The sequence below is a fragment of the Ambystoma mexicanum genome, chromosome 12, assembly GCF_040938575.1.
Source record: "Ambystoma mexicanum isolate Mex_15411 chromosome 12, UKY_AmexF1_1, whole genome shotgun sequence".
Classification (NCBI taxonomy): Eukaryota; Metazoa; Chordata; class Amphibia; order Caudata; family Ambystomatidae; genus Ambystoma; species Ambystoma mexicanum.
This window is the reverse complement of record NC_090936.1, coordinates 931,764,754-931,836,842: the sequence shown is the minus strand read 5'-3', so window position 1 is coordinate 931,836,842 and position 72,089 is coordinate 931,764,754.

Sequence of the window (72,089 nt, the reverse complement as noted above, 5' to 3'; positions counted from 1 at the left end):
AGATAGTTATTTAGTTCATTGTCATCTCCATGCATACTTCTTTTGACTCTCAATGTTCTCTTGTAATTGGCTATGACAACATCCCTGAAAGCATTGGTATGGCTTTTTCTTGCTGGAGGATTTTCGGGTATTCCGGTCCATGGTGCAGGTCTCTTCATCTGTACCAATGGGGTAGGTGGAAGTTTTGCAATTCTCTCCTTCTCTTCTTGCATATTTTTCCCGCTGGTTATAAATGCCCATACCAACCACCAGCTTGATGCTGTTCCAGCGTCTGGCTGCATCGTAGAACTAGTACTTGTCCATTGCATCGGAACATGTGTGTTTGGTAATACAGTCTCTTTGGTTTTGTTCTTCAGTTCCTCTTGTAGTTTCCTCGCACTGGCTATGTATGGGAATAATGAGTGTACTATCAGATGTGTCCGTGCAGAGAGTTTCTCTGAGGTGGCTCTTGTTTTCTTAAGAGTTTCGGACATTACTGCTTCTGTTGGTCTCTCTCTTAGCTCTTCTGGTTTTCTCACAACATCTTCTGTTGAGTTTCTTATGGCAGGCAGTTTCTTCTTCTCTGCTGCCTTGGTTTGTGGTTCTGTGGTCATTGACACTAGGCCTGTTTCTTGTGCATTCAGTGTGTGCGCGTGTAGTTGTCAGTGGTTTTTCTTCATTCATTTCATGCTGACCCTGTCTCCGGCTTTCCTACTCATTTGTTACCATAAGTGTGTGTATATCCTTGCTAATCACATTAATTTCAAGTTCATTTACTCTACCATCAGATTTTCTAGGGACTGGAATAATTATATAAGGTCTATGTGCTTTTGTAGTTTTCATGTGTACAACATCAGGTGCACTGAAATTGGAACGCTTCGTGCACCAATAAAGAATGCAGTTCTGATTGTTAATGACAATAAAATAATAATGAATATAATGCATAGGTACATTATGCCCTTATAGGTCAGGCAACAGCATTTTCTTCCAGAGAAGCAAGGGTGACTCTCTGCTTGTGATAGGACCAGGTTGCTGCTCTGGACCCCCATCTCGATCATTTGCCAAATGTCAATGTTATTATTCCCTCACCCAATATCGTCTTTCGAGTTCTGTGTTTAGGAGAGTCAGGTACTCCTCAAGTGTCCCCCTTCTTGTGAGTGACAATTGTCTTTTATTTCAGGATACAGTTCCTTTGCTAGACTATGAAAAAAAAATCAATTAAAATAATACTTCAGTGAGTTACTTTTACTGTGCGTGTTCAAAGTACGTAAGCTCCCAGTCCACTCCTCTGATTTGCTTCAGTCCTAAAGACATATTGTATGCTGTTCAAATGTGAGAAAATAGGGAAGAATAACAACAAATATAACAAGGGTAGTTCTTGACTCTGCTCCCTCGGTCTTTCCCTCAGCAGATGGCTTTTTTAAAATCTCCTCAGATGGTTGGAAAGTTCCACTTGGAGTATAATTCCATGCAGGAGCATTCCCATCTGTGCGACATTAGCTGGATCTCTGATGAAGGTGAGGACGTCAACATCGATTGGTCTCCCCATCAGCTCTGGAAAATCAGTGACTATGCAAAAAAGGACATTGGGGGTCATTCCGAGATTGGAGGTAAGTACCGGGCTTTACCGGCATGGAGCAAAGAACGTGTCCGATCTGGTCACAGACCGCTAATCGCGGCCCATTTACGACTTCGCAGGCACGAACTTTGCGCCATGCCGGTAAAGCACCTAGCGGCATGCCGCAAAAGGGTCCAAAAAAGCCCTTACCGGCATTATGCGCGCCGTATCTAACAATACCGCCATAGAACAAAGTGGAAACAGCGATGTCCGCAAATAACGGTGGCCGTAAATTACGGCCACCGTTAAATAACAGAACCGGAAGTATCGTCATTGCACAGGAACCAGAAGGAGCGCGGCAGCCATCTTTAAAAACGCAATCCATTTCCATTCTCATCAGGCAGCACCCTTGGGAGCTGGGGAGCTTCTGGACAAGCCCATCACACCCTGCAGGAATGCCAAAAGCCCCAAAGAAGACAGCAGACCGGCTCCGCAAGCAGCGATTCAGCCCGGATGAATTGCAGGCCTTGGTAGACACCCTTGAGGAGCACGCTGACATTGTGTTCAGCGGGACATGCGCAGAGAGCCGGTGCTCCGGAAAAAGAACATCTGGGCACTAGTGGCCCAGAGGATGAGCGCAGTCGGCACCACCCCCCGCACCCCCAAGGACTGCCGCAAGCGGTGGGATGACCTGCGGTTGAGAATGTGGAGCATCCTCTCTGCCAACCGCAGCCAGGCACAGCAGACCGGTGGGGGCCCAAGTTCCCCCATGAAACTGATGCTGTGGGAGGAGACATGTGCTGGACTGATCGGAACGGAATCCATAGAGGGAGTCGGCAACATGGAGTGTCGGGCACCGTCGTCCGCTGATGGAGGTGAGGGTCCAAAGTCAACACTGCCAATGCCAATTATGTGATATACACTCCCAAGGGCCGGCCAAGGCACCTTGTCATGGTGCCCTCCCCCCCATCCAAATCATGCCGATCCAACTGCCACCCAAGCAAGGCCCAAGTGCAAGGTCATAACACACATCACACATAGTGCACAAACTGGCACATCCCATCATGCACATTCTGCAGCTGGGTGGCCAGTTTGCGAGTCAGACCGCACAGTACCAGGCCAGGATGAGTGACTCCGACACCTGCATACATATCACACCCATGAATAGAAAGTAGTGCTGTTGCATACCCAAAAGGCCATAAACACCAAATGACTGAATATGTGAATGTAGCCATGAATGCAATTTGCGTCTCAAATAATCACTAATGCCGTCCCTCTCTTCTACCCCCACAGGCAGTGAGCATGACAGCGAGGAGCCCGAGACCAGCTGTCCCACCACCTCCAGGGGCAAAGGCAGGGTCTGCCGCATACCAGCCAGGAAGGACACACCCACACCGGCTCCTGCAAGGCCCATGGAGGGTGCACCACCCCATCCCTCCCTGCATCGGTGCCAGGTACATTGTCTGCCCCAAGGTCGGAGGAGTCCAGCATCGCTGGGGAAGTGGCAGCCACGGCCCCCCTTGAAACCGTGGACAGCCCCTTGTCCATCTGTGGAGCGTCAGAGGAGGACTTATACCCCACCGTCCATACCCCAGAGCCTAGCAATTACCCACAGGTGTCATGCAGCGACTCAGGGGAGCCTGACACACCTGGCCGATGTGCACGCGGAGAAACACAGGAACACGCCAATCCCGTGTCCAGTCCCCCAGTTGAAGCCCTGTCAGGGCATGTAAGCCCAATCCCCTGCAGGGATGACACCCCGTCAACTGATGCACAGCATGCAGCACAGCTCAGTGCCCTCATTGCTGAGGTGATGCAAGACAATCGCCAGGGCAGGCAGGGTGGAGTGGCTTGAGGAACTAAGGGCAATGCGGCAGGTTGTGATGGACAGTACAAACCGCCTATGCGAAGTCCTCAGACGCATTGCTGATGCCCTTGAGGCTGCGCGTCCTACTCAGCCGGCTCAGCAAGAGGACACCCCCTCAACCAGTCGCTCAACCCCGGCAAGCCCACTGCAACGTTCACTACCTTCACAGCGCCGCTGGGACATGCCTCCCCCGGGCCCCAGGAGCACAGAGTAGTTTGCATAGCTGCCACATGTGGCCTTGATGGACACCATGGGACTACTGTTGGGGAGTTGGCGGGGAGCGGGGTGGGGGGTGAGGGTGTGTTGGGGAGTTGGGGGGGAGGGGGTGGGGGTTAAAGGTGTGTTGGGGAGTTGAGGGGGGTGGGGTGGTGGAGGGTGTGTTGGGGAGTTGGGGGGTAGGGGGATGGGCTGGTGGAGGGTATGTTTTACACTTATGCACTTAACATTTTAATACACCGTTTGTGTTGCAAAGTTAAACCTGTGTGGACATTCATCATTGAGCATGTGTATCATGATATCTGACAGTGCATGATGTACAAGTATCCCCACACCCAGTGCCCTATGTCCCCATGTCATGCCACCCTCTGCTGACTTGTGTTTCCGTTTTAATGTACAATCAATGTTTGCCACACGACATGTTCCTCCTGTGCACCGGCACCATGATGTTAATAAATAAATGCTGTCCTACCCCTTCCTCCTCCTCCTACACTTCATCTTCATCTGGTGTTAGCAGTCCCATGTCAGGGGACAGGGCCACATTCCAAGGGATGCACATTTTGTGCAGCATTACACATGACATGGGGGTCTTGGACACCTTCACATTGCAGTAGATGGGTGCCCCACCCGACCAGCTTAGGCAAGTCATTTGTGCCTTCTACAAGCCAAGTGCCTGCTTCATCACCACACGTGCACGGGTATGGGCAGTATTGTAGGCCTCCTCGGGCCTGTTCTGTGGGTTTCTGACAGGGGTCCTGAAACATGGTGTCAAGGGACAGCCACCATCATCTGCATGTGAAGGCAATGGAGGTAAGTGTTTGGACTGTCATGGTGGAGAACTGAACTAGTCTACATGGCAGCAGATCATTTATGCCCATACGCACATGTCCATGGATGCATTTACCCCATTCCTGGCCCTGCTATGTGTCCTGTGCAATGGAATGATGTAGGGGGTAGCGTCTTCGAGATGGTCTATGAACTATGGCACGCACATCTTGTAGTAAAAGCATTGTTTATGCATGCAGCAGTCTTGGGGTTAGATCCATGAAGTGCTGTGTACTGTGAGATTCCGAAGTTGGGTGTGTTGGCTGTAGTCAGTGGCATATTCATCATACTGCACTGATCCGTACTATGGTGACTTCCAGCACTCCTATGGGTGTGCCAAACCGGTGATGCAGTGTGGTGTCCCTGCTGGCCTCAGTTCAATCCACTCTCAGGGATGACTCTCCGGTGTAGTGATATGCTGGAGGCAGCCACATAGTGCATATGCAGTGTGTCTTCCTATATTCCCTTACGGTGTGTGAGGGCCGCCGATGAGTGGTGCATGTGTTGTGGTATTTGGCCTTGTCACATGTTGGTCATGTAGTATTAGGTGTGTGCCTTACTTCATCAATGTGGGATTCTGTACTCATGTGCCGTTACACTAGCTCTGTGGCACGGTGTTTGGTGGGGTGCACATCGTGCACTGGCGTCAACATTTCAACCCGGTTTGAGTATGCAGGCACCCACCTCATGACACCGATGCACTGGCATGGCACAGTCAAACAACTCACCAAGCAGCCAGGCACGTCGTCCTGCATGTCGCCCCATGTGGCAGGGTAGCATGGAGTTCAGCTGGGCCTTTGAGTCATGAGTTGGTCCTGGATGTCGGACCCACCCATGTGTGATGATCTTGCTTGCATTGCATACCATCTGCACAATGGTGGAGTGGTATTGCTTGCGGTTGCGATACGCCACCTACATGCCATGCGGGTCTGCCAACTCCACGTGGGTGCAGTCAAGGGCGCCTATGCAATTTGGCATGCCTGCCAATACATGGGAGGCAACTTTTGTGTCGTATATCTCCTGGGTAGTCCATCATAGGTATTTGTAGTCCCTTGTGTGTTTTAGGAGGTGATCCAGCACTTGGTTCTGTGTCTGTGAAATGGACGGTTGTGATATGCCATGCATGGGCCCCCACTGTGTGCTGGTAGGTGCCTGTGGCATGGAAGTGGGGCACAGACTCCACCCTCAGTTGAGGGGGGATAGTGATACGTATTTCTATGATGCTCATTTCTCAGGTCAACTATGGTGATGATGGTGTCACAGTCAAGCTGGTACAGGGTGTGGATCTGCTCAGGGGTTAGCTTGAGGGACCGGACCTGATGCGTGGGATTGGGGGCTGCCGGGGTGGTGACGGTGGCTGCACTGGTGCTGCATGCTGGGCCTGTCTCACCCTGCGTCTCCTCCTGTGTCTCATCTGTGGTGGGGCCTGGTGTTGTTGGTGTTGTTATTGTAGTTGTGGCCTTGCAAGCAGGGCCTCCTGCTTCATGTACTGCTACCACTATTGGTATCATCTTGGTGTGGGAGGGGGTGTGGTGTTTGGGTGTGATCCTTTTCTGCTGTGGCAGACTCCATTGCCTACACCTGTGATGATTGTGTGCACCTGTGGCTCTGGGAACCACTGCTCAGGGTTCTTTACACCTTCACTGAGATGCCTGTATGTACTCCATGCCGGTAAGATACTTTACGGGCTTAAGGAGGCCGTTATTTACGTGTGCGCGTTACTTGTGATCAGCTCCGGTTTACTCCATGCGGCTAATATCGGCATGGTGTTTCGCACGCGCGACCCAAGACCGCTATTTACTGCATCGTACTTTACGGTACTGTAAATAGCGGTCTGATTGGTCAGAATAGCCTGTAGCGGTAAACGATGCCGGTATTCAGTTACCGGCATCATTTTTCCCTTACCTCCAATCTCGGAATGACCCCCACTGTGTGCTAATCGCCTGTCTTCTGGTGACAGGGACATCTGTTCTGTCTTGCTGGGTTCAGGATTGCAAACAATGTCTGCACTGTCCGGTTGTGTGGAGTGCGACCAGAATGACAATCCCATCTAAAAGATGGCTTAAATGTTCAGTGTTTGCTGGGTCTCGAAGACATGTGAGTGTGTCTGTCGTTCTTCCAATAAGAATTAGACAGTCTTTGATTATGCGAAAGAACAGTACGTTGATAAGCTCATTTATTTCCGCCTGTGTTGGGAACATTTGATTCCTTTTCACAGTACTCAGGGAGAAGGATAAATTGTTCGGCCATGACACTGAGAAGTTGTCTTTTCATTTTTAGGATCTTGTAAAAAGTCTGTGACACTGATGAGCCTCCCTACAAATGACGGATATGATCGTAACACAAGATCAAAGTAGGTGACTAGGTCCTTTATGATATCTCTTTTGTGGCACACCAAAAGTGATTCCGAATAGGGTTTCGGTACTGAATGAGTCGGGATACTGCATTTGCTTACAATGTAAGTGTCCTCAGTCAAAATTCGGCATGTCCCTTTCTCATCAAGGCTTAAGTGTGCCTCAGTCCAAAGTTCAAAATCAACAGATCATATTGTGGTTTATGTGTGCAATTTTCTTCTTCACCCTGCAACTAGGATGCACAGAGTGTCCTTTTTATGTCCTTTTCCCCTTTTTTCTTTCCTTAGAGGAAGTGTCCAATTTAAGCCACAACTTTCTAAAAGTTATTTGTCTTTACTTGGCTAGTCATGCGTCCTTCTTCCTCGCCATGGATCTCGTCTGCACGTGCTGTGGTTCTTCCCTGTCGCTCGTCGATTCCTCTTGTTGGGGTGCAGACAGGGGGCCTTCTCCGATATAGGGTTTGATATCACTGAGAAAAATCCATGCTCTCCTGCCTTGTAGTTTCACTGCAGATGGAGTGCAGTCCTCCACTATAAATGGACCGTTGAATCTTGGCTCGTCCCACTTTTTCTTCGTATGGTTTCTCACCAGGACGGCGTCTCCAGGGAAGACAAGTGGAACATATAGACCTTGAACCGGGTCTGTTGCAGTGTCTCCTTCTGTGTTCTGTGCTGCGCTGCACCCTTTTCGTCGTTACTGCAGCTGCTCTGAAATTACAGTAAGGCAAGATGTCATGCAGTTCAGATAGTTTTGCATCTCAGACCCTAAAACCTCTCCTGTTGACTGGGCCTCACATCTAGTTCTGTCTTGGGGTGTCAGGGAAGTTCTCATTCTTCTTCCTGTGGCTATCTCGTGTGGTGTAGGATGTTGGTCGGAGCCAGGTTAGTTCCGAAGCGCATACAGTGCCAGTGGAAGGCAGTGCAGCCATCCCTTTCTTAGAATAAGCTTCAACTTGGCTATCCTTTCCTTTCCTTTAACAAGCCGTTGAGCTTCTCACAGATTCCATTACCTTGCGGATGATACGCCAACGAAAACTTGTGCCTTATTCCAAGCAGCAAGCTAATCTGTTCAAATATTGAATTAACAAAGTGAGGGCATGTATTGATAGGCAGTGATTGGCAATAGACTACACATTATATATTTTAGCAAAAGTTCTACTTATCTGAAAATGACATCAGCTAAAGCCATTCCTCCTCCCCAAGAAACAGCAGCACTGCTGTAATGAAGAAGCATGAGAAACAGTGCCGCTGCCTTACAAATAAAAAACGCACATTTTTCACTGTCCATCTACCCCCTATATTACCGTTTGTTGCCACTTTGCTCATTGCTGTTCGCAAATTGCCTTATTAGCTGTCATACCAAAAAATAAAGCCACCCGTAAACAAAGTAAATATCCCGTTTAGAGCGTCCTTTCACAGTGTACATAAATTTAAACAAAAAAAATTGCATACACTGCATGTACTTCATATTTCAAAGTAAACTACATAGACGCAATAATCTTTGCCAGTAATAGTCTAGATTTGCAAAGCAGTAGCGTGTGCTACTAAAAAATAGGATTACCGGTTATAATCCGGAGCGGTTTTGGCGGGTCGTATTACAAAACAAAATCCTTTTTCAAGATGGCCACCAAAGAAAGGGAACGCGGTTGTTTCATACATAGTCACTCTTCCCTTTCGATGGTAGCCTGCAAAAAGCACAAGTATGTAACGTGACGCAGAACCTGTAAATAAACATACAGCGACGTACAATGTAGTAACTTACATTTTGAAATAATAGACTGGATTGTAAAAAAAAACGTTAACATTTTAGAGTTCGTAAATTAGGTTTATTTAACAAGAAACTGTCAGAGACCATCGGAGTAATCCCATTTTCAATGGAATGATAACAATGGTTCTAGGGGCGTCATTGCAAAGGTTAAAGATGAGGCACACGTTGGTCTTTTCCCATACAAAAATTATGCGTTCTTGGTTAAAGCAGCCGCTTTTTTTCCACAGTGATTTCCAAGAAGGCGCCATCACCTTCGGCCTACAGCACCATAAATGATGTGATGTTGCACCAAATAGTGAGTTCCACGTACGGGCAAAGCGGGCCTGGGCTTTCATCCCACAGAATTGTGATGGACAGGCAACCGATCACGAGTAGTTGCATTTGGCGTCCAAAAAAGCCATCACTCGGCATCTGGAAACCATTGCACGAACAGTACAGCAAGATGTACCTGGGCGGAAAACGTAACAGAAAATATGTGTCAATAACCAACCTTTTGCCAAAAATTGCAAAAAAGGCACAAAGAATGTGCAAAGTAATACACAAATGTAAGTGGTCAAACATGACATTTTAGTGAAATGTTACTATTGACCATGTGTAAATATAGTAACAGGCTACAAACGCCGAGATTCTGCATGCGCCGTAAGGAAAAAAAATCGCAACTACACAGGAAGACGATAAATGAGTTGTGAAGGCAAAATGAATGGACACGTAAAAAAAATGTACATCTCGTGATTTTAAACAAGACCAAAAGAACGTGCAAAGTGATACACAAAGCTATGTGGGCAAACATAACGTTTCAAACAAGAAATATTAACGCTAAAAAAGGGTGAGTGTAGTCATACCCTGCAAACGCGGAAATTCTGCACTCTCCATTATTGGAGGAAAAATATAACAGCGCAGAAAGATAATACTTCAGTTATATTGGCAAAAGTAGAGTTTCGGTAATTTAAAATTAAAACGCGGGTCGGTGTCGAGTGGTAAAAAGTAAACTTACATAATATGTACTGCCTCCATTCTTTTTCACCAAGACAGACACCAACGTATTCAGACAGAAGAATCTTCGTGCACTGATATTGCATGTGCCTTACAAACGTTTTTAAAACATAACCTTATCAATTGCTATTTTTTTTTAACCTTTCATTCTTTGAATTGCTTCTAAAGTTTCTCTTTCGCTCAAAGTCAAAAAACAATTGCCCCTTATACATTCACCCAGATGCGTCGGCCTATTGAGCGTTCAACGAAAAAAAACAACTCATGTGACCTTCACTCAGAACGCAAATACATTCTTACTTTGCAACAACATATTGAAATCCAATTATAAGAACCGCTACTCCCATACACCTCCAGAATCGCTATTTCCAGCAAACAGTGCAGATGGCGGGCTTAGTTTTCAAAACTTAGGATGCCAGTCTGACGGCAATATTATTCCAAAAACATTGTAACCCAGACGCACTAATTGATAGTGGTACAGTGAACACCAACTTCCATTTCACCGTATGACTTTGGTGACAAGAAAACTCCACTTTTTCAGATTGTACTGCCACATCCCATCCCAGCCTTCTTAAAGGTCACCTTCTGAAATAGTATTTCATAAGTGTGACAAGTGCAATGCTGTCTTGTTTTGTTTGTGTTACTGGCGATCTCCGCGTACACCAAAACATGAATAAAAGATGGCGGGGGCACCGAAGAAAGCTGACGTACTTCACGCTGTTCCACAACCAATCGGTAAAGCGCCACATGTCTGCAGACACAAACTTTTTCCCCCATTCAGTCAAAGGGGAAAAGAGACATTTTGGGAACCCCCCTTATAACTTTTCCCCCCCTGGACCAAACATCATCAAACTTTCCAAAGAAATTAAGAGTGGCCGATATACTTTTTTTTTGCAAAGTTTGGTGAGGATTCGTCCAGGGGGAGCAGAGTTATGAGGCACCCAAAAAGTGCTCTTCCTATGGAAACAGCAACTTCACCATAACTACACAGCCACTAACGTGGCTGTCTAATATGCTGCAGTGGTTGTGGGCAGGGCTTAAAGGTTTGGATGTATGTCGAGAGATATTCGAATGTATGGGTGTACAGTGGTTTATAACTCCACTGCTCATAAGGTCGTTCTTGGGTGCATGGCCTTTGGCCATGCACCCAAGACTGTACACCCTCCCCAGAACCATCTGACCGCTAAGCAATTCTACGGGTGTTTGCATTGCTGTCATATGATGTGGTGGTTTCTTGCCAGGGCCTAGAGTTTTGGGAGTATGGCGTATAGCCTATGGCCTGCAGCCATGCACCCAAAACTCTACATCCTGCCCACAACGACTGCACTATATAAAATCCATGTTGCCTTATAACTTCAGTGCTTATAACTTTACAGAGTTTGGTGAGCATTCATCCATGGGGAAGCAGAGTTATAAGGCACCCAAAAAGTACTCTTCCTATAGAAACAGCAACTTCACCATTAGTACACAGCCACTACCGTGGCTATGTAATATGCTGCATTGGTTGTGGGCAGGGCCTAGAGTTTTGAGGGTATGGCCATAGATATTTAAATGTATGGGTGTACAGTGGCTTATAACTCCAGTGCTTATAACTTCGTTCTTGGGTGCATGGCCTTTGGCCATGCACCCAAGACTGTACACCCTCCCCAGAACCATCTAAACGATAAGCAATAGTACGGGTGTATGCATTGCTGTGCTATGTTGTGGTGGTTGTGGACAGGGCCTAGAGTTTTGGAAGTATGGCGCACGGCCTACAGCCTGCAGCCATGCAGCCAAAACTGTACATCCTGCCACAATCAATGTACTATATGAAAACCATGGTGCCTTATAACTTCACTGCTTATAAAAAGAAAGGCCATGCACCCAAAACTCTACATCCTGGCCATGACCACCACAGCATATTGCACCCATTGTGGCTTGTAAGTCCACTACGTATAAATTGATGTTCGATACTACGGTTGTAGCTATAGCTGTGATATGGTGCAGTGGTTGTGGCCGGAGGCTAGAGTCTTGGGTGTTAGGCCATATATATGTGAATGCATGGGTGTCCAGTATATGAAACCCATAGTGGCTTATAACTGCAGTGCTTATAACTGTGTTTTCGGGTACATGGCCTTCAGCCATGCAGCCAAGACTCTAAGTATTGTCCAAAACTACCACAGCATATCACACCCATAGTGCCTTATAAATTGTCTACGTACAAATTTGATCTTGTGTACATGGCCTTTGGCCATGCATCCAACACTCTGCTCCCTCCCCACAAACACCTGATCAATAAGCGAGACTACGGGTGTAGGTATAGCTGCGATATGCTGCGGTGGTTGTGGCCAGGGCCTAGCATCTCTATGTACATACATGTCTTTGAACAGAAGGAATCGAGCAGTTGAGCGCCCTATCCTTTTCACTTCTGAAAGTTTGTCAAAGCGAATATTGACAAACTGAATGTTGTTGTCACGTGGGTATGATTGAAAGCCAACAACTGTACCCAGTGCCCTATTAACTAGCCCTTGCTCCACGTCAAGGTTATGTTTAAGCATTACTGTACAATTTAAGGATAAACTTAATATTTTTTCCAACCCAGCTGTGTTGGAGATTGAATTTTCTAAGCTAGTTAGTCTTGTTGTGGCTTGCTCACACATGGGTAGTGTCATACCATGTACGTCCAGTTTGGCTGTGGCGCAAATTTCAATTATTGGTTGCATTTCTTTATTTAACATTGTTTCATTAAATTTAACACAGCTTACAAGAGTTGGCATTAAGGCCATACAATTGAAATTTTTGTGCGCTAATTGTTCCATAACATTAGTAGCACATGCATTATCGCCATAAAGTGCATGAATGTGCCGGTTTTTCAATATTGCTTGTGCTTCTTGAGACAGTACATCAACTCTAATACTTTTTAGGATGTTGGCATAAGTGAGATCTTCAGATTGCTGCATGTTTTCTGTTCATTCTCTGTATTGGAAATGTTGCCAAAGGTTGACATTTCCTATGCTGCCAACAGTTTTACAGCAGAGTTTGTGTCCTACGGTTTTAAAAATAGGTTCACCTTTCACTGGTGTCAATTGTAGAAGATCTCGGAAAACGATAATGTGTTTCCCTGCAAAGAGTTCTTCATAGTTTGTTTTAAGTACTTCTTGCAATCTTAGGTGAATCAAAGCCAACATTAGGTTGGAGACCATGCTCACTTCATCTATTAGTAGCATTTTAATTTGTTTTAATACTCTGCATAGTTCCATTGCAGCTTCTGCAGAAAGTTTGTAATAGTCTAATTTGTTTTGGTGTTCTACTGGAAGAAGTAGTAATGGGTGTAAAGTGACACCGCCTATGTTGTAGGCAGCTAAACCTGTGGGGGCACTTACAACAGCTGACAGTTTGTTGTTTGTCAATTACTGAAGGAACTTGCTGATGATTTTGATTAAGAATGTTTTTCCTGACCCAGCTTCACCACTGACGTACAGCAGTATTGGTTTGTAATTTTGGCAGGTGCATTCTTTATTTTCGTGTTGTACACCATGTGCTATTTCTTTTGTTACGTCTTCAAAAATGGTGCGCTGATATTTGTTAAGATTTGCTTGTTGTACAGTTAAGTCTTCTATATTTTCTTGATAGTGACACATGGGGCCTCATTACAGGTCAGGTGGTCCGGAATTAACAGTGGCGGTAAACCCGCCGCCACTGTTAATTCTGGACCGCCCGATCCCGAGTCCTGCAGGCGGTAGGTGATGTTCCGGTGGTCTGACCTGGCGGGTTTAACATCGCCCGCCTGCAGGCGGACGTGGAAACACCAGCACCATCACGAGATGGTGCCGGTGGTTCCACTTCCCCATTCCCGGGACTCAATGGGAATGGGGATTTACTGAATTCCGCCTCTGGAATTCCCGGGACACCAGGATCGTGATGCCCTGGTATTTCCGGGAGTCACAGAGGCGGAATGGTAATACGAGTCCGGCGGTAACCAGGGCGGTAAAACCGCCTGATTACCGCTGGACTCGTAATGAGGCCCACGGTGTTTTCCACTTCTGTCATAGCTAATTCTGCCTCATTTGCTATTAGTGGCTGTCCTAGTGGTTATTGACTTCCTGTTACAGAAGGTTGACTACTGTCGTAAGAGTCCTTATCTAGTTGGGCTTGAAGTTCTTCTTCGTGTTGCTGTTCATTGTGCAACATTGTTTTGTACTGCGTAAAGTTAACATCGGTGATAGCGCTTTCATTTGCTTTGAAAGCATCTTCATAGCAGTCATAGTTATCTAGTATCTCTTCCTCTTTTGTCCATGGTTTAAAAAGTTGTAGCAGAGACATGTAATATAGTTCTTTCTGTTGAGGAGTTTTTAATCACAAGTTAACATGATTAATTAAGCTTTGTTTGGTAAGTTTCACTTAGCTGCCTTCACAATCTGTGACTCTATATCTGGCTTTGCTTTCATCGGGTTTTATATTATTTTTGTATGTAAAGGTTTGAGCTGTGTGGTATAGACACATGCTTTCCAAAGTGCTACTCCTGTTCGGATAGTATGTGTCCAGTAAATTGTTTTTTAAAATGTCTTGGCTGTTGGGATCATTTCTGGCAATTGTCCTCATATGATTTCAGAACTCTTTTTCTGGATTTAGCTGGACCAAGACTTAGCCATACTATGTTGTCTGATTTTCTGTACAAAGCAGTACTGGTTAAAGGATCTGCCGCTTCATAGGCGCCACATTCTCTATGAGAGAGCATTTTTATGCCTAGGCTGTACAATTTCTGAGATAGTGTTTTGTCTGATGATAGGTCATCCCAGAGGTCTTGAAGCTCTGTTTTTTCTGCTTTTGTTAAGTAGGCTGTAAAATATTGTGCAACAGCAGTGGAATTGTCTGCAATGTACTGCACATCTAAGTTTGCATTCCATAAGAGGGCAATGATTGCATTGTAATCATTGATATATTTAGATTCTTTGGTTCTTTTAATGTAATACGTGTTCTTAGGTGATTTACCTTTCACACTATGTCGAACTGAAGACATGAAGTTGTTCACTTCAACTGTTTCTGTAACTGGTCTAGGGAAACCAAACCGGCATTTGGTGTAGTATTTCCCTTTGTTTTTTTATTTGCGTCGACAATATTTGTCACATTTGTGTCTTTGAAATTGTAAAATGTTCCCCTAAAGGTCACTATGTGTCCGTTGTGAAGGGATTTCACAAGTGACATATTTTTGGATGAACTCCAAAACAGTGGCATCAGTGTCGTGACCAAATTTAGGTGCACCTTTGATCCATAAAAGCATGTGAATATGTGGTGCTCCTCTCGCTTGGTATTCTTTTCTCCAAAAGAAGTGTTGCACTTCTCTGAGGGCAGGAACAGTTTTATTGCAAATAAAGTGTAGCATAGCAATGAAACGATGATGGAAATATCTTGACACATTAACTGGATCTAGAGAGCAAAGTTCTCCAGGTGTTAATAAATGTATGTTGGTTTTGTTGTTGTTTGATATGCGTAGGAAGTTATGTAAATCTTCCCATGCATATTCTGCACAACTTAGTGTAACAAACCAAGTCGGTGGTCCAAGGTTTCTGATCATACAATTTACGTTTCCATGCTGTCGGAACCAGTATTCTTTTGTACCACGCATGTTTGCAAACAAATTTGTTATACTTGATTGTAAAACCTCATCTTTTTCTTGTGCTTTTTGTATTAATTGCGTAGTTCACATATTTTGAAAGTGATTTCCAGATTTCAAAATATGTGCAGCTCCGTAACATAGGGTTGCTAGTTCACTTTCAAAGAGTAGGTGGAATATGTATTCCACATTTTGTCTAAACCTGGGATCTTGCGAATACATTCGTAATGAGCGGTATTCTGATGCCGTAATCTGAGTGGGTCTATCATCGTAACTTCCAGATTTGCCAGTAGGAAATAGCAGTGGAAAAGCACGTGCTTCTATATTTTTTTCCCATATGCTCATTGGTGAACCTTTGGTTTGTTGCATTTGGTAGGTTTCTAGTGCATCATCTATGCTTTCATTGGAATGTAATGGATGAATTGTGTACTGGTCCAAAAAAGTGGATACTGCAGCAGGATCCAGAAGTTCGAATTGTCCAGTTTCTGATGCGTCTTCAATTATTTCAGTTGTTTCCTTTAAGCTTTCTTCAATATTTATTTCCTTGTAGTATTCGTTATTGTCTTTTAGATATTGCAAGGCTTGTCTAACTTTATGTAAGTCCACCAGTTGTTGCCAAATTTTTTTGTCTTTTGTTGGTACACCATTTACCAAGACAATTAAAGAATGTTCTATTGAACGTTGCACTCCTAGAGTGTGTACATTTTCTTTTAGATCTAATGGAAAATAAACTACTTTTCCACGAATGCCTTTCACCAATTCAGAGGGAGGTAATTTTGCTGTTTTTGGGTGAAGGCGTATAATTGCTTGAAATGGGTGAACTGTTTGAATTAGTTGTTGCAGGGTTTTTGGGAGTGGAAACAATTCCAAATTATTTGTGATAGCATGTGAAGGAGTTTGGTTGTTGTCTAGTTTTGTAGTGCAGTAACTACAACATATTAGGGGTTCACTTATATGATATTTATTTTTCGGCTAAAAGGTAGAGAGCTAATTCAAACCATTTGGAATGATGTCTTCTATTTTGTATTGTATGTGTATATTTTGTGTGTTCCTTTTGTAAAATGTTCTGCGGCAACACACACACACATGCTTTAGTATTTCTGCCGATGCACTTTTAAATTTTAGTATTTCTTTTTCGTATGTGTGTAATAGAAGGTTGCTATGTGCAGAAATGTTGCTAGTCTGTTCTAAAACTATTGCATTTTGTAAGTGGCTTTCACTTCCAAAACATTTTCTCTGGATACGGTCAATTTCTTCTTGTAGATATTTGGATGTACCCTGCAGAAGAGTGTTATTTAAATTGGCTAATTCTGAAGCTGGACTTTTAGTATAGTATATTTTATACACTAGATTTCTTACATTTGAATGATGTATTGATATCCTTTTGATATCATGAAAGGTGCTTTTGCAAATAGGTCGAGAAATCCAGGCTAATGAATGTCCTTGTAGTCCTGAGTATTTGCGCACTGGACAGATATCCATATTTTGCAGCACTTTCATTTTAATTTTATCTTTACCTTTCACATACTGATTGAGGAACTGACGTAAAGATTTGAAAGGTTTGTTGGGAATGTCACACATTGACGTGCACGGCCATTTGTATACTGGACGGTCTGGTTCAGTCGAATTGAGAGGTAATTCTGAGTTCTCAGGGGATAATTTTCTAAGCAGTGTTTCTTGTTCCATGATGCTATTATTGATTTTTTCATACCCTTGTCCACTGCTATGGATGGCAATTGTGTTTGTTTGATTTTGTTTGTATGCATCTTCATTAAAATATGGTTCTGTGGTTGTTGTGTGACTCCATTCACCTCCACAAATATGTAAGAAGTTATTTTGTTCACATTCCGTTTATTGATAAGTTTCTTTTGTAGTTTGTTACTTACTTTTGTTAGTGGTTTCATTCTATTTAACACTAATATGAACAACTTCCTTTTGAGAATGATTGCACTGTCCGCGAGAGCTTGTAGGATTAATTTTGTACAGTAGGTTTTAAGGGTTAAGGATGATTTCGGTCCTCTTCTTATTAGATTCTGAAGGACTCTGTGGTGATACATTTTTGCTAAAATACTTTTTTTAACTATAGGTTGTTGTTACTATATCAGGATTAATAGGAGCATTGTTAGCAGTACTGGTAGACGATTTTTTGTGAAGAGTTTTGTGTTTCGTGCCACATTTTGTTGGAGGAGGAAAAGTTTTGGTAGTTGAAGCTTCCTTTGTTTTGCTAAACGACTGTATTAGCTGTTTTGTTCCAACGTTCTCTACAAACTCTGTTACAGATGGATGCTTAGGTTGGACACTTTTATTTCTATTTGCTCTACTTCTGCGTTCCTTTCTACTGACTTGCTTTTTGGTAGGCATTCTTTGAGGTCTGTTGAAAAAAAGAAGGCATGGTTTGGTCTGTTGTACAAAGTATGTGTGCTGTGTGCATGCGTGCATGAGTTTGATGGGGAAGCTCTTTGTGGTGGTGTGTGAATGTGCATTGGCCTCTTGCAATGATTTGGAAAGTCTATCTTTCTGTTTGCATACTACTACAAATTACTTCAGATGAGAGTACTAAGTGGGCTAGTGATGAGAAGAAGCATTAATAGTGAACGCATAAAATAGAAACAGGTATTTGTTTTCTAGTACTAAAATTCTAAGGGTTCTGTATGTTATTTGAGTTCCAAACACACAGGGATTTGTGCCCCATTCTGCCTGTTATTCTTTGTTTAATAAATGGGAATTTGTGGGTAGAATGGTTCAGAAATCACCGTTTGCTTTGGTGTGCAAATTAAATACATACCCCACACAGACTGTTTGAGGAATAGTTAGAATATAAAGGTCGTACTGTACTTACTTTTTTTTGCAGAATGACCAGGTTTCTTCGGATATGTCGTTTGCAGTGTAGATGCTGTTGATTTTCAGGAGAGTAGTCTTCACTGCGATTGTAAAAAGAAGAAGTTAGTAACATTGGGCCTCATTACACGGTAGGCGGAGAACCATGGCGCTATTAGCGCCATGGTTAATACTGGTAAAACTGGTAAAATACCGGCACCGCCTTGGTGGAAAGGGGAATTACCGCCCCATTCCAAGGTTGGCGGGGCGTTAATTCCCCCTTCCACCATTGCCCTTCCCCATTCCCATTTTTGCCCCATAGGGCATAATGGGAATGGGGAAGGCGCTAATTACGGCACCGCAAATTGCGGTACCGTAATTAGCTCCCTGGGTCCAAAAGCAGGCGTTAAATACCCCAACCCGCAAAGGGACCTCGTAGTAAGGCGGTAAGGATTTACCAGTACCGGTAAAATACTGGTACCGGTAAACCCTTACCGCCTACCGTGTAATGAGGCCCAGCGTGTGTTTAAAGCAGTAATGTTACTGTATACGTTAATTTTGCATCTTTCATCGGAGTATTCTCCTTTGATATTTCAACAAGTGCATGTGTGCATTCACTTCACTATGTGCTGCCTTTATATGTTATTTGCAGTATGTCAGTTGGACGTGCTTTAGAAATGAGTACAATTTTTAGGTTATGAAAATGCCTTGTTTCTTTTAAGCCATGTTATCTGTAGCAGAGAGGTTTGTAAGCGATAGGTCATTATAGTAAATGGGAAAAATGTCTGTACTTTCATATTGTAAGTACGATTTCGAAAAATCGGGAGACCCTCAGAGGGAGATGTCACCATAGCAATCGGGAGCGTTTACTTTTTCTCATACGATCGCATTGGAAGTAGCATTTATGTAGGTGGTACACAGTAAAAAATTGTGCCATTTTCTATTGGAAAATCTAGTTTCGCACTAAACATGGAGGGTTGTAACGTATGTATAGGTTATACGGGAGACAGTAAGAAGTAGTCTGGTTTGTCAATGAGAAATCGGACATCTTAAACTTAAAGGGGGAGCGTTGGTATGTATTGGCTATGCAGATTTAATGGCATTAATTTGTTTAAATGAAATCATAAGGGTTGCACATGTTCTCTGAATAAAATATGCATGCCTGTACTTTGTACGCATGCTTGTGGGTATGCATGGAGCTGTACGTAGAAATCTACGACACTTGCACAGTAGTTTTTGAAGTAGGTGCTTGGCAATGATATGCAATTTGTATTCCAAGTGATCAATAGTACATTTGAAGTGCGAAATTTTGATGATGGAGTTAGATGTAGGGATGTTTAATGTGATTGGTGGTGTGACTGCTTAGCTGTGTCCAATGAGGAAAGGGATTCTCGAATGATGTGGAAAGGGTAGAAGGACTGGCTAAGAGTTACGTGGCGCACGTATACAACGCTTGTCCGCGGGTAGGGCGTGTCACATACGGGTTTCTACAGCAAATCTAGCATGGAAAGGGGACTATGGGCATCAGCCAATCAGCTGTTGACATTGTTCTTTTGTGTCAAAAGACGGTGCGTATACTGAAGTTGGCAGAGGTTCAGAGGGTCAGGTTTTTGGTCCTTGGAGATATTTTTGTGCACGGTTTACAGCACTCTGCCAAAAGTAGGCATGTGGCACATCATTTTGATGTGCGAAGAGTGGAGGTCGTGTGGAGCGCTGAGACTGATCGCAATGTTGCGGCAATTCTGCAAGTTTGCACCAAGATGCGCACGATGACCACTCCTCATGTGATACTTTTGCACTACGGTGCTTGCCATTTGGGCTACGTGAGTTCACGTACTTTGTTGAAAGATTTGGAAGAGTTGGTTCAAGCATTGATGAACATCTTTCCAACTGCGAAAATAATTTTTTCTGGGTTACTCCCTAGAGGAAAATGGGACAACAGTTCTGTTTTCTGTCCAGATCAAAGTATTGGGAGGTGTAACATCAATCGAGGCATGCGTGCTTTTATGTTACCCGTTGGTATGTTTTTCTGCAGCCACGAGAACATTGTTCCCAGTAACGCGGCTTATTTTGAAGCAGATGGTGTTGCATTATCTTCTTTGGGAAATGCCATGTTCTTTTGGAATGTGAGGCTTGCTTTGGAGAAGGTTCTGTAATGGTTGTAGGAGTAAAGTAAGAACAAAAAATATATAAAAAAAAAAATAACAGGTGTCTGTAAGGCATCTGCCCAAAAAAAAACAACTCTTTTCAGAGCCCACCTTAAAGGGGAAAAGGGGAATACTGTTTAAATGTACAGTCGTCACGCACTGATCTTGTACGTGTCCGCGAACATGGCGGTAGTTTGCAGGCCGCGCATATTACCAACAGGGATTCTGGGGTGGAGACGCAGGCAAATGAGAATGTGCGAAGGTAGGGATTGGTCAGTAAAGGTCAGTGGGTGTGTTCTGTATGGAGACATTTAGTGATTATGTCTTTTCCCTGAAAGGAGACCAGACAGCCATGGCTCTGTGTGCTCGAAAACAGATCGTCTGGATTTTGAGAGACTCATAGATACATTGGTTGAAGGTGCATGCAGAAAGTTGTGGTATATCTGCAGATATTGGATTTCCTCATGTGGAAGTGCACTGGCATGGCGTGCGTGGAATGAGGTGGCTGGACTTGGTACCTCTCTGTGCTACTTTACAGACAGAGCGTCATCCTGATATACTTATCATTCATTGCGGAGGAAACAGTTTAGGCCATGTCTCTGGAATTTCTTTACAATTTGCAATGAAGGAAGGACTTGCGAAGGTCATGGACATGTTTCCAAATTGCAAAATAGTTTTTTCCCGTATTCCACAAAGACAAAAGTGGCAGCGTTCTTCTACATTTGGTCCACAAATAAGAAGGAGAGGCGCAATGTAAATAAGGCTGTTTGTGTCTTCCTAAGAGATGTTGGCATGTCCTCATTCCAGAATGAAAAAATTTTGTTTCGCAGCTCCTTCATTTTTTGCAGAGATGGAGTCCATCTCACATATGCTGGCAATCAGATTTTTCTTCGCAATGCTCAATATGCATTGCAACATTTTTTACAATTATAGTCACCTATTTGGCTATCCATTTTTTCAAACCTACAGTTTTTGAAGCACGCACAACACCACCGAAAGGCTCTTTTCAGAGGCACCACATACTCCCAGCGAAAAGTCCATTGGTTTTGATTTGCTTGCACCCTCCATTTTTGTGTGTCGTACGACTGGCCACTGACTTTTCCAAAAATGCGCAGGGGCCTATGACGGTCACTTGATAGTTTTATTGTTAAACTGAGAAAGGCGACTCTGATACTACTTTTAAGGACACGACACACTAGGAGAGGAGGGTAAAGGAGGGTAAGGAAGGGACACCAACCACGGGGATAAGAAGGGCCAGGTGGAGAGAGAAAGATATAGGGTGGGCTTTACTTAGGTAGGGAGCAGTTCTTCTGATGCTCAGTGACCATAGCCTCAAAAGCACTTTCGAAGACTCTTGCCCCCTGCAGAGTACTGCATCACAGTACACACACAATATTGTGACTCCGAAAGGTAAGGGTCAACAGCATCGCAAATGGCTTGTGAGGCAGCTGGAGGGATGCGCTCCCCCACAGGACTGTCTCTTGTGGTGAGAGGATCGGAGACGGAGGATCCTGTGGAGGAACTCAATCTACTACGTTCTTCGCATGGCACCACCTTGCGAATGTCTGCACTGTGGAATAAAGTTAGGTGTCGGTTTGTGGTTGTCGTACCAAAGCTGTACGCACCAGGACTCCCGCGACTCAGCACCAACTGGCACTGGTTACACCTGACGAGGTTCGCACGTGCTTTTGGTACGTTCTCAAAAACAGAAAACAACCGCCACACCCACGACTCCCGCCGAGTGTTTGTACTGTAGAGTTCCTCCACCTCATTCTCTTCTTCCTCGATCTCTACATCCTCACCCGTAAATCCCTCTGCAGGCCCTTAGGGAGGTGGTGGCGGTGGAGGGTTTGGGGGTGGTGCTGAGGCTAATGAAGCAACAGTGGCCACGGATGCCATAAGGATTAGTTGCCTAATGGTCGCTACAGCAGTAAAGGCAGCACAACTCTGCTATACTGCTATAGCCAGTAGCGCAATGAAGATGAGCTTGGGGGTGTGGCCATTTATAAGGGTCGAGGGTGCAGCTCGTGACCATATTGATCACTCAAAAGCACTGAAAAAATTATAAACGACACATGCACATAGCAGGTAGAGCTATTGTATGCGACATGTGAAATGGTGATTTTATACTGAAAATTAATTTCCCATGTATGTATAAGTTGTCTTGCAATGTTGCGGAAGCAGACAAAGTGTGCAAATTAGTCCACATGCTCAGCGTGGGTGCGGTCACATGATGACGTCCTGACCACATCCGCAAGGGAAATGAGTGCCCGCTGGACAGCAAATGACTAACAAACGTGCGCATGCGCGCAAATGTTCTACAGGCAGCGTTCGGGTCCTGCAACTAATTAAAAGTGCGACACAAGTGAGACAGCCAGTTAGGGAGAGGCGCGATGTTCGCAGTACTTATGGGTGTACTGCGCATGTGCGTACTTGATCTGATGACTGTACGGACAGGTCCAGTGTCCTTAGGACACCTCCATTTTGTTTCACTACGAACATGCCCACCACCGCGCCTGTTCTACAGACAGTTCCATCTTGGCTGCGGACGATACGGAAAGGTATAGTGGCCTTAGGACACTCCCATTTTGCTCATTTATAGATATCCCAGACACCTGGTGTGTTATACGAACATGTTTTATCTCGTTTGTGAGCGGTACGGAGAGGTATAATGTCCTTAGCAGGCCCATTTTGTTAATTTACGCACAACTTGCACAGATGGTGCAAACTAACATCAGTTCCATCTTGGTTGGCATTGGTACGGTCAGGTGTATTGCCGTGATAACATCCATATTGTAATACTTATGGCTAGCTCGAACAGGCGCGCTGTTCGCAAACATTTTAAGTCTTTAAAAAAAAATGTCCTCAAACCCTTCCTCTACAACAAATACACAAAAACTTTCTAAAAACACACACACACTTCAATCAAGAGAAATACAGGGGTATGCAGATACTGACACAAATATAGGGGAATTAGGGTTCAACACAGGCTGATTGTGAGGAGATGATTTGTTTGGGGAAGAAGGGATAGATGTTTCATCAAAACGTCTATTTTCTTCTTGAAGGTTTGGGGACGGTTCACTAGGAAATGGAGAAGGGGGGCAGGTACAAGTGGGACAGTGATAACGTATTTTTCCTCTCACAAATTCTTCCACAAATTGTCTTAAACTGTTAAAATTGTCATTGAGTGTGTCCATTTTCAGTTGTATCCTTTTCAGCCTGTCTTCCTCTGTGTCGTTTATTGCCCTTTCTTCTTTTTTTTCCTGGTCTGTTAAAAATAAATATATATATGTTACATGCCCACAAAATACTGATCATTATTTCACCTATGCACAGCACTGTGTACCATTACTATCGCTATCTTCTGACATTTCCCCATGCGGAAAATTCTCCTCCACCCACACCAAAGTACTGCACATTTCTGTGTAAAGAACAGAAAGAAATTATTTTTTCTGCCTCTCATACCAACAAAAGTACACACACACATAAGAAAAATGAAGTTCACTTACTATTTTGTTGTAATTTGTCTTCGTTGCAGTGGGTGCGTCTACTGTTGGTCCTGGCTGCAGAGTTTCTGTGCCGTACTTACATTGGAGTCATACTTTATTTTTATTATGGTATAATCCATTTCATTCTACATGGTCATTAAATGCATGGTTTTTGTTTCAGACGTTTAGGTTTCCCTATTTATTTACTAGTTCTTATAATGTCTTTTTGTGTCCTTTTTCAAAGTTGAGCATTTTTTGTGTAACACAATTGTACACTTTCAGATACCCCCTGATTTTTTTAGTACTCTTGACCTCGTCCGCACAGTCTGCGCTCAGTCCATGCCTTTCCATTATCAATAGTGAGGGGGTTCTGTATGCTATATGTTACATGTATATAAAGTAAGCAAATTATACTACATATCTGCCAAGATCACATGATGATAGTGTATATTCAGCCAAACAACTTTAGTCACGCGATGTTATGATTAGGTTCCCCTTCAAAAAACCTGTGAAATTCAGTAAAAAAAACTTTGTTAAAGGGACGTTATGGTTAAGTTGCACTACTAAACACCTGTGAAATTCACTAAAAAAAACTTTATAAACCTGAAATTATGGTTCGCAGTAAAACCAAAAAACACCTGAAATTCGCCATTTATGGTATCCTAAGCAACCATAACTGCCCGCGCCACTCTGCACTGCTAACACTAAAACCCAGAACATCAAAGATGACATCACAAATGTCATTGATGACATCACTGATTACATCACATGTGTATTTACTTTTCAGACAAGGGGTTGTGAATGTAACTTTGGCAAAAAGCACCAGGGGTTATTGGGACATGTGTAATAAACTACATACTTCATCATGCAATGTAGTGTTTTAAAGAAAAGTCCCATTGGTTCTACTAGCTATAGGATCCTAGATTATTTGGTCCATTGTGATTGGGTTGGCATCAACCTCATCCATAAATTTCTACTTTGCTTAGCAGCACGCAGAATGGTCAGCCAGGTGCAGGGTGCCCCAAGATTCACCCGGCCTTCCCTCAATCAATCATTACTTTAGTGGCTATGTGTCAATTAGTTGGCTGTGGTCGGCCTCGAAACGGTGTCTTCTTGTCAGGAAAAGTTATGATATCTCAGTCTGGACGGCTGCCAAGCGTAAGTGTGAACCAGGGATGGTCACGTGCTGCTCACACCGTGAATTTGCCTAGTTCCTCTCAATTTGTGCATTTAGTTCATATTCGGCTTGCCACCTGCCTACGCCTCCTTATCTCAACCTTCCAAAGACAGGCTATTCTGTTCTTAAGTTTCAATTACGTGGAGCTGCTGTTCACTTCTTCTAGTGGTATGACCTTGGCTCCTCTGGCATGAGTTGCTCTTGCTCAGTTTTGATTCAGCCTTGCCTTCTCGTTCAGCTGGAGTACGAATCTTGTCTGGTTTGCCTCTAGTAACCTGGGTTGATTCTGCTTTAGTGCAGAGTGGAAATCCCGTTTTTAATGCTGTGCGTCGTTTTGAGGTAGATTATGTATAATGGCGCATGCCGCTCTATTCTTCTACTTAGCATAGCAAGCCGTACTGTTTTCTTAGCTTTCTTGCGGTTTCAAGCATATGTACAGGTGTTAACTGGTCAACTGTATCCGTTTTGCCTACAGTTTAACTTTTATTTTTATAGCTTTCTATCATTTTGAGGTTGACAATATCTTTGTTCATAGCATTTCGTCTATTGTTTCATTCTTGGGTCGCCATATCTTCTATCTGCGAGTCCATCTTGGCCTTCGTGATATCACCATTCGTCTTCCATTAAGGCCTTTTTAAATTTCTTCCGGGATGGTACTTAAGCAATCTTAATTTCGTTTCATTTGATGGTAGGGCTGTCTCAGTGGATACCTTATTGTCCATGATTGCCTGGGTACCGTTACTTCAACAGGTGTTGTTCTTCTGATAGGCACTGGGCAGTGCCCTACTGCGGCTCTTTGCTGGTTTATTTGCTCATCATACGTCACATATTTTGGTGTGAATGTTCCTGGTACCTCAAAATGGGCGATGGCAGTGCAGGCTTTATTCGGGACCTCCTCTACACCCGATTGGCTAATCCTCAAAATACACTCCCCTGTCTCCGGAGCGCTTAAGTAACACTGCGGCAGCCCTTCTACTCTTCCCACTTCACTCTCTGCACCATTCCCTGATTGGCTACTGTTAAGCAGTCACACAACTATCCAATAATCAGGGGAGCGTGGCTAACTAGCCATGGTGTAGGACGTGCCTTGCTGAGCAGCTCCTGTGGATCTGACACTGATCCGAAATATCACGCTGTAAAAATGACCCATGTTCCTCAGAAATGACAGCAGAGGCGTCGGAAAAGGTGCCCCGCAACAACTGAAAGAAGCAAGTGAATCGAGTGAAGTATTACGAAGAAAAATTACTTTTACGAATACGGCCCCATAGAAACAAAGAAACACAAGATGGCGGACAACAAAGGGACTGAAGCTGCGACCGCAGAGGTAATTGAATAGATCTGTGCGCTGGAGATTAAGGAAGAGGACCGGCATTCAACGTTCGCGCGGCGCTTTGTCTCTGCATCTTCTCGCTCTTAACATTATGAGCAGCATTTGCTCATAAGAAAACAACGCCTTGTGATATCGAGGCCAATTACGGGACTCGGAGCGGCAGAGCGAACTGCATGGCAGATACAGTAGCCACGTTCAGTGATCTTTGGTGACAACAGCGGCGGAGTTCCAGATACAAATGGAACGTCCCGAGCAGCTGCATATGTAGCAACATGTGCAGAGCCGACGAAGAGGACACATTGTTACTTTAAATAAATGACAGTGCATGAGCCGCGCTGTGCAAGAGGGAGCCAGCGCGGCTTGCATGATACATTCCTCCTTGCAATTGTATGCGAAAGCCGAGATAAAACACTGAACACAACGTTTCCCTGCCATTACGTTAGAAAGAATAAGTACCCCGCACAAACGAAGTGCCATACTGGTGCCCAAGGTATACGGACGCCGGGCGCCAGCTACTTACTACAGTGAGGGAGGAAGGGCTTTCCTACTCTGCTGGGGGACATATGCCCAGGTAACTAATCTAGTATTGCCACCCCAAAGTGAAAATGGGCACAGGGCACCACGTACCATATGAGCCCGAGGCATAGCGGCAGTGGTGAAGGAGGTACATCTAATGGCCCCTGGAAACAAATGAGCAGGCCATTGATTGCCACGGCTGTGAGAACATTGCATGCAGGGTCGAGCCAGATCATTGATGGTATCTGCAGAACCTGTATGAACACTGACACGGGCGCACAGGGTGCAGAACGTGCAGACGACGGATGGCTCTGCCAAGAGTCAGAGAAGGACTATAGGAAGAAATAACAATGGTTGAGAACGTGGGAGGACACAACCCACTCGAAACACAACACAGCACACACTAACATATACCGCAGTCCTCTGAGGATAACACTTCCAGGCCCCAACTGCCCCTGTGGTGTCACAGAAGAACGGGGAAGCAGAATTTGCACACTACGAAAGAGCTGGACCGGGACACACAAGCAGGTTTGCATCATGTCGATAAAAGGAGCTAACGCCAAGAGCAAACAACCCACAATGGATGTCTTTGTCAAGACGCAACAGACTCCTAACGCACCGGCACAAAGCGCAGCAGCTGCATCCGTTGAAGGTACCCCGGCAAAAGAAAACCACCTGAACCTAACAGCTATAACAGAGTTGAAAACCTCATGGGGGACAGCAATGGTGGACCTGCGAACTGCCTTGGAGAACAAAATAGATGCAGTAGGAATAGAGGTCACCCTGCTGCGACAAGATGTCAGAGCGCTGGCAGAAAGAACGAGTGGTATGGAGAGTGCGGTGAAAACCAACACAGAAACCAGCACAAGCAACGCAAGGGAGGTCCATATACTAAAGCAGCAGGTGGCTAACCTCGAGAACCAAGCAGAAGCTGACGGAAGGGCAAGACGAAACAACATCTGCATGGTCGGCCTGCCGGAGGGGGAACATGATCCGGCAAGAGATAGGGGCTGACAAGCTCTCACAAGGATTTACGGTTGAGCCAGCACACAGGGCCTTGATGAGGAAACCGCGACCCAGGGCCCCCCCTCAGGCAATAATTGCAAAGATCCTGAACTATAAAGATAGAAGATAGAGAGAAGATCTTGGAGTACTTCCGTAAAGGTGGAATGATAGAAAGAGCATCTGCAACCGTCACGGCGTATCCTGATTACATCATGCTAGTGCAGAGACAGCTTTACAGCTATGTGGCGGTCAAGAGAAGACTGCGCACGGCTGGAATCAAGTACATGCTTTTGTATCCTGCGAAGCTCAAAGTCCTGCATAAAAGTAGACCATTTTCTTTTGATACCCCAGAGGAAGCGGCGGCATGGCTGGACTTGCACGTCTGTCCGGAGTGAGATGAGGAGCAGGATCACGAGGAGAACGATAAGTGATGGGGATATTTCATGCATAATGAAACGATAAATGGGGGGGGGAGTCCCAGAAGAGACTGCGACACAGATATCAGGGGAGGGGCACAGACAGATAACGTTGAAATTGCATTAGGATACTCTTGGACTCGTTGAACTTGTTGGACTGGAATATAGAGTATAAAACACACAAGTAAACTGGGTAGCATTAAGCGTGGTGCATTTGAAGTAAACAGGAGCAGCAGGATGAAGGCACCCTACCCCCAGGAAGTAGCAGTAAGACAGCCACTAGGGCGACTTTACCCTGCTGAGCTGCGAGTACAGGCTATTGCCAGAAAGGGCTAGATGTGGGGGTGCCTAAGATCCAGGGATGGAGCTGGGCAACAGTTGGGGAGGGTGTTGTTGGGGCAGGGAAGGGAGGTGGGAGGGAGGGAGGTTTGGGTGTTTGACATGTTTTTAGTTAAGGGAAGTTCAAGTTGGGAAACAAGCCCATATAGAAAGGAAAAACACTTGGATTTGTACTGCACTGGTGGGGGGAGGAAGGGGACTCTAACAGGCCATGGGGGATCTTAAAATAATTAGTTGGAATGTCAGAGGGCTCAATAGCTATTTAAAGAGGAATAAGGTTATGCTGTACCTATGCAGACAGAAGATAGACATAGCCCTGCTGCAGGAGACTCACCTGACGCGGGATAAGATGGAGATGATCGGGAGGAAATGGAAGGGGACTGTGGTGGGCTCATCATATTCGGCTTATGCTAGGGGGGTAATCATCTGGGTGGCACTGCATGTCCCGTTTCAGTTTTTTACAGACGATAGTGGAAACGGACGGGAGGATGGTCATAATGAGAGGATTGGTGGAAAACAGGGAGATAAGCATTATAAATACGTATGCCCCGAATCAAAACACGGCGGCATATTTTAGGACCCTGTGTAGCAACCTCAGCACGTGTGCGGGGAAAGCGGTGATTTGGGGGGAGACTTTAAATGTGTACTTAACCCTAAGGTAGAGAGATCAGAGAGGAAAATGGATAGACACGCCCCAGCCGCTAAAGCATTGCAGACACTGCTGGATGATTTTGGGCTCAGGGATGTATGGAGGTCACATCACCCCCAAGAGAGGCAATATTCACACTATTCCGCTCCGCAGCAACTACATACTAGGTTGGACTATATTTTTGCCACACAAGAGATAATGACAGAGATCACATAGACAGAATATAAAGCGAGGGTCCTCTCAGACCACTCGCCATTAATCCTAGGATGGCAATATCAACCCCCAAAGGCGAGAATCCCGAAATGGCGCCTCAGAGCTAGGCGCTGAAAAACCCCTTTTTTAGGGAGGATGTGAGGGAGGAGATTATTAACTACTTTGAAATCAATACTGGCAGTGTGGACTCGGCGGGTACGCTTTGGGAGGCCTTCAAAGTTGTGATGAGAGGGGTAGCCTGTCATGATGCCTACCCCCGGGGACCCAGACCAAGTCCAGCAACCCCGGAAGCAGGCATCAAGTTACCCCAAGCAAGCCCAACAACCCCTGCTAGGGGCTATTTGGGTGCAGTCCTGGCGCCTATGGCACCAGGCTCATATGGAAAGTCAGTCCTGTCGCCATAGGTGCCAGGCTCATAGATTAAAACTTACCTGATGCAGACCATGCTGCAAACTTACCTGATGCAGACCATGCTGCAAGAGCTACAAGCCAAAAGAGGCTTGGAAGGGACTATTTTACCTAGGGACTATTTTTTTACTCGGGTGGGGCTGGGGAGGAATACTTACCTGGGACTACTTTGGAACTATTTAAACCACACCTGAAGAGCAGCACACGCTTCGCGTTATTCTGCATTCAGCAGCGTAACGCTCACCGTGCCTGCAAGTCTGCATCCAGTCTTCTGCCACGCCCGCCTAGAGTTTGGAGCTCCTAGAAAAAGGGAGAAAGAAGGAGAAAAGGTTAGAACAAGAGCAATACCTTTGATCCTTACCTGAATTCCCGATTCATCGCGCCTTCGAGCTGGAAGAAAGAAGTTATTTTATGCGCGTCGCCTCGCCTGCTGCAGCGCCGCGCTGAACTCACCAGCCTTCGCAGCATCTTCACATTTCACTGCATCCTCCTGCATGTTCCCGTCGCACTCCGGCACCTAAGGAGAAGACAAGAACAGCAAGGTGAGCCAAGGGAATACACAAAGGAATACCCCCCATAGACTTACCTGATTTTACCACCGGGGTTACTATTCTTCTTCACGGGTCGGCGCAGCTTCCACTGCATCCTAGCCGAACCCCGGCCCCTAAGGGGAAACAAAAGGACAGCAAGGTGAAACAAGGTACTAACAAGGGGAACCCTCCTCACCACAAAAGACTTACCTGATTTTACCGCCGGAGGCATAATTCCCCGAGACTTCATACTTTCTCTCAGCGCCTGAATAAGGGAGAAAGCAACAGGTTACATATGGACATTATTTTATCGAACTCTGTTGGATAACACAAATCCTTACCAGAACATTACCGGTTGCCACGAGGAACTCTTCAGTAAGGTCAAGCTGCAACCTGCAAGGAATCGGACAAGAGTGAAAGTCAGGCATTTGAACTCTTACGAACTACATACTTACGGCGTCTTGCCGGGAATATCGGAGTCAATATTGTCCTGGAACTCACCAATTCCTTCGAGCCAGTGAAGCAACTGGTTATCTACGCGTCCCTGCGCTCAATGCAGGATGGAGAGCTCATCTTTTCAAATCATCAGGTGAGACTATAAGAGGGAACATCCAAGGTGATCAGTGGGGAGAACAACGGGGTGGGGGGATTTACGCTCAACTCCACGGGGGGTTAATTCCCTTTCTCCACTTGCAGAAGAATATTCCTACGGGCCAAGCAAACAAAGCTAGGTGGGCCAGTCCAGTCCGTCATCTCGGCCCTACGCGTCATATTGGTGGAGATCGCAGTAGTCCAGATCGACGCCTCTGTGGGAGACAGGTGAGCGTAACATAGCCATAGCAAAGTCCAAAGGGCTGCAAGGAGGGATCCTGGCTGAGCTACAGGAAATGGAGAAGGAATTAGAGAGGGCGTTGAGGGGTGAAGATAATACCAAGGAAGACACTGAATTATTACTCAGGTTGCAACAGAAATGTGCTGGGCATTGGGAGAGACTGTGTAACCTCAACTACAAAAAATACATAGAGACACAGCATGCAGGGGGGGATAAACCAGGAAGGATCTTGTAATGGCTGTACAACAGTGAGACCCCTAGGCCCACGATTAGAACACTAACAAGGGAAGATGGGAACATAGTTGATACCCAAGAAGGAGTTAACCAGGAGTTTGCAGAGTATTAGAGGCTACTATAGGGAGATGATGACGAGAGTAATTACAAGAAGATAGTAGAAACATTGGAGGACATAGGACTGCCGCAGATCAGTGCAGAGGAACGAGAGGAGTTGGACGCACCGATTACTTTAGAAGAGTTAGAAGAGGTGGTGAGGCAGTTGCCCACCAGCAAGACTCTGGGGGCTGATGGGCTCCCGAGCGAATTCTATAAGATATTTAAGGGAGAGGTGCTCCCCCCCGCTTTTAGAGATGTTGAATGAGGCATATGAGATAGGTAACTGCCAGAGTCCCTCAGAGAAGCGATTATAATACCGCTTCCCAAACCCAATAAGCCTGGACATAGCTGTGCTTCATATAGACCCCTATCAATATTAAATCAGGACAGTAAAATACTGACGGCTGTTTTGGCGAACAGACTGTGGAGGGTTATTGGTAAATGAATACATCCCGACCAGACAGGTTATGTTTCGAATAGGAACATATCCAATAATCTCAGGCGACTCCATCGAGTTATTGAGCATGGAAACGAGAACAAAGGCGAATTGCCAATTGTATCACTGGACGCAATAAAGGCCTTTGACTCGGTCAAATGGCCGTGGCTGATGGCGGCCTTGGCTGGCTATGGAATGGGGCCTGGATACCTACAGTGGGCAAAAATGTTATATAGTGAACCGCTGGCTAGAGTTAAAACGGGAGCAGTGATATCAGAAAGATGGCAACTCTGTAGGGGTACTAGACAGGGATGTCCACGGTCTCCTATGCTTTATATACTGGTCCTGGAACCCCTAGCGATATACCTTAGGCAGCAGTATGATACGATAGGCATTGCCGTGGGAGGGGAACAGCATTTAATTTCCCTGTATGCGGATGACATGTTGTTGTATTTGCGACACCCAGAGGAAAACCTCCAATACATTCTGGAGGTGATGGAGAGATATGCAGGGTTGTCTGGCATAGCTGTGAACCCCCAGAAATCTAGCATGTTCCCATTGGGTGGATATAAAGGGATCCCATTAAAACAGCTACTGGTGTTACAGATACCACAGGAGGTTAGCACATTTCAATATCTTGGGATAGATATATACCATACAATCAGTACAATACAGAGTTAGCGATTAAGAAAATTGAAAATTGCATGAAGTTCTGGGTGAAGCTGCCTTTAGCAATGATGGGGCGTGGGGCAATGTTGAAGATGGTGGTCCTACCCAGGCTCTTGCATTACTTTGGGAACATACCACACTTGATAGCGAATAAGTTCTTCATTAGATTATATGGTATGTGCAGGGGTTCCTTTGGCATGGAACACGAAATAGAGTGGCCCTCTGGAAGCTACGGAATTCATATGAGAAAGGGGGTATAAAACTACCTAACTATGAAGTTTAAAATATAGCAAGCCAGCTGCAATATACAGCCAAATGGCTCTCAGAGGAGGCCACCTCTGAGTCCAGGCTGTTCCGACAGGATTGTGCCCCATTCTACTTAAAGGAAATTATGTGGCTGCCCAAGGCAGAAATGCAAGGGCGTCCAAAGATGATGATACTTGGGTGGAAGATGTGGCGCAGGGCATGCCAGATGATGGAGAACTCATTCCCGTGTTACCCGCAGGTACCACTAGTGGCGCTAGTGGGTGAAGAAAGGCAACTAAGGATGATGATCAGGAACCACTGGGAACCGGAGGGGATAGCAACAATGGGCGATATATGGCAATAGGGGACCATAACAGACTTCAAAGTGCAGGGGGCTGAAACCGGGTTACACACGGGCCAGTATATCACGTATCATAGAGTGGTGCAGAGAATCAGGAGGACATGGTCCGAAGTGGTGCTGGGGGAGGAGCCGGATGCTACTATAGATACGATATATGACATAGCGGAAGGGGGACATGAGATATCCAGAATATATGAGTTGATGATGTCCAAAGTGTGAAACGAGGTAGTACAACTGAGACAAGACTGGGAGGCGGAAGTGGGAACCCCGATGGGTAATGAGATGTGGGAAAGAGCCCAAGGGCATCACAAAAAGGTGTCAAGGAACGCCAGACTACAACAGATGCAACTATATATTACACATAGGGCGTATATGACACCCCAGAGGATAGCTAGATTTAAAAATGCAAGACGGCAAGCATGCCCCAAATGTGATGAGGAGAATGCTGGAATGGTGCATATGTTTTGGTCATGCCCAATCATTGAGCATTTCTGGGGTGAAGTAGCACACAGACTAGCAGAAAGGGGTATTAAGATTGTGGTGGATACAGTGCGGGCCTGTTTGCTAGGTGGGTTTCCTAGACCACGTAAGTTTAAGTACGTGAGCAAACTTAAAGACCTGGCGTATGCACTTGCAAAGAGGAGAATTAATATGGGGTGGAAGACATGCCACAGACCACAACTAGAAGTATGGTGGAAAGATTTACAGAAATGGGCTGAGGCAGAAACCATGTTATGGCAAGAAACGAGCGGTGCTGGGGGGGAGGAGGAAACGGAGATCCTGATGGCCTGGAAATTACTAATAGCAGATTTATTTGGGCCAATACGAGACCCAACGGAACTCACGGAAGAGGAATCCCTATCACAGGATGCAGAAACAGAACATGCAAGAAAGTAGGCTCGAAAGGGGGGTGGGATAGGGGAAGCGGTGGACATAATGAAGTGATGAATAATTGAAATGTTATCATATGTACTGCTAGTTTGGTTTGTATTGTTTGTTTGAATAAACTAATAAAAATGTTTTTTTTAAAACTATCCAATAACCACATACATCTAACTCCATCATCACAATTCAGCACTTTAGATGTACTGTTGATCACTCAGAGTACAATTGCCCTGTGACTGCAAAACACCTACAGCAACAACTAGTAAACTCTCCAACATTTCTACTTGCAGATTCATGCACATCCACATGCATGAACACAAAGTACAGGTATGAATATTCTTTGCACATTTGAACAGTACATCATACATGCCAACATTCCGACCCACCTGGGAGGGACATTTCCTCCGGAAAATCGGCAGACAACATTTGGGTCATCAGAAGGCATTGGACAAAGATGTATTTTCAGGGGGAGAACGTGAAAAAAACAATAATTTTTACGGAAAAATCAGGAGTCTCCTGCCAAAATCGGGAGGATTGGCATGTATGGTACATGTACATCTCTTGTATAAGTGCATGTAAACAGAGTAACTGCCACTTACCCTGTGCAACCTGTAAAACAAGCTTACTGTCATTTCTCCCATCTGTTATGATCAAGTGTCACTTGTAAAGTTTTCAGCTCTCCAAATTTTTATTTACCCATATTATTAACTGCAATGTACAAACTGTTATTTTCTTCATTCATTCTATTATTTATGTAACCATTGCCATGTATTTAACCACATTTCAACCATGATAGCATTTAGAGCATTATACTGCATAAGATGTACATACAATTTATTGTCCATACATTATGCATATTTCCCATACATTCTATCATTTCAACTTCCTTTACAAATGACCATATTAGTAATCAGACACAACACACACAGCTATCTAACAAAATGTCATTTCATGTTAAATGATGGGAGAAATAATAGTATAATTATGAAAAAAGGCTTTCTAGTGCGTTATAAAATTACACACAGCCAGGATGAGTACATGCATCTACATTTATGCACACATACATCAATATCAACTGTTCTTCCAATCTAGACAGCTCTCTCATTGCAGCTGGTTGCCCATTCCGTTCTAGATTTTACAACAGCATTAAACTATGCTCAGGTGCAGTCATATCTATCACATCACCTACAACTATGTACAGTGTTGTAAAGCAAGACATACAACATCTCTCCCCTTCCCTTCAGTCTGCAACACAAGCACCAGGTCCTTAGTTGCGACCCTTAATTTATTTCAGACTCTCTCATCTCCAAGCACCACAGAATCACCCAGTACTTTAGTAATCACCTACTGAGTAATAAGCTGCTGACCCCATCAAATCCTTCTGATTTATTTCCCACACCTTCGCAAATACATACATTGCATACTTTTCCATACAGTTCCTGCCATTTACCCTGTAAAGATAGCAAACAAAGCATACCATTATTTCTTCTATCTCCTAACATCCAATAACACCACCTTACAAAGCCAAGTGTGCTCTGTGCGCTTACTATTGTACTCATTTCTAAAGCACATTCAACTAACAGATTCTAAATAAAATATACAGAATGCACATAGGCAAGGAAAAGTTCATGTACATGCTATTCACAGTTATCAGAAAGCACTACTACTGCAAAAACAAATCCATGTCTACATTAAAACCAGTTCTATTAACACACATATTTAATAGCTTCTTTCTTTCACAATTGCAGTGAAGACCACTCTCCTGAAAAGCAGCAGCGTCTGAAGTACGAACGAGAACTCAGAAGAAAACCTACTCTTTCCATCCAAAAGATTAAGTGCAATACTACCACAATGTTCTAACTGTTACTCAAACACTGTAGAATTCTAGAATCAACAATTGTATTTACCCTGCAACATTAGATTCAGTAGTAGTGCTTATATTCACCAGCTCCATAGTTTGTATTGCAATCTGAACACCGGTATAGCAACACACAAATACAAGAATAGCCTTCCCAACCTGATGTAGCAGCCCATTTCACAATCACACACCTCTACATACATCCTTACCATTATACTACTTATATAATAATAATTGTATTCGCTCTCCACTCTTGCTTCTCCACTCTTTGACTGCTTACTCTCTGTTCTCTCCTCCTTTCCCTTCTCCCTTTACCAGTCCCCTCCCTTTACTTTCTTCTATGCACTTTATCAGAATTGTCCCTGGACAATTAGAGCCAGATGTATTAACCTGCAGTATTAGCACTGAAATTTCCCCATTGGATCCAATGGACCCAATCAGGAATGGGGATTTACCGTTAAGGCTCAACCCGTGATCCGGTGGTAATACCACCAGGCCAGTCGGTGCTAGGGCTATTACAGTCAGCGGTATTACAGCCGGGAATACAGCCCAACTCGTGATGAGGCCCTAAGTCTTGGTCCTGCTAAATCTAGAAAAAGAGTTTTCAAATCAAATGAGGACATAGAAACAATAGCCAAAAATGATCCCAACAGCCATGACATTTTGGAAAACAATTTACTAGACACATACTACCAAAAGAGGAGTACCACTTTGGAAAACAGTGTCTATACCACGTAGCCCAAAACTTCACATACAAAAATAATATTAAACCAGATGAAAAGAAAGGTAGATACAGAGTAGCAAAATGTGAAGGCAGCTTGGTGAAACTTAACAAACGCAGCTTAATTAATCATATCAAATTGTCATTAAAATTCCTCAAGATAAAGAACTGTATTACATGTCCCTGCTACAACTTTCTAAACCATGGAGAAAAGAAAAAGTTACTGGATACGTATGACAAGACGCATTCAAAGCAAATCAAAGCACTATAACAGACGTAACTTTACACAGTACCAAACAATATTGCACAATAAACAGCAACACGAAGAAGAACTCCAGGCCCAACTAGATGTGGACATTCCTGACAACAGTCAAACTTCTGAAACAGGAAGCCAAGAACCACTTGGACAGCCACTAATAGAAAATGAGGCAGAATTAGCCATGACAGAAGTAGAAAACACCATGGGCCTCATTACGAGGTATGCCGGTAAAAGCGGGTGCATTACCGGCATGACGGAATGGGTGGGTCTGTGCTCGTATGAACCCGCTAGCAGCGGGTGATTACGAGTGCGCGGGCATGCGCGTTCCCCCATGCCGGTAGTGCCAATTCCGCCATGCCGGTAAAGTGCCACCAACCCCCTCATACCGGCATCGTGCGGCCCGCTCATAGCGCCACCGCCTCATACCAACACCTAAATACCGGCATGGTAAAACCGGCACGTACGTAAAATCCAGATCCGGAAATCACGTCATCGCGCAGGAACGGGAAACGGGCCACCGGCCATCTTTAAAAACCCAATCCATTGCCATCCTCCATTACCACCACTACACCCGTGTTGTTGACTGCCAAAACACAACCAGGATGTCAAAGGCCACCGGAAAAAGCAAACAAAGGAAGAGGAAGCAGCGCTTTTCAGATGCTGAATTGACAATGCTAGCGGACACCCTACAACAGCATGCTGACATCATCCGAAGCACGGACCTGAAGCATGCGGCCCAAACCCGTAAAAGACAGGTGTGGCAGGAGGTCGCTCAGAGGGTAACAGCAGTGGGGAGCACCCCAAGGAGCGTACCCGATTGCAGAAAGCGCTGGGACGACCTCCGCCTCCGGGTCCGGAAGATTCTGGCGGAGAATCGGAGGGCCGCAATGGTGACAGGCGGTGGCACACACTCCCCTGTTAAGCTCACCGCATGGGAGGAGATCGCAAGTGGATTCATCGATCCAGAATCCATAGAGGGGACAGGAGACCAGGAGTTCGGGGCAGCTACTACAACAGAGGAAGGTGAGTGAACCATCACATCCACCTATAACAAAACATGATGTGACACAAGTGAGGTGGAAGTCAGATTAGGCAAGGCAATTCCTTTATCCAAGGCAACATCAACTCACCAACAGAATACTGATTGCCACCCCCTGCACCACACGCATGCTGAGTGAAATATGTAATCCCAACAGAGGTGCAACATGACCCATCCATGCCCATGTCCCCCCCCACACCTAGACAATCCAATGCCACCAGCCATGCAATCATTGCCAACATGTCCCCTCAGTACACCAAATGCCACACAACAGAAATGAAATCATGCCTGAATGTATGAACATATGACACCGCAACAAATCACAGCTGCCATTTGGCAATCTCACTGATGACCTGCATCTCTTCTATCTCCCAGGCACCGATGAGGAAGGTGGAACCCAGGACAGGGGGGCAAGCACATCCAGTGCACGCAAGGGGACCAGGGCCACCGCAACCCCCTCCTCCAAGAAATTGCCTGCGACCACTCCCAGTGTGCCACGCACGGCATCAACCCTGCAGGGGGCACCTGCTGCGATAGTGTCAGCTGTGCCGCCGGCCACCACGGACGTCGTGTCCACAGAGGTGGTTGAAGAGGCCAAAGAATTTTCGGGGACGCCCAGCCCAACCCCCATTGGCCCCCCCTGCCCCTCTGCGGAGACAGAGAGCCTGGATGACCCATGTCTCCATGACTCCGACCTTGGAGATTCGGACATCGGCATCTTTGAGGAGGACAGTGCCCAGGACGAGGGCCCCACGCAGGTGCCTGCCACCACCCTGCCTTCCACCACCCTGCCTTCCACCACCCTGCCTTCCACCACCCCACCAGCCACCGGTACACCTGCGACTGAAACCCCCTTTGAGGTCCGTCTGGCAAGGGTGGAGGCCCGCCAAGACGAGATGCTGCAGATAATGCGACAACAGGTCGTTGCGGTAATGAGGCCATGAAGGCCATAGCCATGGCCATTTCTGCGAATACAGCTGCCATGGAGGCGTCCACGTCTGCATTCAGGCAGTGCATGGGGTCACTGACCGAGGCCCTACTAGCGGACATGGCTCAGCAAGGGGATTGACAATTGACACCTCCACCACGTCAACCCCTTCCACCTCCGTTCAGTCAAGCCATGTGCGCTTAACGCACAGGAGCGCACAGCGCACGGCCATGGCACCCCCAGACCCAAAAGTCCCAAAGAAATTACATTTTTGGAAATGAAAAAATGTGAGGAGGAACATTGGTGAAGGCAACACTGTTTGTTGCACACATGGGGACATTTGGGATCTGTGGGGTGGGTGAGGGAGTTTGTTGGGCTATTCACTGGGGTCTGTGGGGTGGGTGAGGGAGTTTGTTGGGGGGTTCTGGGAGGGGGGAGTGGGCACAGTTTTGCACTTACAGATAATACACAAGTTTTCAGGAGAACAATCCATGGCTGGACAGTGTTATTTTTGGTGTGCATCCATTTAATGTGTTACAGTGTTCAGTGTCCAAATAACAACATTCCCTTCATGCATGTTCACATTGGCCCAGTGTCTGACTGACAAAAGTCATTCATGGTCCCTGTGTCTTAAAAGTATTCGTCAATTAGTGCTTGGCATACAGCATGGCCGTCCTGTGCATCACGTACTGGCAGGGGGGCTCCTTCGCCTCTGTCTCCATCCCCTTCATCCTCACCCGGCCCATGAATGCCAATGTCAGGTGGCAGTGGTATATTCCTTCGGATGCACATGTTGTGCAGCATGACACAGGCCATGGTGATCTTTGCCACCTTCTCAGGACTATATAGGAGTGCCCCACCAGACCTGCTTAGGCAGCGTAACCGTGCCTTCAACAGGCCAAAGGTCTGCTCAATCACAACACGGGTGCGAGTGTGCACATGATTGTACTCCTCTTCATGGCTGTTCTGGGGGTTCCGCACAGGGGTAAGTAGCCACGGCCTCAAGGGATATCCACCATCACCTGCAAGCAGATACAAATAGGTGTGTGTCACTCTGAACTGCCACCTTCAGGTTGCATGGTCATGGCAGCAGCTATTTGGTGTGGGCATGCACATGTCCCTGTACGTGTACAAAGTAGTCACCTATATGCAATGTATGCTGTAAAGAGGTGTGGTACACTGGAAGGGGTTGAATAGACGATGCAGGGTGTAATCATGCATGCTGAGGCAGATGTGCTGTGGTATTGGGCAAATGTTTACCCTCCAATTCATGCTGTATACTCTTTACTATGCATGGTCACACTAGCCACATTGCCAAAGTTGCCACCCTATTCAGTCATGCATTGCTTGCCATCACCATGGTGCCCCGGTTGTGCCTCTTACTTGTTGACATCCATATGCATTATTTGTGAGATGTGGACCAGTGATGTGTCATGTTCCATTTGGCTGGTTCAGGCAAGGAGTGTTTAGTTCTGCATTCATCATCCACTCACTGGCTATTGCCACCCAGCTGCACTATTCCCCCCCCTTCCCTTCCCTGCTGATCTATCCCCCCCCTTTCCCACACGGGTGCAGTAGCCCACCCCTTCTGCATCTGCACACACGAGTACCCCATGGCATGCCCATGGCCCTGTTGTGCATCTCACCGAGCAGCCAGGAACGTGGTCCAGCATGTCGCTCCATGTGACGGGGTAGCGTGGAGTTGCGCAGTACCATGGCATCATGTGTGGATCCAGGAAATCGGGCGCAGCAATGGGTGATGATCTTGCTGGAGTCACATACCATTTGCACATTGATGAAGTGGTATTGCTTGCGATTTCGGTACACCGCCTCTATGGCATGGGGGACTACCAATTCCACATGGGTGCAGTCGATGGCACCGACACATTTGGGCATGCCTGCCAGTGCATGAAAGCCTACTTTGGTTTTGGCTATCTCCTGGCCAGTCCGTGGTAGGGATATATGAGTGCTTGCGTGCTTCAGGAGGCCATCCAGCACTTGGTTCAGCATGCGTGAGAATAGTGGTTGTGAAATGCCATGCAGCTGTCCCACTGTGTGTTGGTAGGTGCCTGTGGCCAGGAAGTGTAGCACAGACACCACCTTTAGTAGTGGGGGGATGGCAGTGCGTATTTGTATGTGGCTAGCAATGTCGTTCTGTATCATGTCCACTATGGTGGTGATGGTGTCACGGTCCAACCGGTACAGGGTGTGGATCTGCTCAGGGGTAAGGTTGAATGGGCTGAGTCTGGTGCGAGGGATTGGTGGCTGCCTACGAGGAACTTGTGGCTGCGCTGGTGGTAATTGCTGGGCCTGACTCACCCTCCTTCTCCTCCTGCGTCTCCTCTGTGCTGCCTGTTCTTGCTGCAGTTGTTGTTGTTGCTGTTGTTGCTGTAGTTGTAGCAGTATAGGCATGTCCTCCTGCGCCATGATTGCAAATGCTAGTGGTAGCATTTTGGTGTAGGAAGGGGTGTGGTGTGTGGGTGTGCTCCTTTTGTACTGGGCCACTCTACATTGCCTACACCTGTGGGGGGGTTGTGGTGTGTGGGTGTGCTCAGTGTATACTGGCACAGCCTCCATTGGCTCCACCTGTGGGGATTGTGTGCACCTGTGGCAGCTGCCTTGTATCTTGCTTGCTGTTTGCGGGTGGTCCGCGATGCCTGTTTTGCCGGCATCATGCAGCCCGTTATTACTGGGTTCGCGATGCCGGTACTTGCATGTTTGCGTGGGTTGTGATTGCCCCCTATTACCGGCATGCCGGTATTTACTGCCTGGAGAGGCGCGTGTGCGCGCCTATGCCGCTATTAGCGGCACAGTAAATAACGTTGCCGTAAATACCGGGTTTGTGGGTCAGAATGCTACGGTACGTTAAATGATGCTGGTATTTACATAGCGGCATCATTTTTCACTTACCGGCATACCTCGTAATGAGGCCCCATGCGTCAGTATGAGCAATCTACAGAAGACTTCGCTGTACTGAAATCACAACTAAACACTGAGCAGCGTAGCATTTTCCAAGAAGTAACAAAACAAATTGAACCTGGTGGGCAACGTGAAAATAAAAACTGTACCTGCCAAGATTACAAACCTATACTGCTATACGTGAGTGGTCAAGCTGGTTCCGGCAAAACATTCTTTATCAAAATCATCAGCAAGTTACTCCAACAATTGACAAACAACAAACTGTCAGCTGTTGTAACTGCCCCCACAGGTTTAGCTGCCTACAACATAGGCGCTGTCACTTTACACTGATTACTACTCCTTCCAGTAGAACACCAAACAAAATAGACTATTACAAACTTTCTACAGAAGCTGCAATGGAACTACGCAGAGTTTTTCAAACAAATGAAAATGCTGCTAATAGATGAAGTGAGCATGGTCTCCAAACTAATGTTGGCTTTAATTCACCTCAGATTACAACAGGTCCTCAAAACAGACTACAAAGAGCTCTTTGGAGGAAAACACATTGTTTTCGGAGATCTTCTTCAATTAACACCAGTGAGAGCTGAACCTATTTTTAAAACCTTAAGGCACAAACTGTGCCGTAAAACTCTTGGCAGCATAGGAAATGTCAACCTTTGGCAACATTTCCAATACAGAGAATTAACTGAAAATATGCGGCAGTCTGCAGACTTGACATACGCCAACATTTTTAAAAGTATTAGAGTTGGTGTACTATCTCAAGAAGCACATACTATATTAAAAACCAGGCACATCCATGCACTCTATGGCCAGACCTTATGTGCTACTGATGTCATGGAACAATTAGCACACAAAAATGGCAATTATATGTCCTTGATTCCAACTCTTGCAAGCTGTTCAAAATGTGATGAAACAATGTTAAAAAAAGAAATACAACCAATAGTTCAAATTGCCTCCACAGACAAACTGGACGTACATGGTATACCACTACCCATGTGCCACTCCCCCTAAAAGGAGCCTTACTTAATGTCAGATCCCTGGCCGCACACCCCACAGAAATTGACAACACCATTCTAACCAATGATCTCGACTTCCTTGCCCTAACGGAAACATGGCTACATGAGGCATCAGGAGCACATTTATTGTTAGCTATTCCTGTCAATTACTCCATCCTCAGAGCTGACAGACCTAGTGGCAAGGGAGGAGGCATTGCGATCATCTCTAAATCACTATTAGGCTGTAGACTAGTCTCCACCCTATCACTTAAATCCTGTGAGCTACTCACAGTCAAGTTACAAACCTCTCCCTCAAGCACGATCACTCTTCACCTTATATATAGACCCCCAGGCCCTCCTGGAGTTTTCGAAGAAGACATCACTGCGCTCGTCACTGAAAATTCCAAGCCACTAGCACAAACCATTATCCCCGGAGACTTCAATCTTGGTTACAATGACCCCAAGGACACCCCAGCCACATCCCTAGCAAACGCCCTAACTGAGCATGGATTCACTCAACTCAGTACTTCATTGACTCACCAGAAAGGTAGAATTATCGACTGGGTAGCAACTGTTAACTCTAACACCTTTTGTAAGGACCCCAAACCTCTCACATGGACGGATCATTACCTTATCCCCTTCGAAATTCACATCAACCTTGTACTTCATAAAAAGTGCCCCATGGCACCAGCCTGCCCAACCAGAAACAAACGCAACAGTCTGCTGAAGCCCTATTACCCCTGGTCCTGACTCACCAGAAAGGTAGAATTATCGACTGGGTAGCAACTGTTAACTCTAACACCTTTTGTAAGGACCCCAAACCTCTCACATGGACGGATCATTACCTTATCCCCTTCGAAATTCACATCAACCTTGTACTTCATAAAAAGTGCCCCATGGCACCAGCCTGCCCAACCAGAAACAAACGCAACAGTCTGCTGAAGCCCTATTACCCCTGGTCCTACCCACCCTTAACGCTCAACCAGACAATGCTGATCTAAATCTACTTGTTAACACCCAGACAATGCTGATCTAAATCTACTTGTTGACACCATCAACAACTCCATGGCCACTGCCATTGATACCATTGCCCCTTTGAAACTATGCAAAAGCAAGCCAATAAGCCACTTGAATTCGTGGTACACCCCGAACTTAAACTACTTAGGAAAAATAAGGCCAAATCAGAACTCTTATGGAAAACTAACCCATAATCTGAAAACAAATCCAATCTCAAGAACATCTCTGCGCTACATCTCGGCGTGAGATAATTCGCACCAAAAAAGATGCCTATAACGTTAGGATAGACCAGGCAGGCTCCTCCACCGTAGAACTATTTAAAATACTAAAGGAGCTAGGAAACCCCAATCCACTTCCAGACACCTGCTCAAAGGATAAACCTTGGTTCACCAGCATCCAGAACGCCCTCCACAACAAAATTACAGGACTCCAAACCAAAATTGAGGATAAACGTCAACAACTCTTCAGCAACAAGACCACTAATCCTATCCTTATCTCTCCAACTCCTATCAAAGATAATATAGGCTTCACCTTTAAGAAAGTAACTATCCTAGAAGTCCAAAAAATCATCACCTCCTTAAAACCACCTAACTGTAAAGGGGACAGCTGTCCTGCTCAGATAATAAAAGACGCAGCCAGAGACCTCTCCCCTTTTATCACCAAGCTAATTAACCTTTCATTCACTAACAACTCTGTCCCCAGCAACCTAAAACAATCCTGGGTTCTCCCTCTCTTAAAAAAACAATCACTAGACCCAGCCATACCAACAAATTATAGACCCATCACCACTATCCCTTTCCTGTTAAAAATCCTGGACAGAGTCGCCCACATCCAGATTCAGGAGTACCTAGAATCTAACCAACTGCTAGGTATACGTCAATCTGGCTTCAGACCTCAACACGGAACGGAAACCGCTCTGGTTGACCTCAAAAGCCAGATTGATGAAATCAAAGACAAAGGTAATGCCGCAATCCTACTTCTCTTAGACCTCTCAGCGGCTTTCGATTTAGTCGACCACGAAATCCTCTCTCTGCAGCCACTTATCTATCGCAGCCCACTTCTCCTCCTCTGCTTCCTCATGGATACAATCCTTCCTGGCGAATAGAACCATGCGAGTTTTCTCCACAACAGCAGCAGCGGACCCTATCCCTATCACATGCGGAGTCCCACAAGGTTCCTGTGTCTCCCCCACTTTGTATAATATATTTACAAAGCTGCTATTCGACAAACTGGACCGTCTGGGTGTCACCTACACTAACTATGCAGATGACACCAAGATCCTCCTCACCATCTCGGGCAACTACAATGCGGACATCACCCGGATTAACAAAATCTTCTCCATCATTCAGGCATGGATGGCCACCCCCGGCCTTTGCCTGAATGATGAGAAGACGGAGCTCCTTCTGGTCGGCTCTCCCAATAACCTGTCAAAACTCAGTCCTTGCTACAATAACATTATCATAGATGGTAATACCATCCCCATAGTGAAGAGTGTGAAAACCCTAGGTTTCCACCTTGATGCCAACACCAACGTCTCCAAACAAATCAACGCAACCGCCTGAGCCACTGCCTATACGGGAAAGCTAATTAGGGCTTGCAGACCCTTCCTATCCTCCAACAGCTGCCTCACTCTTGCCAGAGCCCTCATTCAGTCCAAACTGGACTACTGCAATAGCCTTTACCTAGGAGCCAACCAATCCATAATCAACAAACTCCAGGTTCTCCAAAATAATGCGCTACGTGCAGCACTCAACATCCCAAGGCGAGAGCACATTTCCACAACCAGGAAAGCGTGTAAATGGCTGTCCATACAGTAAAAAATTGACCTCAAAACCATTTGCCTCACTTACAAGTCCTTAAACCACCTAGCCCCAACGTACCTCACCAATACATTTACTTTAAACACTGCCACCAGAACCACCAGATCATCCAACTCCCTATGCCTGTCAGTGCCTAGATTTGCCCTAAAAAGAGCAGGAGGCGCTAGTTTCACAGTGCTTGCCTCCCAACTTTGGAACACCCTACCACTCAACATTAAAACTATTGAGTCCTTTCCGATCTTTAGGAAACATGTTATTGGCTGGTTACTGAACAAAGAATAGCATTTACCTTCACCTTCTAAGATCTTCAACTCCCTAAGGCCGCAACCATGCCTATATTATATCTAAACTGTTGCACCATGTAATTTATGTAAATTGCTGTACTATGTAAATGTATATATCATGCCTGTAACCACTTCCTTAAGCGCCCTTCTACCTATGGGTCCGGAGCGCTATACAAATAAATAAAACAAACAAACAAACAAACAAGCCACAACAAGGCTAAACACCTTGGAAAACTCTAACACAGCGGGTTTGGAGAAAATATTAAAATTATCTTTAAACTCTAGAGTAATGCTTAAACGTAACCTTGATGTGGACCAAGGACTAGTTAATGTATCACTTGGTACAGTTGTTGGCTTTCAAACATAACCACGTGACAACAATATTCAATTTGTCAATATTCTCTTTGACAAACTATCCTGAGTTGAAAGGATAGGACACTCAACTGCTTCTTCCTTCTTTTCAAAAACATGTATGTACGCAGAGAAAAATGTTCTCTAACTCTAGCATACGCAGTCACCATTCACAAATCACAAGTTCTTAACCTAGATAAAGCATTGATAAATATTGGTAGCACAGTCTTAAAAGAAGGCATGAGCTATTTAGTACTATCACGCTTACGTACACTTGACGGACTATTTCTAATCAACTTTGATGCAAGTAAAGTAAATGCTGATATTTCTTGCATTCTAGAATACAATAGACTGCGTTCACTCTACACCCCCGCCCCTTCTAAAAACGTATCCTGTTCCGCAAAAAGCACAATGTTGTAAAAGAAAACTACTTTAGACTCAATCTATGCAGGATCTCACAGCAATTCCTCCAAAGAAAGTAAAAGAAGGTATTACTTCATCAAGGACCACAACCAAAGAAGAATCTACTGTTCAAACTAACTCAACTACCTCTTCAAAGAAGCAATGCACACTCCCAACAAATGACTTGGACACAGAACTGTCAGGTCCATTCAAATTTTCAAATACAACTGGTGTAAATTGCTACGGAAATGTAGCAATAAATATTCTATTCCAATTGCCACCAATTATTGGCAACATATACTCACACCGTACAGACCAATTGTGTTTGCAAATGTTAGTCCTTCATAGAAATGCAACCAACAATCCTGACAACACTTACAGTGTTCATGGAATAAGAGAGGAATTGGACTACTGTGCTGGAATGGTCAAATTCACCATAAACTCACAAGAAGATCCACAAGCATTTCTAATGTACTTGCTGCAAGTACTAAAAAACAAAAACATACCTATAAATGATATCTTCCAGATTTCGTACAGGTGGAAACATACATGCAATCTTTGCAGGCATGTAGTACAAGAAGAAGTTCCTAAGGAACACTTTGTGTATGTATCCATACCCAACTGTGAATCCACTCCATTTCAGCAACTTGTAAAAAATGCAAACCATGGCATATTATGTATTACGTGCAATTCCGATAATTGTTCCACCTTACAAATACAGACACATAGTAAATATGTAATAGTAATGCTTTTATGTTATAATGCATATGGTACCAAAAACAACTGCAAGCTGACTGGATTCACATATAGTCAAGTATCACTTGGTAAGAAAACCTTCACAACAATTCGGTATAATCTACCATGCAGGAGCTACAGCCAATGCAGGTCGCTACGCTGCATATATAAAATAGAATTGTGGATGGTTCGATGTAATGATAGTACCATTACTCTAAAGCAGAGATTACCAGCAAATCTTGTAAACGCTTACTTAATATTCTTAAAACCAAAATGTAATAACTAATATGTGTATGAACATAAACACAACTTGAACTTCAAAACTATGACCAGTTAGAATACACCAACAGGTATCTAACTGCCCCAAGAATCTGCAACAAAGAAACAGATAAATAAATACCACTAAAATGGAAAATGAAATGAACAAATAGAATACACCTACGTCTATCTAATTGCAACAATACTACCACCACTTCCAAATGAAAAACCACACTTTGAGCAGGGAAAACCGCATGAGGAAGCAGCTATTCTAGGACAGCAGGTCGAACGGATGAGAAAGGCAGCAAGACCTGAAAGGTCGTCAAGCAGGGAAGTGCCCTTGCCCTTTTCGACCCAGACCTGCGAAGCCTCCGTGAAAGGAATCATAAGACAGGGAACTACAGCTGGCGTGTGGTGTAACAGATGTCAACCAAGGCGGGGCGACGCGCTCGCTACTGTGGTACCGTCCTTGGCTCCAGAGACAAGAAACGCCAAGGCGTTCAGCACAGCCTGTGAGTCGGAGGGAGAATCGATAGTAAACTGGACTTTGTTCAGCAAAGGTAGCAAACGGCAACACGATATGATTTGAAAGAATTTGCGAACAAAGAACTTGTCTATTGCTGAACTGTTAAGAAAGCCAGGGAAAGACCAGCTGCAGAGTGGTCTGGAGCCATGTGGGTGCTCATTTGAAAGACTCTGGCTGGTCCCCTTTTGTTGAAAATACAAATACCAGGAGGCCCTAGGAGAGCCCTGTGTAAAAGGTCAAAGTGGTCATGCAAGGTTCGAGTAAAACCCCTTGTACAATCGTAGGTCTTTGACACGTAGTCAAGAGGATAGCTATGGGAAGTGAATCCTGCATTGTGATAAAGATCGCACATCTGGCAAATGTGAACCTGGCTGAGGGATGCCTGCAAGTCGGGGTGAAGCATAATAACCCTGTGAACATTGTGTTGACAAGAGTGAACCCGGCTGAGGGATGTTCACAGTGAATCTTTATTTAAAAAGATATTGAGACTCATGAGCACTACAGGTGAAAATAATTTCAGTGAAAGGCAATAGTGAACCCGACAGGGGGAGGCTAACATTAGAAAAGGATCAGAGCCCAGTTGAGGGGGAATCCAGGGGTGAATAGTCATCACCCAACGTAAAAGACTAAAGAAAGGAACTTTGTTTTGTTATTAGCTCTCAGAGACAAGAGACTTTGTATGAAAGACATTTGGCTACAGAAGGTCCTGATATCACTGAAAAGAACAGTAACATCGTGCTGGAGAAGCCCAGGTGTATGTTGTGCTTAGGAGTCCCACATTGTCCCGTGCTAAAAACGTGAGGAAGGGAGGCCCCAGCTATACCATCCTGACTTATTTTGTGAACACTTCTTTCTTTTCTGGTGAACATTATCCCATACTATTTTTGTAACTTAGCTGTAAGGATTGACAATAGTTTGTTTTTTAGTATAGGCCCTTTTTATTTGACAAGACGCCACTAGGACTACCTTATTATTATTTGATGGTTGTAGCTTGCTCTCATCTTAGATTTAGGTATAGATTAGGCATTTTTCTCACCGATTTATATAGTTTAATGAACACCCTTGAACTGTGATCACTTGTGTCTGACTTTACTGTTTCCACCAGGATTTCCCTACAACTCCCGTAGCAATAATACACTGTAGGAGGCGGGAGGAGCAAAGTAATGATGTAATGTAGGACAGCTTTACCAAAGTGGGCATAATGACCTGAAAATGTATCCAGGCAATAGGGTTTGCAAACATATGAATGGAAGTCCACGTTGCAGCCCGACAAATATCCTTCACAGGGACGCCTCTCTGGAGTGCCGATGTAGCAGCCGCGCCACTGGTGGAATGTGCTCCGATGCCTTCCTCCTTTCCCGGTCCAGGGTAGCATTCAGAGACGCAGAACGGGATCCATCTGGAGCATTGTTTTGTCACTCCCTTGGCCATCTTTGGGCCAGTATAACCTACAAAGAGCTGCTCTTCCAGTCTGAAAGAACTAGTTATTGTGATGTAAAAGCTTGAGGCCCTTCTTAGGTCAAGTCTATGTAGCTTTTCTTCCTCTTTAGAGGGGTGAAGCGGAAGGTAAAAAGCCAGTAAAATTGTCTGCGACAAGTGAAACTGAACATCACCATAGGTAGAAAAGATGGTCAAACCCTGAATGTTACTGTCTTTAAAAAAGGTTGTGAAAGGTGATTTCAGGACAAGGTCTGCAACTTTATGACCCTACGTGCTGATGAAATTGCCAATCAGTCTTCAATGTGAGGCGCCTCAATGAGCATTAATGCATTGGTTCAAACAGTGATTAATTAGGAATGGCAATATCAAATGTAAGTCCCATGCTGGAACCACAATAGGGTTTGCTGGAATGGTGTTGGTCAGCCCTTTTCGAAATTGCATCACAGTGGGGACCATGAAGAATGACCCGTGTTCGGGTGTGCCCCGATAAATTGACAGCGCTGCCAGATAGCCCTAGACAGTGGTAACCTGAAGTCCTTGCCTCTCGAGGTGTAAAAAGAATCAAAAACTGATGTGTCACACAGAAAAGGATTGGTATCATTGTTTCTGCACAAGTGGCAACATTTCTTTCATCGGTGGCAGATGTGTCTGGTAGATCCCAGTTCTTATCCCTCAGTCTTTCAGAATCCAGGCACTCAGGTTAAGCATATCTATGCTCGGGTGACGAACCAGGCCTCTATCTTGGGACAGAAGGTCTGTTCTCTGGGGAAGACAGATGGCCATGTCAAGATGATCCGGGTACCACATCCTCCTGGCCCAATCTGGGACAGTTAGGGTCATAGTTGCTCCGTATCTCTTCAATCTTCTGATCATTGGGGGGCTGGGGGGGTGAAGGGAATCAGTGGGAACGCATGCAGAAGTATGAAGTTCTAATCCACCTCGAATGCATGTCCCAGTGCCCCTCTTGGGTGAAATTACCTGGAGCAAAGGAGTTTGCATTTCCCTTTATACTGGCTGCGAACAAATTCACTGGAGGGGCTCCCCACAGGATGAGTGAAGATCTCCAGAAGGACTTATTGGCACAGCTCCAATATGTGGGAGACTAAACCCTGCCTGCTCACAGGATCGGTCATCAGGTTCTCCATCCCGGCCAGATGAATTGCCCACAAGGAAGTCTTGTTCGGTAATGCACAGAACAACAGCTGCATCACTGCTTTGCACAGGGGGGAGTGTCCCTACACCACCTCTCTTGTTGATGTAATACGTGGCCACTGTGTTGTCTGTCATGATCAAGATGGATTTCCTCTATGCGGAGGGCAAGAAGGCCATCAGAGCAAGTCTGATCGCCCTCAGCTCTAACAGATTTAAGTGCAATTTTGCTTCCACCAGAGACCACAGTCCACTCATTCAGGTGAGCACTCCAGCCGATGCATCTGTAACTACAGTCACCTCTGGCCATGGTTGCCAAAAATGGTTCTCCTGTCATCATGTTCTCTCTGGGAGCTCACCAGCGGAGATCCTGCGTGACTGTTCAGGACTTGAATCAAGTCCCGTCATGTTGCTGGAGAGCTGACCTTTGAAATTGGAGGGCCCATTGAAGCAATCTCATTGTCAATCGAGCCTCTTCTCCCAGGAAAATGTAGGATACCATGAGACCTAGCGACCATAGGATTTTCATGGGGTGGCAGGTATCGGGCGTTTTGAAATCTGGCGACCATCTGTTGGATATGTAGAGCCCTGTCCTTGGGAGAAAAAGCCTTGCCTGAGGGAGAGTCCAGAACAGCTGTTATGAACTGTGTCAGGAAGGGGGCAGCCCCACCCCCCCAGCGCTTTAAAGTAAGGCGAGATGTATTTGAGGCGCTGTGATGAGCCGGGGGGGGAGGGTGAGGACAGTGAAAGGGATGCCTTCAAGTCCAGCAGGACTCCATGATAATATAACCAATTATAGTATAACCATATGGTGTGGCCCAAGGCACGGGCGGCTTTGCTATTTCACGTAGATATTAACTATCATAGGTAGAAGAGAAGGCTTGCATGGTAAAGGTGGCATTACATGCACTAGGCACAAATCCATGAGGCCACAGCTCCCGTGAGGACAGTTCGCACCCACAACCGCCACACTATTTGTCCATTGTTCTTGAAAGCTGTGCGTTTCACCCAAGAGGAATGTGCCCTATAAGGGCACGACCAGAGACCGGCACCTGGCGTGCCTGTTATCTCACTTTGGCCAAAGTATGACCCGGCCCATTCCCGAGTGATCACGAGTTATAGCCCATACAACTGACTAAACCCCAAGATTCCCGAATTCCATAACACCAGGTGCCCTTTGACCACCAACACCAAAGTAACAAGTCCTGAGATGTTCAAAGAGGATAGGGTGTATTGCTGAAGCAACAATCGTGTGATTTGTATTACAAGGTGCTGAGAGGGATACATTATAGTTCAAAACGAGGGCAGAGACCTTGGAGCCAGGTGGGGTAGAGGGAGTGAGTGAAACGTGTGTGTGAAGGTTAGAGTGCCCTGGAGCCTCCTGTGTGCCCGTTTTAAGGTCTGCCAAGTGCAAAGCATGAGTAATAAACAAGCTGTATAATAGGTGTATACATAATTTGATTTCCGACCTTCGAAGTGAAAAGAAGAGGAGCCCTGCAGCACCCACGTGATGGAAGATGGACGGACTGGGCTGGGACAAATAAACTGCCATCCCATATGGATAAAGGCAGCACCTGCATAGGGTCCATCCAATCAGCCGCACGCAATCTTCCACTTTATACATTTCTGCTAGTACCTCTCTTTGGCAGAACGTTCTTAGCACCAGAGTTCTTTGCTGTTGCTCTCATCTGCGCATGAGATTAAACTTGTTATCCTTACAAGATCGACTTAGACCTTTTTTCCCCTAACGGTTTGTATTATCTCTGGTGAGAGCGTTCAGGAGCTTGCTTTCAACTGGAACATTTGGTAGGGTGTCACCTGAGACTTCTTGATGGAGGGAGAAGCCCAGTCCGTGTAAGAGGTAGAATGCACGGTCTAGATAATCCAAAGCCTGTCTCTGGGACCAAGCTCTGATCAGCCAATCATCCAGGTAGGGAGAAACGAGAATTCCTCCATTCCCTGAAACTGGCTGCTGGCACTGCCAACATGAAGACCCTCTGGACAGAGGCGAGTCCGAAGGGCAAAACCCGGAACTGGTAGTGGAAGCTGACAATAATGAACCTCAGGCACTTTCTCTTCTTTGGATGCACATGAAAGTAAGAATCCTGGAGGTCGATTGACCAACCAATCCTGGATCCCTCTTCTACTTGATGGCCTAAAAAAAAAAAAAATCTTCTCTTGCGCTCTTGGTCAGTTGTTTATTTGCACCTTGGGCTGGGATGGCTACAGTAGCGAAAAGGTTTTCCCTTCCACTGGGATGTGGACTCGCTGGGTTGTTGCACAGCCACTCCCAAGGATTTCTCTGTGGCCTTAGATGCTTGTCATTTCTCTAGGCTGCCATCCGCCTTGGGACCAAACAAGTGGAACCCATTAAAGGGCATGTAAGCACCAGGCAAACCTCTGTGTAACGGAGCTCGCGGCCATTGCTCTTCCAATGCATTCCATTGCACCGAGACCTGATCGGAGGGATTGCTTCTGCTTCTTGCCATCTCCCACAATATTCAATAAACCATCTTTTATTTACCCTTCTGGGAAATGCTCTGCTGCTTCGGGTATCACTGCCTATAAGGTGAGTGTTTACTTGGCCAGTAAGCAGGTTGCATGTACAGCCTTTAAGGCAGGTCATACCTCCAGAGGCAAATTCTTGAGTCAGCAATTTAATTGTCCACATTATAGGCAGCGCAGTGATCACATAGATTCCATTTTATCTACTATCTGCATGCAATGTGATGCCCCATTTCTCATGTCTGTTCTAGGGTCTGCCGAATGGCCATTAAACTACAGCACGTAGAAGCCTTAAAAAAATAGCAGTAGGCACCATACAAATATCATGTAGCATACACACGGGAATGGTATCCCAGGTCTTTGGGCAGCCCACCTATCATGACCTTATCAAGCCTTGTCCACAACACACTTAAGATTGCCTGAGTACACGTCAAGTCCCTCACTCATCTAAACTTTACATATGCACTCACAGCTCCTCAAATTCATACTTCGAGCACTTGCTTACACACCTTTTGCCATATGACACCATTCCAGCCACAACACACTCTACTATCCCCCTCTTATAATATCACACTATTTTCCGGTTAGTTCCTTCCAGCAGACATGGGGCCTGCGTTCCCTCTGAGGGACCTAATGCTCTTAACTCAGACAAGGGTTACATGCTTAAAGACCACTATGGGGGTGAACTGGTCCAGTATAAGAAACCTAACAATGATAATAGTAGGTTGATAATGTATGCAATGCACACCATGCGTTAAATGATCCCTTGGCTCACATGCGGTTTCAATTGGGGGCCATTGCCTTTCCAACTCGAAGGGTGAGGTGAATGATATGTTGTAGTATTTGGTGGTTTGTGGGGTTGGACTTCCCATGTCATGACCCTTTACTGGAAGGTGAGTCCTACTGCACATTTTGCCAACCCCAGGGTGGCACTGTAGCTGTGAAGGCGTCAAATGCTGCTATGTTGTCTTGAGCAGGATGTTGTGTAGTAGCTGCGAAACAGGGACAGAGTTTGCAGTAAGGGAGTGGATCCCAAATGGATCTGGCATCCATTTTAGTGGGTTGTGCGTCACATTGTGAACTAAGTGTGCTGTGAATTTGTTATACTGGTTTCAGGCTAAAAAGTAGGAACGGCATGAGTATTATAGCCAAATATATATTCTGAAAGAAAGTGAATACCTGAGCCTCTGACTCTTTTCTTTTAAAGGTGCAAGACTGGATTGCATTAAATCAATCACCTTCCACTTCCATACAAACTGTTGGTTAAGGGGCCTAAACTCCTCCAACTGTGGCAATGGCTGCCACTATCCTATTCCAAAAAGAATTGGGAGATTTAGCAAGCTGCTACTACCCTCCTGCGAAAAAATGTATGGGATGTATAGGTATTGCAGAAGCAGATTTGGTTTCTATAGTATAGTAGGCTTAACTGGTGTGATTTTATAAATAATGTATGCACGAATATTTCATAATTGCCTTTATAAATGTCTTCCTTCTAGCTTATGTTAACGAATTGAATTATAATTCATGGATTACTGCATATCGTGCCTTTCTGCTGTTCTTTTTTGTTTTCAGGCAGATTTGCATTGCGTAAATTGGAACATGAAAGCTACTGAGTAAAGAGATATGAAGTGGCTAAGACTGTGTATGAACCGTTGAAAAATTACCAGCACATGCAAAGAGGAAGACGGTGATCGCGATTGCCATTTGGTGAGAGCTTTCCAGAAGGATTCAGGGGAGGTGGTCAACATGTAAGAGCCATCTACATTGATGACAGACTTGTCTGCCCACCTTTATGAACTGGACAGTGGAGGGAGGCCTCCTCCCTAGAGTTAACATTTACATTTTGTTTCAGGAAGAATCTTGGACGGTTTCGTTTCGTGTCAGGAGCGTTTGACCTATTAAACATGAAGGTCTGCTGGGTGAATCTGGTTGTTGTGGGATTGTTCCAGTAGAGTAAACATGTAGCACTAACTGTCCTGCAAGACAAGAAAGTTGTCCGTCTTTGCTTTTACCCGAGAATGATTATGCAAGCTCAGTTTCATGGGCAGTACATGATTTGTAAATTGAAAACCTAGCTGGGAAGCAACAGGTAGATGCAACCAGGGGTTAACAAGTAGGGTACAGTGTTAGCAAAGGGCTTGGGATGGGTAAGGTGAATAGGGGATGGGAAAGTACAGATACATTGCCATACAAACAAGTGATGACGTACTGATGTAATGCCAATCTACTTTATTTTATACCATACATACATTGACTAGCAGCAATGATCACAACATACCATAGAAGAGTACAAGAAACAAGCATCAGAGCTGCAAACAACATTTCTGAAGAGGAAGGTTAATACTGACCTGATCAGGGAGATATCAGAGAAAGTGGAGAACATACTGAGAGAGATGCTGCTGACACCTAAACAATCAGAGGCGAATCCACTGTTGGTATACGTCACGACCCATCCTACACAAAGTGCCAAGATCAAGAGAATCGTCGAGCAGAATTGGATTATTATGCAAATGGATCCTACTTTACGCAGACTTTTCCCAGAGCCTCCTACCTTTACCTACAGGAATAGTCAAGCTCTTAGAAACACATTAGTGAGAGCAGAGGTGTCTGAACTGAAATACCACAACAACATCATCAAGGGGCTCAACCTTGTTGTAAGTGCCAACATTGTAGCAATGCCATCAGAAGGAATAGAATAAAACACTCGGTGAAGGTGATTGAGCTACAACACTCATCTACCTGTGACTCGAAGAATGTAGTATATGCCCTAAAATACCCATGTGGCTTTTACTATGTGGGGATAACAGTATGTAATGCAAAAGTAAGATGGACAGAGCTAAGTCGAATATAAGAATGAAAAGCCTGAAATCACCAGTAGCTACACATTTCGTAGAAGCGAGACACAATATAGCACAATTGAATTGTGTGATACTAGAGCAGGTGTCAGTGGGGAACAGGGAAGGTGATCTACACAAGAAGTTGTTGCAAAGAGAAATTGCATGTATAGACATGCCGGACTCTCTAACCCTGCGCGGGATGAATAGTGAATGGGATCTAATGTGCTTTGTTTAAATTAGGCTTTGCTCGGTTTAGACTGTGCACAGGTCTTAGAAATCGTATCTACCCAACTAGCGAGTGTAACATGGTCCTTGCAATGCGAAGGTTGTCATAGATATGATAAAGAGTGTTATTACTTGTACCGATGTTAGAGTGTGAGCAGCCTTTATTATGCCTGAGAGGAGTGAGGCACACATGATTGGGGAGGGTGACAAGGCAGGACCATGCACTGTAATATGAACGGAGAGAAGAAAGATAGCCCTTACATCAGTTTGAGTACAGGAATGTGTTGTATCAAGTATTGAGCGATGTAGATAGGTCTTACTGTTGCAGAGGTAAGTCTCTGTATCTCACTAACTTCTTGTAATTAGTAATTAGTATTAGGGGATATTCCCAGAAGTACTTCAAACAAGGGCATGTCTTGCTCTTGCCGAAATGCAGCAGATCCTGAAAGTGTAGAACGTAAGTTCATTCTATAAGGCTGTGACATTTTTCCTGGAACACTTGGAATGGAGGCTTTAGTGCCTGTTGCTTTCAATACTGCAGATCAATATAGAATACAGATCAGAGTCGGGGATAATATCTTTGAACGAAGACGGACTTGACCCATCTGGTATTGGTCCATCTGGGAACAACTACGTTAGTTAAATGTGAATTGCTTCCTACACAGGGCTACGAGTCCCATAGTAAAATAGCCGCTGCTCCAGCTCTGCAAGCAGTGCGCATCCGGAGTGTTGCTGTGGCTACGAGTATTTACACAGGAATGGGGCACCTGGCCGGTTTTCCAGTCGGCTGCCTCAAATCCCGTGCAGAAGAATACGAAGTAAGTGCTTTTACATGATGTTCTTGAATTACCTAACAGGTCATAACAGTGTGGTTATGTCCGCTACCGCTGCTGAATTCTGCCCGCTTCAGCAGGGAGCAGCAAGCACACAGCTACTGAGAACAGTTTTAGCAAGTTTAAGTTAAACTAATGCGTGCCATTATACATGAAATGCTCCTGAATGGATTATTGCTTCTAAAAAAGCCCTACCTATTTTCAGTTTGTTACAGAGAGGCAGAGGACTCCACATAGAAAGCTCTGAACACGAAGGACCACCGAGTGGGTGCCTAAACAGCCATTGCTGGGTGAGTGATGAATGGCTATTGTCTGATTCCTGTACGCATAGCATTAGGTTATTAATTCATCTTTGGTGTGTGCATGGCTAACAGAACTTGTATATATGTTGTCTCATAGGTTGAATTCACTTCAAGTGTGCTCAGAACTATTTGAGGTTAGTGTGTGTTATACTTAATGGGGAGAGTCGGTGAACACACTGTAATAATGATGATTATCAGTGGAACAACGGGGGTAACACTATGATTTGTTATCCACTCTGGGTATACAGATGAACATGGAAATGTTGATTTTTGTGACTAAAGACAGCTCAAAGCCCCGAGGATGGATATTGCGTATCCGAAACGCATCTGCAAATTTGACAATTGAGTTGGAGTTGACTGTCTATAAGAATATAGTGGTTTATGTAGAGGAGAAGTGATGTATACTTTCATTTGGATTTGTAAAGTTTTCCAGTATCAAATGTTTGGTGTAATTTTACCTTAACACCAAGGAACTGGGTGTGATGATACTCAGATAATAAAAATGCAGATTGATTTCTTTTAAGCTTTCTATTATTGAAACATATTCTTGAACTTTGTATTATGCAAAATTTACATTTTATAAGTCTAACTGTACGAAAACTACAAAGGGACTTAGTCTGACAAGAGGGCAAATGGGTTACCTGTTGGCAACAACAGGCTGGTTTGAACAAAACTACAGATAGATTGTCATAAAAACAAGTGATGACTAGTGCTGTAACGCCAACCTACTTTTCTTTAATACCATACAGACATTAACTGCTAGCAGCAAGGATCACAACCTGCCATAGAAGCGTGGTTATTTGGCATACATCTCACATGTACATGCTGAGTGAACTACCCGCTTAAGCTAATAATACAGGATCAATGAAGCAGAGCTCTCTGGGTTTCGCACGCCATGATTGAGAAAGTCACCCAGTCCTGCTTTTTTTTCTCCTTGAAATTCCAGTTACACCTTTCCTATTTTAAATTTGCACTACAAATCCCATAATCCCAAGACAAATTCAGGACTTGTCTTTCTGAAGCATGCGGGAAACTTGAGTTTGCGGAGGAAGATTCTTCCAAAAAGAAAAGTGGTGTAGTTAGACGAAGAAAAGATACTTCAAGTGTTCTTTGGATGTGACCAAAGAAGATCATTTGAAAACCATCGGTTCCCCTGGGAATAGGGGATTATGGCCTTTCTTTTTGGAACACAGACATGTTATAAACAAGCATTGGCAAAGCCAACAGTTTTGGCTTGTTTGCAGGTATAGGCATTTGCCAGGCACTACTATTAGATGCCGAGGCATTCACACCATTTTGAACCTGCAAGCATCAATGGGCGGTTAATACCACTACTGCCTTTACCATGCTTACACAACAGCCCAAACTGTTGGCATTGCCAATGTGTGTTTTAGTGAGCTCCAGAAGTCATGCATCAAGCCTTGGGAGCAGTTATGTAATCTGTTTATGGCATGTGTTGTGTGGGTTTGACACTTGTGTATATTTTTCTGGCTTACAGTAAAGATCCTGTTGTGTCATAATATGTGAAGGGTACAGTGAGCGAAAAACGTGGTGTAGACCCTCCCGAGTATAACATATTCAATAGAACAGGTTATTTGAACCATGTTCGTTCTCAGTACAGGGGCCCACCACACTTTTGTAAATTAAGTGGCATAAAATGGACAGTTCAAAAATGCGAAACTCTAAACCCAGAACAATATAGTAAAGCTCCAGTATTGCACAAAGCAAACTTGTGTAGTATGTCGCCCTTATGGTATTGTGTTCTGCAGTGTTTTAAAGTGAGACGTATATAATACGCATTGGGCATCAACACTGCTTTAATGTGCACACTGCCTGGTTAAAATAAAGTTGCCACTTAAAAGGCCACATTATCCCTGTGCTTGCGGTATGGAGATCCTCTGATTCTGAAATGTTAACGCAGTTAAACTAAATCCTTAAGAGATTACAACTGTTTTTGTGATTCATGACAAGTAGTCACTGGCTATTATTTGAATTAAAAAAATGTTTTTAGGTAAAGTGTTAGGCAGAAACCTGTGCAGTTCCCTTAGGGAACACTGCAAAAGATTTAAGACTACAGGTGTTGGCAGTAAACCCACTTGGTAGCAGTCTGTACCACCCAGGTTTACCTGGTAGCTGTGGCTGAGCAGTCAAACTTCCCTCAAGAAGAGTTAGACAGTATGCAAAGTATACACAATAGGCACTCAGATACAATAATACAAGCAAACACTGACCAGAGCTTGGGTATCAAAGTATATAATTATTTATTTAAAAAAAACACACGGTTTGAAACACTCCAGCACTCTTGTTGTAAAATATTCTAAACACAGTTACTATTGTAATATGTACACCCCTTTTTCCTTATCAGATAAGTCACAGTAAAACACCACTTATTTTCATACAGAGGTGATCGCTTAACTAGATGGCACTCCAATAAGTTTGTGAGAAAGGGAGGGAAAAAGACAGATTATGGAAAGGTACACCACTCTAAGGTTCAGGAACACTGTTAGCAAGGCAGAAGAGCAAAAGTCACTGGTGAGCCAAAGTCCAAAGGATGGGCCCACTCTTAGAGAGAGCAGAGCACAAATGCGCCCAAGATCACACAGTTACACTAGGCTTAGAAAGTCTTGCAGAGGGTTCAAAAAGAGTTTAGAGAGGCTTAGGAAAGTTTAGCCAGGGTGTCCCAGGCTAACCCAGATTCGAAAGCCAGGGGCTAAATCTACCCCGTACAGTCGGTAGCAAGGGAAGCCAGGCGGGACACAGTACCTTAAGTGGGAAGGATCCTCCAGCGGTGGCAGTTGTTCCTGGTAGTGGGTGCAAGTTGCGTCGTCGTCCGGGGGAAGAGAAGATCTCGACTTGGAGGAAAGATGAAGGTCGTTGCACTACCAGGGAAGAAACCAGCCGCAGAGTTTTCCTGTTAAAGGTGGTACCTTTGTTTCGCGGTTGTGGTAAACGTGGTATCCCGGTTGACGGGGTCCTTGGCACAGGCAAGGCGGCCACGAGGTACGTCGGGAAGGCGAAAAGACGGTGAAACTGGTTATCCCCACCAGTCAAAGGAAGAAGACTCTCCGGCGGGAGATCTCCTCTGTCGTTGGGAAAAGTGGTGAGGCGGTCCAGCAGGGCTCCACCGGTGGTGGTGTCATGGCAGGTCGACTCAGCTTCTCCCTCGTCGGATTCTTAGGTCCTGTGCCGACTTCTGAAGTTCCAGTCCCCAAAGCCCTGCTTTTATGCAGAAAACCCCCATTCACTCAGCCTAGCTGTCACTCAAACATGCTAAGTGGTGAGCCGGCCGGCTCACCACTTGGGCCAATCAGGACGGAGTGCGACTTGAGTTGCCTAGGCAACTCAGTCCAGGGTGCCTAAATCCCCCTCCCCCCACCCCTCCTAAGTACCCCAGACAGAGTGGCACCACTTTGGAGGGCTTCTGTGGAGAAGCCCGCCAAAAAGTGGAACAAAGGGCTCGACTTGGGTTGGAGTCACAGAAGAGAACACAAACACCATTTTAGAATCAGGTTTTGGCAAAAAATACCAACCGGAGAATTAATATTAATTAAATAAACCGGCGGTATGTTCGAGGCTACCGTAAATAATTAAATAAAGATAGTAGCCTAAAACAATGGGAAATCCCGTAGGAAAATATTCGTGGTTGAATATAAAAAGTAGTATCCACTCCACTGCCACCAGCCAAAACTCGATCAGGGGGAACGGAGATGTGCCCCCTCGACTAACAGACCCCGGGGCAATTGAATTGCCCCAGCCAGTACGTCCAAAATATGATGGTTTGTACTGGTTCTGTTCAGAATTTAAGACTAGTAAAGTCAATGGTGACTTTACATGCCCTGGGAGACAGTAGTCAGTCCCAGGGTATGGAGTCTATACTGGGGGGTCACTATGACACCCCTGTGCCACTGCACTGAGGGTGCTGTGTAACACACATCACAAAAACACATGAAGCCCTATGGAGTAAAAGACCCCATAGCCCATTAAACACATTTAGATTCAAAGAAACACACTCAAATAATGCCCAAGAGTGAGGGTAAAAGAGTCTCACTCTTGGCAGGAGAAAACAAATAAACCCCAAAAATCCAGCAAAGCTGCTGGGGGACTCACTAGGTTAGGAAATTCAGCCTAAACAGAGAATTCTCCCTAACACTCGCCCCCCCCCCCAGACTAAGGGACAGGAGGATTTAATCCACTCCTGGATGAACCTCATACCTCTAGTCGAGGATATACATCCTAGAGAGACCATCAGCATTTTGATGGTGACACCCTGACCTGTGCTCAATGGTGAAATCAAACCCTTGCAGGCAGATTGACCATCTCAATGGTTTTGGATTTTCTCCCTTCATTTGCATTAACCATCTCAAGGGTTGGTGGTCAGTCTGAATGTGAAAAATAGAACCATACAAGTATGGCCTAAACTTCTTCAGTGCCCACACAATAGCAAAGCATTCTCTTTCGATTGTTGCCCACCTTGTCTCAGGATCCTTCAGTTTACGGCTGATGAAGCAAATGGGGTGCTCCCTACCCTTCTCATCCAGTTGGCTTAGAACTGCACCTCTACCTACATTGGAAGCATCAGTTTGTACAATGAAAGTTTGGTGGTAGTCAGGAGCTCTCAATACTGGAGCTTGGCAAAGAGCTTTCTTCAGTTTTTCAAAGGCCTGATTGCACTCCTCATTCCATTTGACCTTTTTAGGGAATTTTGGAGAGGAGATTACATTCAGTGGAGAAGCTATGGTCCCATAGTTCTCAATGAAATTCCTGTAATACCCAGTGAGGCCTGGGAAGGCTCTCACTTGGGTTTGAGTAGTAGGTGTTGTCCAATTTTGCACAGCTTCAATCTTGCTGAGCAAAGGCCTTATTTCTCCACCTCCTACCTCATGCCCAAGGTAGACCACCTTACTTTGACCTATCTGGCATTTACTTGCCTTGATAGTCAAATTGGCCTGTCCAAGAGCCTGCCAAACATGTCCTAGGTGGTTCACATGATCCTCCCAGGAGTGGCTGAACACTGCAATGTCATCCAAGTATGCCATGCTGAAGTCCTCCATCCCAGCTAGAACTTGGTTCACCATCCTTTGGAAAGTAGCAGGTGCATTTTTTAATCCAAAAGGCATGACCTTAAACTGGTATTTATTTATTTATTTATTTATTCGCATTTGTTTAGCGCACATGCAGCCCAGGGGGCATCGTGGCGCTTGTTACAGATATGATTTGTTGTACATACATTGAAGTCATTAATTAGTTGCAGGAGAAGATTGCAGCTATGAGAAATGGCTAGTTGTGCATACATTGAAATCATTACTTAGTTGCAAGAGAACGAGAAATAGCTACAGGAGAGGAAGAGAGGAGAGGAGATAGATGAGGAGAGCGTAGCGAACTAGAAGAAGAGGAATTAGTTAAACAAGGTGGTTTTCAGCTGTTTTCGGAAGGCAATGAGAGAAGTTTCTACTCTGAGCGTGCTAGGTAGAGCGTTCCATAGCTTAGGGGCAATTTAAGGGAAGCTTATTCCCCCTGCTCTAGCTCGTTTGATGCGTGGGACCCTGAGCTGGTTGGAGTGGCATTGCCTAGTTGGTCTGGAGGAGCGAGATCTGACTAGGGTGTCAGACAGGTATGAGGGTGCAGATAGGTTGATACATTTGTGCGCAGTGGTAAGTATTTTGAATGTAATGCGATCTTTGACAGGTAGCCAGTGTGCTGCCTTTCTGGCTTGTGCAATGTGGTCCCTTTTTGGTATATTGAGAGCTGCTCTTAGAGCATTATTTTGTGTTGTTTGGAGTTTAATGAGATTGGAATTGGAGGTGCCAGCCAGTAACGCATTACAATAATCTAGTTTGGCTCCAATGGTGGCTCTGGCGATAGAGAGGCAATTATCTTTGGTTAGGAAAGGTTTGATGGCATTGATGAGCTTAGTGCTAAAAGCGGAGGCAGAAACAATGGAGTTGACTTGTTTGTCCATGGAGAGTGAGGCGTCAATGTGTACTCCTAGTGTTTTTACAGAAGGTAGAACTGGGATGATGCAATTGTCTATGGAGAAGTTGGTGTAGAGTGGGTCGAGGTTAGTGAGGGTGGATTTTTGACCAAGGATGAGAATTTCGGTCTTGTCTCCGTTAAGACATAAGCCGTTTGTGGCCATCCAAGCTTGGATGGTGGCGTATATGTTCTGGAGGGTGGCTGCGTCCTGATGGTAGAGTCCTGTGAGCGGGAGGAGTACTTGGGTATCGTCGGCGTAATTGGTGTATGTGATCCCAAGTGCATCCAGTTTATCAAAGAGAGGTTTGGTAAACAAGTTATAGAGGGTAGGCGCCGTGCATGAGCCCTGCGGGACTCCATGCTTGATGGTAGTAGGCTCTGCATTAGCTATATTGGAGAACACTTTCATTACTCTTCCTTCGAGGAAGGAGGTGATCCAGTTTGTGGCTTGTATGGAGAAATGTGCGGCCTGGGTGAGATGGTTCGTGAAGATGGCATGATCAACTAGATCAAATGACGCCGAGAGGTCTAGGAGGAGCAGAAGGGCCAATTTCCCTTTGTCTAGTATTAGGGTAATTTGGTTCTTCAGATCTAGTAGGGCGGTTTCAGTGCCATGACCTTTGCGAAATCCGGACTGCCTTTTACCTAGGACAGAGTTGTTTTCCAGGTAGGACTGTATCTGCATGTGTGCCGCTTTATCTAAGATTTTCAGAAGAAATGGGACCGTAGTGATGGGTCGGTAATTGTTAGGCTGGGCAGGATCCAGGGTTGGTTTCTTTAAGAGCGGACGCACCCAAGCCTCTTTAAGGCTGTCAGGGACTATGCCCGTCTTGAATGAGGCGTTGATGAATCCTGTGATGATCGGTGTGAGGGGTGCTCCGCATTCTTTAATGATGTTAGGGGGGCATATATAGCCTTTGCATTGAGATGGTTTAAGCTGTTTAAGGATTTGGAGAACATCTGCTTCGCTGATTGGAGAAAAATTAAATTTGGAGGCATGCTGGTCGTTAGCGGTATTGGCGACCGGGGTCTGTTGGGGGTGCAGAGCCTTGAAGTGTTCTGCTATTTTATTTTGAAGAAGGTCTATTTTATTTAACATCGCTGTTTGGATGCTATTGCACAAGGCTTCATCCTTAACAATCTCATCTGTACAGATTGGGGGGATAGTGAGCTCTTTAAAGATGGTGAAAAGCTCTTTTGAGTGGGAGTTAGCTTCCAGAATACGTTTATTGTATGTTTCAGACTTAGCCTGAAATATAGCACTTTTGTACTTTTTAGAAATATGCAGAAAGTCTATTTTGGTGGCATCACAGGGATTGGACTGCCATGTTTTGAAGGCTTGGCGCTTGCACTGGCGTAGGTTTAATAGGTCCCCTGTGAACCATGAGTTGGAATGAAACGATTTTTTTTCTTTTTTGCTTTCAAGAGGAGCTGCGGTGTTGATGGCATGAGTGAGTGTATCTTTGAAGATCTCTGCTAGAATGTTGGGGTCAGAGGAGAAGGGAGGTGCTAGGCACGGGTTGTTGAGAAAGGGACGTATATTGTCTGCTGTAAGTTTTTTGGCACTTCTGGCCATCTTAGCTGGTGCAGGTATAAGTGGTTTGGAGTATGAGGATATGGGGATGTAGAATTGGAGGCAGTTGTGGTCGGACCATGGGAGAGCTGTGTTGGAGTTGATGGTGGAGCCACAGTTGTGATCTGCCACCCAGTCTAGGATACGGCCTTTATTGTGGGTCGGGGCAGTAACTATCTGTGTGAATCCTAGGTCTGTGAGATTTCTAGCGAGTGAGGTGGCTGCTTTGTCAAGTTTATCATTGGATCCAAGGTTTAGGTCTCCTAGGAGCAGAGTTTTAGAGGTTTGTTTGATGTTTTTTCCAAGGAGGTGGTTGACTATGTTTGTGAAGTTATTGACAGGGCCTGGAGGTCTATATATGACATGAATGTTTACTGTTTCTTTAGGAGAGAGGGTGCGTTTGGCCGACAGGATGTCAGTAGTGTCTTCCCCGGTGGTGGGAGTCTGCCTTAGGGCTAGGGAATCTTTAAAAATTAGTGCAACCCCTCCTCCTGTTTTCGCTGATCAGTCCTGTCTTAAGATTGAGTATCCTGGCGGTACAGCTAGGCTGATAGTAGGGCCAGATGCAGAATGCAACCAAGTTTCTGTTAAGGCTAACATATCTAAGTCTTGGCTGGTAATAATATCATTGACTTCTAGTGCGTGGGCGTTGAGTGAACGAACATTTAATAGAGCACATTTCAGGTGTTGGAGCTTTATTGATTGAGGTGGCTTGAGGTCAGTGGTTGGAATGAGCTTTTTGGTAGTGTGGTCTAGGAGGAGCAAGCGTTGGAGCCTTGTTAAGGTGCTTATGGGTAATGGTGTTTGGCGGGCGGAGGGTCTTAGCATGGGTGCGCGAGCCTAGACGTGAGTTCCTAGGTGTTACCTGCATAGGTGTGGTGGGGAATGCTAGGGGGAATGTACGTGTTCTGAGTCTGTGCTGCCTAGGTATGGTACAAGCCAACTGGGGTGGAAAATGCAGTTTTCTCCTTGGCATGGTCTGTCAAGGCTATTTGCCAATAGCCTGACGTAAGGTCAAATGTGCTGAGGTACTTGGCTGCACCAAGTTTATTCACCAACTCATCTGTCCTTGGTAAAGGGTGGGCATCACTCTTGGTGACTGCATTAAGAGCTCTATAGTCCACACAGAACCGCAAGTCTTTGGATCCTGCCTTTGGTACTAACACAACTGGGCTAGACCATGGACTAGTAGAGGGCTCTATTACCCCGAGATCAAGCATCTTCTTGACCTCCCCCTTGATATGGGTTCTCACATTTTCTGACATTCGGTATTCTCTGCTTTTGACTGGCAGACAGTCACCAGTGAGTATCTTGTGCTGTCACCAAGGGGTCAAGCCTGGTGAGAGTGGGAAGAGGGAGGCAAACTGATTTAACATAGATTTGCACTCCTCTTGTTGCTCAGGTGTCAGATCTGAAGAGAGATTGACTCCTTCAATTTTTTCATCTAAAGGTACACCTCTGAGGAGATCAGGGAGAGACTCACTCTCTTCTTCCTCTGCTGCTGAAGCTAGAAGCAAGGCTCCTACTTCAGGTCTGGAGACGTACGCTTTCAGTCGGTTGGTGTGGAAGACTCTAGGAGCTTCCCTGGGTCTGCCCAGATCCACCAGATAGTTGACCTCTCCAAGTTTTCCCACAACTTTGAAGGGTCCCATCCATTTGTCTTGCAAGGCCCGCTGCCTTGTTGGGAGCATAACGAGAACTAGCTGGTCTTGAGTGAACTCAACCATGTTAGCCTTTTGATCATGCCAATGCTTGACCAAAGCTTGTCCAGCTTTCAGGTTATCACTAGCTTCTGCCATCATGTGTGACATTCTCCTTCGGAGACCTATCACATAGTCAGTCACTCTGACTGGCTTGAGGGGAGGAGCACCTTCCAACCCCTCCTTAATCAGGGCCAATGGACCTCTGACCGGATGGCCATAGAGAAGTTCAAAAGGAGAATAACCTACTCCCTCCTGAGGGACTTCTCTATAAGCAAAGAGAAGGCATGGCAGTAGAGGGTCCCACTTTCTTTTCAGAGGTCCCTCTAAAGCACCTATCATGCTCTTCATGGTTCTGTTAAACCTTTCTACCAACCCATTGGTTTGGGGTGGTAGGCGGTTGAGAACTTGTAAGTAACTCCACAGGTTTTCCACATGGCTTTCATGTAGTGGGACATAAAGTTTGACCCCCTGTCGGATATTACTTCCTTAGGAAACCAAACCCTGGTAAAAATACCAAGGAGGGCCTTAACCACAGCCGGAGCTGTAACAGTCCTCATAGGAATTGCCTCAGGGTATCTAGTAGCATGGTCTACTACAACAAGGATAAACCTGTTGCCTGAGGAGGTAGGGGGATCAAGGGAGCCAACAATGTCAATCCCTACCCTCTCAAATGGGACTCCCACAACTGGGAGAGGCACTAAGGGTGCCACATTCTTGGCGCCAACCTTACCAGAAGTTTGGCAGGTATGGCAGCTCTTGCAAACTTATCTACTTCTGCCCCATTTTTGGCCAATAGAAGTAGAGTGAGAGCCTTTCCTTGGTCTTCTTGAAACTCAAGTGACCAGCCAAAGGAATCTCGTGGGCTAAGTACAAGAACTGTTGTCTGTTTTCTCGAGGTACTACAAGGCGTTTGTAGTCTCCAGGTTCAGACTCAGTTGGTTCACTGTAGAAGAGGCCATCTTCCCAGTGCAACCTATACTTCCCAGGCTCTTGCCCATCAGCCTGAGCAGCTGCCTGTTGGCGGAGACCCTCCAGAGTTGGACGTTCCCTTTGTCCCTTACGGAAAGCTGCCCTGCTGGGCCCACCTTCTGCCAGTAAAGACTGCAGCTCAGGATGGTTCTCAGGGTCTAGATCTCCAATAAATTCTTGGCCTCCCACTAGCTCTTCTTCAGAGTCTAGTTCAACCATGCAGGGTTGTACCTCCCTCTCAGCCTCAGCTGGAGGTGGAGTTACAGGTGTAACTGTTGGAAGCACTGGAGTGCTTGCTGCTGACTTTTTCCTAGGAGTCTTGGGTTGCCCCTTTGCTCCTGATCTGGTAGTTACTGCAGTGAGTTGCTTGTCATGATCTCTGCTTCCAAAAGGTCAGGGTTTTCCCAACTCCCTTGGAAGCAGATCCATAACCCAGGTTCCGAGTGCCAGCTTAAGGAAGCTGTTTCTCACCTTCAAAGGGCTAAAGAACAATACAAGAAAGGAGCAGATCAACATCGGAAGGAAGCCCCTCAATATCAAGTAGGGGATCAAGTCTGGTTATCCACCAAATATCTACCTCTAAAAGGGCCACGCACATTCAACCCAAGATACCTTGGTCCCTATTCCATCACTACCATAGTAAACCCAGTAGCGGTCAAGTTGGACTTGCCCCCGCACATGAAGATACATCCGGTCTTCCACGTCTCTCTATTAAAACCCGTGCAACCTCAAACCCGACTAACTAAATCTCCAAAACCCATCCTAGTTGATGGAGAACTCGAGTTTGAAGTCAAAAGCATTCTGGACTCCAAGATCTCCAAATCTAAACTATTTTACCTAATTGACTGGAAAGGCTACGGCCCCCAAGAGAGATCCTGGGAACCTGCTGAATATGTCCACGCTCCTCGCCTAATCAAAAGATTTCACCGAACATTTCCTGACAAGCCAAAACCCCTGGAGAAGCCCGGTTTGGGAGGGGCCTTGAGGGGGGGTACTGTCATGATCTCTGCTTCCAAAAGGTCAGGGTTTTCCCAACTCCCTTGGAAGCAGCTCCATAACCCAGGTTCCGAGTGCCAACCAGTCCCAATTGGGACCTTTTGGACCCAGTCCTGGCGCCAGTGGCACCAGGCTCATAAATATGCCCAGTCCCAGCGCTGGAAGCGCCGGGCTCATAATGCTTGGGTGGACTTACCTGCAGCAGACCATGCTGCTTACTTGCCTGCCAGTTGAGCCTCTGATCCTCTTCTGTTTGGAACTACTTTTCTTGTTGGGTGGGGCAGGAGCCACTCCCTAGGTTCAGAACACTGGAACTCTTCTGGAAAGCAGGAACTCTTTTCTTACCTAGGCGTGGCTGTGGAAGGAGACACCTAAGCACTACAGGAGGCTATTTAAACCACACCCGATGGATGAATCTTGCTTTGCGTTATTCTGCATCCTCTGCAGCAGAACGCTCATCGTGTCTTCTGCATCTGATCCTGGGCCTAAGGAAAAAGGCTTACCATCCTGAATCCAGTCTTCAGCAACACCTATTACGTTACATTGCTCCAGTGGTAAAGGAGTGATATCTGTCATCATCTCCTGAGATAACCGTCACAGGGTTTTCTCCCTTGCAGGTTTTGTGAGCTCCTGTAACCTTTTACTAGGTGGTCTGGGGGTATGTGACACAACTCCAAGAGCTTTCAGGTCATTACCCAACAGAACTCTACCTGGCACTTCACATTGTACACTGACAGGTATTTTTACAGCCATGTCATTACACTGGATGAGAACTGGTAACTAGGGACACATCTGCACAGGCCCTCCAGCTAACTTGGTGAGGCATTTGGGTGCCTTAGCAACATCCTCTGCATTGAAAAATGATTCATCCACCACAGTTATGCTGGCCCCAGTGTCTCTAATGGCAGGAGTCTCCTGACCATTCACCTGGACACTGTCTTTATAATACTCTTTAGTATTATCTGGGATAGAATTATACACATCTAAATTCTGTTGTTCCCACAACCCCAGAGAGACTAAAGAAACACTGGCTGAGACACCAATGGGTTCATCAGCCAGCAGTAGAAAGTTTCCACTTGCCATTGGGACTTCCTCTTCTGGAGCGAAGGCTAAGGAGGCAAGTTGGATCCCTGAAGGTTTACCCTTGCATCTGGGATCTCCTTTCACATGGTCAGTAGACCCACAAACAAAGCATTTACCAAATGCCTTCTGGAATGGAGGCTTGTTCTGACCTCCCTCTGGTTTGGCACCAGAAGAGACACTATTCTGCTGTGGTTTCCCTGGTGGCTTACCCTTCTGGTTTTGTTTGGGGCCCTCTTTGGAATTTGCAGTATTAGAATTCTCTTTGGAGTCCTTTTTAGGCTGTTTCCCCTCATCCTTTTTCTGAGTTACCTCAGAATCCTTGTGGGTGGCCCTGTTGGCAACCCACAAGTCAGCAGCCTTAGCTAGTTTTCGGGAATCTAATTCCTTTGAATCAGCCAAGTGCTGTCTGAGCTCAGGAGAGCAGGCATCATAAATTGACTCCAACATAAAAAGATTCTTCATACCTTCATAAGTGTTCACTTTGTAACCCTTAATCCATCCCTCTAAGTTTTTCAACCCTTCACTCACCCACGTAGCCCAAGGGGTACCATCATGCTTTTTGAGGGTTCTAAACCTCTTAAGATACTGGGAAGGGGTCTTCCCAAATCTAGCTATCAGAGCTAGTTTCATACATTCATACTCTTTCCTATCCTCCTCCCCCAACTCCATTACCACATCAGTTGCAACAGGGGGAAGCCTAGAGAACAACCAGGTGAGTAAGTCATTTCCTGTGATGTTCTGGAGACCATGATTATATTCAAACAGAGACAACCAATCCAACACATCCAAATTACGCTCATACATACCAACCAATTCTTTAGGCATCCGGGGTCTTTTAGGACTGGAACTTCTAGAGGAGCCAGAGAGAGAAGCATTTTCGACAGATAATTCCTTCATTTCTAGCTCATGCTTGAGCTCCATTTCCCTTAGCCTTAGTTCTTGATTCATTTCCTGATGTCTATGTTCAGCATGAGTATTCAGTCTCTTGAACTCTAGTTCAAGTTTCATTTTCTCTAATTCAAGATATTGAGGACTAAGTGTGGGACTTGGCAAAGGCCCAGTAGGTACAGCAGGTAGAGCAGACAGAGGCCTAGGGGGGACAGTCACAGCAGCCTCACCCTCCTCTTCTGACTCTTCCTCAAGATTATCAACATTTTGATCAATATCAATTTCTATACTGTTATCTACATTTTCTGTCATGGTAGGTTCCTCTGAACCATCATCCAGACTTTGGTTAGCTAACAACCTTTCTATTAATTCCATTTTCTTGCCTTTAGTCAGGAGGTTCTTATGCTTACATAGTACTCTTAAACAATCAGCAGTCTTTGTAGCAAGGGACTCTTGACTATAAGTTTCCATAGTTGACATGTTAGAAAGATTACTTTTTCAGTGCTAAGCTTTGTGGTTAGTTGTACTAAGGTATCCTAAAGCACTCTAAAGTGTATACTCAATACAAATCCCACTGCTGTACACCAGTGTTAGGCAGAAACCTGTGCAGTTCCCTTAGGGAACACTGCAAAAGATTTAAGACTACAGGTGTTGGCAGTAAACCCACTTCGTAGCAGTCTGTACCACCCAGGTTTACCTGGTAGCTGTGGCTGAGCAGTCAGACTTCCCTCAAGAAGAGTTAGACAGTATGAAAAGTATACACAATAGGCACTCAGATACAATAATACAAGCAAACACTGACCAGAGCTTTGGTATCAAAGTATATAATTATTTATTTAAAAAAAACACACGGTTTGAAACACTCCCGCACTCTTGTTGTAAAATATTCTAAACACAGTTACTATTGTAATCTGTACACCCCTTTTTCCTTATCAGATAAGTCACAGTAAAACACCACTTATTTTCATACAGAGGTGAGCGCTTAACTAGATGGCACTCCAATAAGTTTGTGAGAAAGGGAGGGAAAAAGACAGATTATGGAAAGGTACACCACTCTAAGGTTCAGGAACACTGTTAGCAAGGCAGAAGAGCAAAAGTCACTGGTGAGCCAAAGTCCAAAGGCTGGGCCCACTCTTAGAGAGAGCAGAGCACAAACGCGCCCAAGATCACACAGTTACAGTAGGCTTAGAAAGTCTTGCAGAGGGTTCAAAAAGAGTTTAGAGAGGCTTAGGAAAGTTTAGCCAGGGTGTCCCAGGCTAACCCAGGTTCGAAAGCCGGGGGCTAAATCTACCCCGTACAGTCGGTAGCAAGGGAAGCCAGGCGGGACACGGTACCTTAAGTGGGAAGGATCCTCCAGCGGTGGCAGTTGTTCCTGGCAGTGGGTGCAAGTTGCGTCGTCGTCCAGGGGAAGAGAAGATCTCGACTTGGAGGAAAGATGAAGGTCGTTGCACTACCAGGGAAGAAACCAGCCGCGGAGTTTTCCGGTTAAAGGTGGAACCTTTGTTTCGCGGTCGTGGTAAAATGTGGTATCCCGGTTGCCGGGGTGCTTGGCACA